Source organism: Malus sylvestris, chromosome 1 (genome assembly GCF_916048215.2).
Source record: "Malus sylvestris chromosome 1, drMalSylv7.2, whole genome shotgun sequence".
Lineage (NCBI taxonomy): Eukaryota > Viridiplantae > Streptophyta > Magnoliopsida > Rosales > Rosaceae > Malus > Malus sylvestris.
The window spans coordinates 12,797,513-12,858,460 of NC_062260.1; the positions used below are offsets into that span (position 1 = coordinate 12,797,513).

Here is a 60,948-nt window from a genome sequence, read left to right on the forward strand (position 1 = left end):
GTAAAAAATAAACACGTTAATTAACACTTAAGAATAATCCAATCATCAACAACCACGTCATATAATTTACAAAATTTAGTTTAAAAAATTGGTCTCCCTGGCATTACCATGTATTATTGTGTCCAACTTTGAAATAATTAGAGTTACGTAAGAAAGAGAAACGAGTGTGTAAAAATCACCAATGATACATAAGTTGGATCAATAAGTTAATGAGCTTAAGTTTGTCCAATCTCGTATGGGGGTGTACTGGGAGTAGGAAGGAGTTCTCGAAGCCTCTAGTTTTGGCAAAGAAATACTATTAACTAGTTGGTTAATCTAGTTTATGTATAAATTTATAAAACTCTCAATTTACGTTTAGAACACTCAAGATCATTAAGTAAAAAGATTCAAGCTAGACATGAGTAACATCATTGGCTAAATTATTTCTTGCAGTAGTTTTTTAGAGTATGTTCAAAAGACTAGCCTTATCACCTTTCATATAGCATTTTCCAAATTTTCTTTTAACAAAAGATATTATTTACACTAAGGGAGAGAGAGTTTGAGCTTAGCATCTTAATGGTGAAGACGAATACTACTGAACCGTGGTACTAAGTGGTAGCATCTCCTAAAATTTTATATTTAGGAGTTGCACTATCACGCTGTAACATCTCACATCGTCCAGGGGAGTGGATCTTCTAAGCCTTATATGTATATTCTCATCTTTACCTAGCACGAGGTTTTTTGGGAGCTCACTGGTTTCGGGTTCTATCAGAACTCTGAAGTTAAGCGAATTCGAGTGAGAGCAAGCCCATGATGGGTGACCCATTAGGAAGTTCTCGTGTGAGTTCCCAAAAACAAAATTGTGAGAGTGTAGTCGGGGCCCAAAGTGGACAATATCATGCTACGGTGGAGTCGAGCTCAGGAGGTGGTGGGGGCTCAGGCCGGGATGTGACAATTTGGTATCAGAGCCAATTCCTGGCTGGAAGTGTGCCGACGACGACGTCGGGCCCCTAAAGGGGGTGGATTGTAACATCCCACATCGCCCAGGGAGTGGATCATTTAAGCATTATATGTATATTCTCAACTCTACCTAACACGAGGCCTTTTGGGAGCTCACTGGCTCTACACGAGAGCAATCACATGATGGGTGACTCACTGGGAAGTTCTCGTGTGAGTTCCCAAAAACAAACTCGTGAGGGCGTGATAGAGGCTCAAAGCAGACAATATCGTGCTACGTTGGAGTCGAGCCCAGAAGGTGATGGGGGCCCGGACCGGGATGTGACACATGCTCTAAAAAGCTATCAAGTTCAAAATTCGCTTGATTACAATAAATGATAAAAGAAAATAATAAGTAATGGAGTATGACACTCCACTTTTTTTTAGAAAACGAACAAGTATTTATGACTCTACTAAGAAATGTGTAAATAAACTCAAAATGGTACTAGCTTTTTTAATTGATCAACAATAATTTTGCCAATCATATGGTTTAGACCGAAAACCTTTTTGTATATGACTTGAGGTTATTTGACTTGAGGAGACTTATAAACTTTTGTTGTAACTAAGGACAGGTATAGTTAAATACTTAAATATTTCTACGTTTTCAAATAAGAGGGTTGAAAAACAACAAAATGGATATTAATTTAAGATTTAAAACACCCGTAACACTGAATGCTACATAGCATTGAAGTCACACTCCTAATTTTGCGCATCAACAATCACATTGTAACTTCAACTTAACTTTAATTTGCTCACCTAGACTTGTATAAGAACTTGGAGAGTGGATCAAATGCTATGTATCATTTAACTTTATAGATGTTTTAGTTGTTAAATTTGATTCCAACAACTGTTTAAATTTTTTATTTTCAATCTCGGACATTCAATGTTATTTCTAAAACTTACGATGAATTTAGCTTTTGTTTAACAATGGGCATGCACATGCTATTGTTTGGTGACAGACAAAACCTATACATACATATCCCATTTATATCTATCGATGCATACCCAACAGAGGAACAATCGTTTCACTTTTATTTGTGTATTCCCTTTCAACATTCCAAAAGAGTGACTTTTTATAATTAATTAGTTAACTAATTAATTAATTAATTACTGTGATGTCAACCTCTGGCTATAATCCTACAAAGTCATATAATTCTCTCCTGCATTGTTATTTTTTCTCAATTAAGCTTTAATTGCAGTGTGATAAATCTTTGACCTCCCAAAACCCTAATTCCTTGATCAAAGTGTGAAAGGAAAGCAACAAGGACTGACTGCAAGGTTGATGCCGCCAACAGCAATGCAGACAATTAATGTGCATAAATTGAAGAGGTATTGCCTTTAAGTCTTCAATCATTATCAATTTAACATCACCATTGACATTTGACAACTACATAAATCCTATACAAAATTTCATGCACCCTTTGAAATATTTCTTTCCTTTTCTCACCGGAATTAGACAAATGATGCTTTGAAATATTTCTTTTCTTTCCTTTAACTTGAATTGCGGTGAATGAGAGATTTTTGGCTATAGGTGCATGTGAGTTCCGCAATCTTCATTTGTTTTAAGCTATTAATAAATGTGGAAAGCTTTTAACACAACAGTGGCTCTCGCACTAGAATTCACATAAATCAACGGTTAGAAATCAGATACGTGCCTACTTAATTAACAACCCATTAATTTTCTTTTGCCCCAAATACTGGTCCCTTCGTTACTTGTTCCACAAGCATCCATTCTAATCACTCCCTTTTTCACACCAGGCCTTTGGGAAAACCCCAATTGGAGCAGTTGAAGCTCTGATTGGATGATAGTTTGAAGATGAAGTTCTTGCTATGTTATTGACTTTAGCTGCATCACCATCTTAATGAAATGTTTAGCAGTAGCAGGGGGTCCAGGCGTGGTGTGGGGCAGGCAGATGACCCAAGTGAAAGCAGAATTATAAACTTCATGGGTGTTGTCAGACTCAGATGAGAGAGAGAGAGAGAGAGAGAGAGAGAGAGAGAGAGAGAGAGAGGTAGGTTTCTGCTGCTGCTGCTGTTGCTATCATCTGTTTGTTTCTTTTCTCAAACTTTCTCATCAATGAAATGAAATGTTCCCTCCCAATCCAATGACAATGGAATCGAATGGAATAGTTAGACGCCGGTTGTCAGTTTGCCACCTACACGAACACCCACTTGCTTCATACTTCTACATGCATGAGTCTCTTTCCCACATGACCCATCATCTCACCTTTGAGTTTCAAATATCCTTAAATACTAGACTTTCTAGAACGAACTAATTTCTATGCATCATTTTTCATCGTTTGCACATTTCTTTTTAGTCCTTGATGTTTGTAGATTTGTTCAATCTAATGACTAAAGACAAGGGTAAGTAGAAAGAAAAAAAGTATGCAGAAATCACTTCCTAACTATATACGGCATCATGTAAATGGGATTGAAGATGAGTTTACGTTGCTTGGACGGCAAGAAAAGTCACAAAAAATGAAGGGGTTATCTCATAGGTTAGAGTTGGGCTCTTGCCTTCTCCTTAATTAAAAAATACGTTTGTATTTACCTTCCATCAATCCATCTGTTGAACTAGCGTATGAAACCGAGTTCACCTAGGATTCTTTATTTTAGGGAAGGTTTGTGAATGGGATGACGAAAATTGAATTATTCAAATAGAATGGTTCCATATTTTGAAATTTGCCAACCTAACCTACCATTGTTGTTTTCCTTGTGAATAGACAACTCAAATTTTGTAATTATAGCATTGCATTTAGTAGCCTGAAACGGTTGATAGGAGGAGCATGTGGGAGGACTAAAATATTTTGAAGACGCCACATAATACTACAGTCTAGTAGTATTCATCTTCACTTGTAAGTGATAGACCTTAGGTTTAATTCTCACTAGAGATAAATTTGAACTATATTATTGCTAACTCATTATGAGGCTTCGGCCAACCCGACTTCCTTATTATATATAATATCGTTTATTAAGATGACAAATTATTCTGAAGACAAATGCAATAAAACATTTTTAAAAAAAATTAAAACAGAGAAAAAAAAATCAAATTTACTGAAGAAATAAAATACAATTACATTATCCTTGGAAACTAAACATATAGGTTGCCTTTTTTTTGTTTTTTTTCTCCTTCATTTTTTTTTTCCTGTGTAATCTAACAAAAAAGAAGTGCATGTCTTCCCATCTTTCAAGCACTCCCTATTCTCAACCTATTAACTCCTTACACAATAGGAAATGGTGGATGATAAGAAAGAAACTGCATCCTTTGATGCATGGAGATGAATTTTCACATCGGATAAAAGATTAAATGGAGAATAGGGATTTATACCAATATTTTAATGGAAAACGGCTGTCAGTTGGACACCGAAGGCAACTGCCAAAAGATTTTCGTTGCAACGAGAACTTTTTCTCGCCCGTGCGATGCTGCTTCTTTTTCATGTATGGTAGCAGTCCACCTTACGGCATGAGCTATCCGAGCTATTTTTTCAATAACTTCAGGGGAGTCTCTGACCACAACGGTTCCTTCGGGCCGCAACATTCGATCCATCTCCACCATCAAATCAACTATGTTACATCTGCAGAAAAATCAAGTCATGAGCATAAGGTTACAATGAAACACGTGCAACAGTTTAATACTTCTATAAGAATGTAGGAATCTGTTGGTTAAAAAAAAAACGGCTGAGAAATTTAGAACTCAGGTTGCCTTTTTAGGTAGAAGTACCTGTTCTTGGTTGAACCTGGATGCTTTATAAGTGATTCGATGCCCGTTACATGGATGAAATCATAAGAACGAGGGTATGTTGAGAAAGGCTCACACCTAGGGCAATCAAGCAAAAACATCAGAACATCAGTAGAAGTTCCCTCAAAAGTATAATAATTCCATAAAATTTAGCAAAGCATATCATGAGCAAAAGAGGACTAGTCAGAAAAAACCATGCATGGATAGAAGACCAGGACTACCATCAATTATAATAACAGCAAACCGAGTAAAAAATTTGGCTATCTTTTGTGCTCAAAATTATAACTGCTTGATCAACAATTTACAAATTAGGACACGGAATAGATATGGTGTGATGTCGCAGGTTTAATGTTTTCTAGCATATAAAGCAACTGAAGGAACACATACAAGAAAGACTTGTTGATGCGATAGTATGATACTAAATCAGGGATAAAAACAGGATGACGTCAAAGGTGCACTCTTCAAAGGACCAACTCGAAGTGGAACAATGCATTGGTCGGTTCCATAACAAGACTTGTGCTTGGAGAACTTGGGGTGAAAATACAACACTCACCAGTCATGGTAGACTCCAATAAGACCTCTGTCAAAGATTACAGAAAGAGTTGAGGACTTGCGAGCTGGAACAACATTCATCACCCACACAGCGTCAGATTTCAGTGCAGCAGCAAAGCCTCCAAAAAATGCATTCATGTCCATGACATTGCGTACAGCTGGAGTTCCAAGCTTCAGGTTTAGGGTGTTCTTATAGTAAGCAACTCTTCTTGCCCATCGTCGTGTGTCAGCCTCAAACACGTCGATGCCATTTCTCATGAGTGTGGCTCTTGCAGGAGCTTTTGTCAGCCTCTCTGGCCACTTTGGAATCATCCCAACAGCAAATTCTCCCTTGACAGAAGACGTCCTACTCACACATTTCTTTAACGTGTAGTACCTGCATAATGATGGAGTTTATTGGTACTGATCTCAGAAATTCTTTGAATATGAGGTTTGTTGATACTAAGGTTGTTTATCCAAGGTGCTATAATGGTTACACTAAAAGAGCTAATTTTTGGCCTGATACATACAAGAGTTTGAAATACGATGACACAATAAGATTTATAAAAAGATTTGGAAAACAATCACTTCATACCAATATAAAGGTTCCATTTTGGGGAAGGGGTAAGAAACACTAAGAAACCATGAACAGATTCTGAGACAATTACCATGCATCACTTGCGTCATCTGATTCATCACACAATTCAAGACCAAATTCATTTTGGTTAGGAAGGCATGGATCACCAGCAGGCTTTTTCCAGACAGCTGTGTTTCCATCCACAGCAATCAGCTCATAACACAATGCTCTTGCGACAGCTTGGAGATCTGCCCATTCCTTGTCTTGATTAGCCCATTGCACAGGAGGGCCAGAGATTACTAGGTATCCTCCTGGGCGGAGTAACCGATCCACTTCAAGGAAATATGTGGCATCTGCATAGTTCAGATTCCTTTATGATTAGAGCAAGTTTCAGGGGTGGAAAAATTATAGCAGTGTCAGATGCTACAGTGACAAGAACTCACTATAGGCAGTAAAAGGGATCAAACATCGAGAGCAATGCATCAAATCAAATGAGAAAGCAGGAAATGGAAGTCTGCGAGTGCCAAGCATGGCAACAAATGCTGGAATTCCTCTTTCAAGTGCAAATTGTATCTGTGACTTGTGTGAATCTCTTGGGGCAAAAGACATTGCCAAAATGTCTTTGGATAGAAGATAACCCCCAAAACTGGCAACCTGTAAAGAATCAAAATTTGTGAGATTTGAAAGAAAAATTTAATGTTGTCTCAATGAAAGGAGGAACATTGCTCTTACCCCACAACCCATATCGAGAGCAGTTCTCAGAACACCATCACTTATAGGGATGTACTGTCCAAGTTTATCGATATATTGTATAGCTCCATCGGGAAACATAGTGCCACCACCAGGGAAAATGAAGTGTGGGCCTTCCAGTTTCATCCATCCCTGATGACCTTTCCTGTCTGCTATTTTGTTGTGTGGCATGTTGTCATGCCATATCTGTACACAGTTACAGTATTTTAAGATATGTTGATACAGAACTAATGGTGATGCTTTGATATATCATATAATGAAAGTCATTCTATCTCCTTAAGACGACATCACAAAGGGAGTTACCTCTTCATTCTGAATTTTTCATAAAGGACTAAAAACACAATCACATTTGAAAGTAATCGGCAATTACATTGGGCAAAAGAAAAGAAAAGCCTCACGTAAGGGTCCAAGTTTCACTTATTTGGTTAGCTATTACCAGTTATTTCTGAGCTAGATGGATCTTAAAATCAAAATTCAGGAACATAATACCAAGAATGAATAATACAAGGCTTAAGCAGCTGTCGTAATCAGGGATAGAATGAAGAGTGTGTATGCCGCGAGTAAAGTGCAGTGCTAAATCTCATCAACAATGAGCAAGTGATATTTGCATTCTTCTAGCATATAAAAATGTTCTTTAACTACCATGCACATATCCTAGTTACGAATCTACGTATTACACAAGTAACACAACTTTTAACTCAAGTTGTTTGCATTGCTATTCTCAGTTCAAGAGCATGCATTGAAACAATTAACAAATCTCTCAGACCACGCTTATCGACAAGCTCGGTTGCAGACTCAACAGATCAAACTTGCTGCACCACCTCTCATCAACAGATCCTCAAACCAACCATCCATTGAAATATTCAAATCATATAACAGCTGCAAATCCCAATCCAAAGTTCCAAACTTTCGATCACTCAAGACACAAGTTTCAATCTTTCGAATACTAAATCATGGATTAACCCAAGAACTAAATTGATGAATTGAACGAACCCAAAATCACACCAACCTTGGTCAAGCTGTCGGGCCACCGGACCGGAATCTTGTAGCCATTGGGAGGTGGGATCAAGCAGAGCGGGGTCTCCTCAGGCAGAGGGCAATGCCTCTCTCTGTAAAAGTTCATTTCCCGACTCAACTGGCTGTTGCGCCGGGGGTCCTCACAGGGCATGTGGTCGACGGCATTGGCTGGGCAGGCTTCAATGGGCTGGTGGTGCTGTCCGAGCTCCACCAACGCCACTAGACGGTGCCGTTGCTTCGGATCGGCGTTGGTCGATAAGAGAAGAGCCTGGCGACCTGAGGCGGCGAGCGAGTCGCCCAAGGGAGTGAAGACTAAGAGGAAGAAGACAATCACTATGCCGAAGAAGACCGCCGAGATAAGGTCCAGGAGGCGCCACTGCCGCGGGCTCCGCTTCGATGCGGGCAGGTTCAGGTGACCCATTAGGGTTCGGATCAAGGGGGTTCGGATCCGATCAAATTGGCATCCGGGTCGGAAAGTTGGACGGATTTGGCTTCTGGGTTTTGAAAAAGAAGGGATTTTGAATAGGGATGGGCAGAATTACGTCGGTGGATTGTTAGGGTTTATGTGTTGGTGGTGAGAGAGTGGCGATGGGAGGAGAAAGAGAGCGGGACTGTAGATGATGAAGATGGAGCGTGACCAACTCCTCTGTGTTGCTTACCGGTGGCTCTCCATTTCAATTTTAATTTAATTAAACCAATTAAATCTAGCAGCACCAATAAATTAATGAATATGGGAAATTATTCCCCGAAAGATTTTTCTTTTTCCCTTCTTTTTTATGATTTGATAGATTTATTCAGGAGAAGGACATGAAACTTCGTAACAACTATACACTCTAAATTTTATGCTCAGGGCTGTGAGGCTTGAAACTTGAACTTGAAGCAAGTAGCATGTGATGGACAGCTGATGTGGAGCTGAGGAAAATGAATCAACTTGCCTTTTCAATATTTGTAGAGTTCCTCCTCAGTTCACTTCGTAATTAATTTATAAAATTTAGAACATATGATCGAAATCGTTAATATTACAAATCATTTTATAAAGATTAATCTCTGCAAGTAATTATTAAAATATGAGATCATTTAGTTATGAGACTATAAAAACAACAAATGGACGAATATGGTAAAAAAATTATGAACCGTCTATCTTTTTGCTACTATTGATTATCTAAACAACTTTAATTTTAATTAATTTTTTATAAAAATATTATGTACAAAGTAAATTATAATATAAATGATTTCAATAATAGACATGAAGTTTAGTAAATCGAACATAAAGTAAGTTGAGGAAAATCTCTTCCTTGATCTTAAGAAGTCAAGCTCATCTCGGTATAAAAAAAACTCGTGGAACTCACAAAAATATAATTCAAAAAAAAAAAACTCACGAAAAATATAATAATATTGGAGTTGTCTGCTTTCCAAAGGAATATTAAGGAGGTTTTTAGAGAATCATTTAATAATTAACAAGTGCGTATAATTTAAGAGAAAAAAAGATTAGCATTAAATTTTTCAAGCCCCAAAAAGAAAAGAAAATGATAGATACAAATTTCACCCACGCGCGTTTATGGAGGTAGACTGGTACTCAACTAGTAGTGGGACTATGTTTTATTTTTTTAATTTTTTTTTAAAGAAAAACAACTAGTGTCAAGTTACGGTTATCCACCATTTTCTAGAGCCGAAAAACTCATAGAGACATTTCAACATCCCTCTTTGCCACAAGTCTGGTGTCAAGCTACGGTTATCCACTCATTCTGGAGATCGGGAAGACTCATAGAGGCATTTTAACATTCTCCTGGCACCAAGTTTGGCTTCTACATAGCAACAAATTTTGAACCCAAAATCTTCAGTTTTTTTAATTTGAAGAAAGTCTCACAATCTGTCTTTTGTCACTGGGCCACTAGTTTGTACTTGTAGTGGGACTACGTTGAACATTGTATTCTTATGTCACAAGAAAATAATTGATTATTATTGGCATCTAATCTGATGCAGGATTTACTTTTGTGCGTATATTATGTAATGAATACAGGTCATTGTACCAATATCTTACAACTTAAATTAAAATATCAAGTTTTATCACCTAAGTTCTTATTTTAAGGACCTGTAATGATTTATTTCATATAAATTGATAGATTAATATAGGGATGTGATATCTATACACCCCTTTTTACTTCTCTCACATCTTTTCAATTTTTGGTCGTCGGATCAGATGAATTAAAGAAGATCAAATGACATAAATTAACAAAGGATGTGGGAGAAGTAAAAATGGGTGTGTGGATAGCACACCCCTTAATATAAGGGTAAATAAATTTATGAGTTTAATCACACCCCTTAATATAAGGGTAAATAAATTTATGAGTTAAAAATATCTCCATTATATCTAAACAAAATATAGCCTGTGAACTGATTAAAGAATAACACTATGTTTGGATGGAGAATTTCTAAATTATCACAGAATTTTAAGTGACGGGAATTACAATTGACAGTAATTCAATTCCCGTTAAATGAATTTCATCGTTTGGATGTTGGATACATAGAAATTACAAAATGACGGGAATTCCAAATTTCATTGTTTGGATATTCTCCAGAATTTGTATTAAATAGAGGAATACAAATTTGAATCAAAAGTTAAAATGGTTATAAATCTATCACTCCCTCATACGAAATACACCAATCACCGTATCAGATTATTCGATTGCAGAAAAAAATTAGCAAAGGATACATATCTGTGGAGATGGCCATTTAAAACATAATATGTTGCGAGCATTATGAAAAGGAAACAGAACTACAGACGCAAAGGGAAAAGTAAAATAAGGTATAAAGGCAAGCTAGGTCTAGTCTGTGAGTGCTTGCTTACACTTATCCATTCGTCGTTTGGATTGATATCAAAAGCTTTCATATGACTGCCAAGAGGAAAGCCAAAGGAGATGGGTAAAAGGAAAATAAGGCAACTGTTATACGTAACTGGGAAATAAGTTTGTCACAGTGCTTCTATTGAAAACACAAAGTTTAATTGGTGGCAGGAGCTGCCATATTAATGCTTGAATGTTCGGTTCTTTCAAGAATTGCTCAAACTAGTTGCTGCATGAAAAATGATTCTGCAGTAACCATTGATGCCAGAAACAAACTAAATTTCGTCTTCGACAGTTATTCCACAGAGTGCATATAGTTACACTCTAATTTTAGTTAAGAAAATATGACACCCATATCTTTTGCAGGCAACCCCTCAAACAACTCCTGAGCTGATTCCATATATCCCTAACCTTGGTATAAGCAACTATCAAAAGGGAAAGGAAACAGGTTACTGCTATGTTCAATATTACTTGTACTATTACTTTCACCAACCTAATAAACAACACCAAGGTTGATAATGCAGCACAAATGTCATTAAGCATCTCACTTCCAAATTCTTTTTAATCCTATACCTAACACAAAGACCACCAAATTTTCTTCCACATCTTTTAAACCAGAAAGCAGAAAGTAGATGACTACAAATCAGAAAGCATATGTCAAAACCAACAACCAGAAAGCAGAGTTGACCAACAACCAGAGTATTAGCATTCACATCACAATCTAATGAACAAAGAATTCTCACTAGTGAACATAGCTGGAAATGATATAGTGCAGGGAAACAAGAAACTCATACTTGGTAATTTTCCCTTAGCTTTTGAGCTTAACAGATCTATTGGAGTAACTGGTTATGTGCTAAATCTAATTTGTTATCAAGTACTAAAGTTTGTTTTCATCTTTTTTTCAACGTTCCTATGGTAGTTGATGAGGTTTAATATGCTTCAACTTTTGAGAAATCTACGATCTCACTCCCAAGGAAAGGAGATGACAGATGCTGATATTTTAAAGTGGGCTAACAACAAAGTCAGAAGCACAGGCAGAACTTCTCAAATGGAGAGTTTTAAGGTTCAAACGGAATAAATCTGTTTTCGTTTTAAATGTAGGTTCGGTCATAATTCAACTAATTAACAAGACGATTATAATTTGATTCTTGACTTGAGTTGTTTCCTAGATAAGGTTAGACCCAATACACAATTCAATTGGAAAAAAAAATTAATAAACACCTAAGCATATGAGTATCACCAAAATTCACAACTGTGAAGCCAGTCCCTGCATCCATGACAATAGCCCACATATTCGCAGACGAAGCAACGCAACTAATATGTATACCCAATTAATAAACACCCAAGCATATGAGTATCACCAGAACTCATTAAACATAATACACTTGATGATTTGAACCTACACGCAGAGATAGACTATACTATAATAATTTGAACCGTAATAATTCAAGAAAGAAGAGAGAAGAGAGAAGAGGCTGACCTAGAATGAAGGAAGAAGATGAAGCACGAGCGTCCCTTCTAAGATTGGTGAGTTATAACAGAGTGAAGCCCTTTTTATTGTAAACTTTGGCGCCAATCATCCCAGTTTGGCGCCCTAATCATGAAATTCGCTGCCTGCAAGATTTCCATTCGATGGATTTGGGATTCTCTCCGTTGTTGGAATTGTGAAATTCCACCTATTTTGATGGAAATTAAACTCAGGATTGTTCATCCTCGATTTCCCCTTTTTTCCCCGTGGAATTTGACTTTTCTCTCGCAGCAGGGTTGCCAAACGTGGGAAAACTGCTTTCCCATCCTAATTCCCTAGTTTAAGTGAAATTCTGTTTTATTTTATTGTATCCAAACAGAGTGTAACGGATTCTTGCTTGCTTGATCCCCATGATTTCTTATATCTCTGTTGTCCCCAAATCTTAGGTGTACGGATCAATTTATATTTTGTTTCCAATGCGGTCTACTAGATTGTTGGCTTGTAACTAGATTCATATCTACTGTATTGAGTACTCATATTAGATTTTGTTTGTACCATACTTGATCAATCTCGAAACTACGAAGTACCGGTCAAGTTCATACCTTTAAAGATTCACTAAAGGGTTCATGTTGAGGCACCCTTGCCGAAGCACACGAGTTTCCCTCCACCTAGGAGGTCAATCACAATACAGCACGTGTCAACATCAGAATAAAGCTCCTAGAGTCCCACATCGACGGTGGATGAAAGCCGAAGACTCTCATTCACTATAAAAGAAGACAATTATTCTACAATTAGGGGGAATGTCATTATCGTACTTAAACTAGTCATTAGAATCTATTAATGATGATTATGCTTGAACCTATGTATTTGTGTAAACTATTTACTATTAATGAGAACTCATCTATTTTGTGGACGTAGCTAAACTTAGGGTGAACCACATACATCTTTTGTTTGCTTCCCTATCTCGATCTCTTTACATTCTTCACTAGGTGACTAGAGCAACCAAGTGAAGGTCACAAACTTGACACTTTATGTTGTTCCAAAGTCTCACTAATTTTATGCATCAACATTTGGCACTGTCTGTTGGAACGACATTTATTCCTACTCTCGCCAGCTTTGTCAAGCTGGTTTCCATTGTTCATACACTCTATTTTGGTCAGGCATCCCTTTCCAACATGGAGAGCAAAGGAAGCCACAACAAGCACAACAACACCCATTTCGTGCTTAATGTGAGGCAGCGAAGGAAAGAAAGAAATAAGTTTCCTCTTCAAGCTAAGGTTGAAGAGCTTGAAGCTCAAAACAACAAAATAACGATCAGAACAAGATCCTCCAAAAACAGTATAAGAAGCTCTTCGATTTGCTCTATGAGGCTAGACAGACTCAATTTCATGTGCCATTCACCCTTGTGACTATAGATCATCACATGGCCACCCTCCAATGAGAAGGTTCACATGTCTTTAACATGGGCACTCTTAATGAGGAATAACCTTCTCACCAAGATATTGATCAACATAAAACTTCTCTCAACCCATCTGTTTCAAATCGAAGCAAAAGAAGCGGATAAAAACATTTCTTTGCAAAAGGAATGGAATGGTCAAAAGCTGTTTACCGTGACTGTCAAGACTTCTTGAGGCAGTGTCGACAAAAACATATCCACATAGGCTCAAGAATCAATGACCCAAGGATCATCGAATGGCTTGTTCCCTTACCGTAACCCAGGCCAGCCCCCAGTCCAGGAAATGAACAGATAAGCCTTAGGGCAATAAAAAGGCAAAGACTCAAGGGACTTTCAACAGGCACATTCTGACAACTAGTATGTTGAGTCTAAGAAAAGACCATATGTCCGTGACCGATCTTCCTTACTTTCAAGAAATGATGGAAATTTACAAAAGAAAGCTTCAATTGTGCCTGACTTCACTTATAATCCCCTTATCTTGCAATTTCTTATGGAAGTGAACAAGGTGAAGGCCAAGCGTCAGGCCAGGAGACCTGACTGGAATTAGCTAAGGTCAGGCCATTTGACAAGGAGGATCATCTGCACCCATCTACAAAGAGAAACGAAATAGAAGCTTGGCTTGCATTTGTATACTGGGAAGGAAGATCCAATTGAACATATCCACCTGTTTGGATCCACCATGACATACTGGAGACATAGTGATGAAGAACGCTGTCTCATTTTTCCCTCCACTCTTTCTAGTGGAGCTCTTAATTGGTACCGTCGTCTTCAACTTGATACAATAAATTCCTTCACTGAGCTAATGAGACTCTTTATGGCTCAACACATCTTCTAAGCTGATCCCTTACATTCTACTGATGAGTTATACACCATTTATCAGAAACCAGATGAGTCATTGCATGAATATGCCTATCGATTCAACCACGAATACTCTCATTACAGTGAGGCAGATGACAAAACAGTACTCATGGCCTTCACGATAGGCATGCGTGACTGCTTCTTCAAGTAAATGATCAATGTTAACACTTAGAAGACTTACTCTGATGTGATGACGCAAGCTTACAATCATGTCTTTGTTGAGGCAATGACATACCAAGGGAATCCTTATATGGTAAACCTCTATCAACAAGCGGGGAGCGAATATCAAGTTCTACCAAGTAAGAAGAAGGTTTTGGCCATCCAAACACTCTTTGCATCCCCTTCTGTCCCACTTAGCAACATGTCAAGTGACTAAGCTTATTCGCCTTTTGGCAAAAGGAATAAATGTTCGTATCAAGACAATCAGGGGTGAACATACCTTCAACTGTTATGAGGATGGGGTCAAGCATCATTTTTTCGAAGTGAATGATTGGGTACTGAAGAAAAGGCTATCATGGAAAGGCATACGCATTACAAATGTTTCGACCTTTAATTGTTTGGCATGCTTTGTAACATAAGCCATTTAGCAAATATTTAATGAAAAGGCAATTCAGACAACTTCGTCTAAGTCTTTTGCATTCTTAACACTCAAACAGTTAGTCTAATTCTGACCTACCTCTATACTCTAACTTAGAGCTTCAGCATACGTACTTCAACACCAAGTAAGTGAAACTAAGTGGTATAACCAACATGGTTCACATATCCAAACAATGGATTCCTTCATGCATAGCAAAACATTCATAAACAACATGCATGTCATGAACATCCCTCATGTCATAAGCATCACTCATGTCAATCAATATAAACTTCATACATTTCAAAACATTCATACATAAGCCAACTAAGTTACAAAAGGGTGTCAACATACCTTTTTTCTTTTTGACACGTGTTACAATGTGCCTCGGCAACTTGCCGTTCTTTCCACCAACCAGGTGATGAAAAGTACAACTAGTACTCTAAGAAACAATTTTGAGTTTTGACAACTTGCCACTCTTCTTACCAACCGAGTGATGAAAGAACTCACCTTCATATCACCAACCAGGTGGTAAAGAGTACAACCAATACTTTAATAAACAATTTTGTGTTTCGGCAACTTGCCACTTTTCTTATCAACCAGGTTATGAAGGAACTCACATTTGTATCACTAACTAGATGATGAAGAGCACACCCAGTACTCTAATAAACAATGTTGAGATTCAGCAACTTGCCATTCTTCTTACCAACTAGGTGATGAAGGAACTCACTTTCATATCACCAACCGGGTGGTGGAAGATACAACTAGTACTTTAATAAATATTTTTGCCTCGGCAACTCACTACTCTTCTTACCAACTGGGTGATGAAAGAACTTATCTTCTTTCACCAGCTAGGGAAGAACAGTACAACTTACACCTGTGGATTCTTAGCATTTATAAGCAGTCGAAAATTTTCAAGTCAAAATTTTCAAGCCTTACAACTCAAAAAAGGCATATACAAACTCAACAAAACCTTCCACACTCTTGCTCAAGAGTGTGGAAGCAAAATTGTATTATATGGTTCTTCCGAACTTTCAACTACTACAATATGTAGATTGCCTTCCACACTCTTGCTCAAGAGTGTGGAAGCAAAATCATATCATATGGTTCAATAAACCTTCAACAACTACAACATGTAGATTGCCTTCCACACTTTTTCTTAAGAGTGCGTGTAACGCCCCGCCCCGCCAATTTTTTTTTTGGAAATACATTTAATGGTAGGCCAAAAAATGTCATTGTTACCCTTTAGGTTAACAACCATTCTAACATTTTTTTCTTTGATGATTTTCCACTAAAATTTAATCTCGTTTATTTTATAGTTGCATCTAACTTCTCGTTAGACTGCCTTCATACCCTTTGGAGCGATCAAGCCAATCGTAGTTCACAATTCACAACCGTAGATCAATGACAATAAAATAAAATAACAATTCAATCTAAATCATCTATATTATTTTCACTCGTACGTAAATTAAGACCTGTTGTCGCAATGAGCCCACTAAGCTTCAAGAAATGTCAACAACACTCTAAGATAGATGGCATGCTAGAAACTCTGTTTAGTTGACTATAAAAAGTCAACCATCGATCAAGATTGAGAGGATAAGGTTCACAACCCTAGAAATCTAAATCGGAAGATCCACCTATCAAATTTCTGATCCGTAACTTCTTAATGTCCACATTACGCTTCTAAAATAACATACTAAAATCTCACCACGATTCGACTATCAGATCTCCGCCAATCACGAATTCAAGTGGTGGTCGACGTTTTATTTTACAAACTTACAAATCCAATCTGGGAAGATACGTATGTTGGATTTCCGATCCATAAGTTCCTAATGTCCTCAAATATTCCATACTATAACGTATTAAAGTTTAGTGACGATCCAACGGTCGTATCATTAATTGTTATAATATTCAAGTGTCGGACCTTAACGAAATTATACCCAAATGAAGGAATTATGTCAATCAGATGTCACATATGGAATTGGGGCATCCAATTTATCCTATCAATTTCAATTGGGGGTCCCGGCCCATGCGCCCCTGCACGCGGCAGTCTGCAGCCCCGACTCCCCAGAAAATTCAACTATTTCAAAAAATTACCAAATTTTACAGAAATGTAGAACAAGTCAAGGGGAGCAACTTTGATACCTGGGCTGAAAACCAATTTGACCGGGAAACACCTGAAAACAGCTTCAATCCGCCGGAAACCCTTGAAATGGGTGTGCTCGATTCGACCTCAAAACGAACTCTGATGCCCCCAAACTTGTTTGGGCTTTGTTCTTGAGCTCAAAAGAAGTTAAACCATGATGGTGGTCGACGATGAGGCTTTGGAATCGGCTGATCATCGCTGTGCACCCACGAAACCCTTCGGTGCCGTTTACCCAAACTCGAGGCCTATTTCCATCGATTTTTGGGTGAAAATGGAAGAGGGAAGGTCGTAGATTTGATTCCAAGTGATAATTCGGTGCAATTCGCACCAATTTGGCCTGAAAGTGCATCGAAAACCCTTGTTTCCGTCAGGTCGGGTCACAAAAACAGAACGGGTCGAAGGAGGTCTGGTTCCCCATTTTCCCCCTTCTTTCCTTTCCTCTCCCTTCCTCCTCTCCTGATTGGTCCCTTCCCCCTTATTCTCTCCAGCAACTCTCATTTCCTCCACTTTCACGCTGCCAATGTGGCAGCTTCCAGACTCTTCTTTTTTTATTTTTTATTTTTTTTATTTTTTTTAATTTTTAACCTTTAATTTATTTGTTTCAACTCTGATTCACAAACGGTTTTCGCCTATGTTTTCATAGGGTCGATGTCACAGCCCGTCCTAAACATATAATTTGTGATGAAGTAAAATGACAGTTTTATTGTAGTGTGTATGTGTGACATATTGAGATTTTGAGTTTATTATGTGGTTTTGAGGATTGTGACCACGTGGACCACACACATACCACACTCACTCCCTCTCTTTTCCTTCCCGTGCCCTCATCTCTCTCGGACTCACTATCTCTCTCTTTTCTTCCTCGTACGGACCAAGCTCGAAGTGAGCTTTCCAGTCGCAGATCGAAGATTCTAAAGGCACCATTACATTCCTCATGCTATTTCGAGTTGGTTGGTACCCATTTCAGGTAAGGATTCATTAGAAATCTCGAGAACCTAAAACTCATTTTTCATGCACTATTCATGTGGACGTAAAACCTTGGGTTTCAGAAGATTTCAAGCTCACAGGGAGCTTTAGGAGGTCATACGGAAGCTCGGGGTAGTTCGTTGGAAGAGTTTGGACGTCGGAGGGTCGAGATCGAAGGTTTTCAAAGTTGGCCGAATTATCGAGCTTCCTCAAGTAAAATCTAGGAGATTTCAAGGCTTAAAAATGGTATAACGTGATTCTACATGTTATTAACTTCATTTTGGTACCAATTTCATGAAAAATGGTTGAGAAACGAGTGAGAATAGTGGGTTTGAAGTTTTACCCAGTTTCCCGGCGACCGGCGACTTGCCGGAGAAGATGACGGCATATTCCGTCAATTTGGATGGAATATGCTGACGCCGTTAATCAGTTTTAATGGAATCTGTTAGGTTTTAACGAAATATTCCCTAACGGTGGTTAGGGAATCCGTCAGGTTTGGCCGCGCATGGGGGCGCATTTTGCTGTGCCCTTGCCTGCGCGTGAGAGCTCGAAAAAAAATTTCTAAAAATATCACGATGTTCATGAGGTTGTGTAGGTTACTCTGGTATATTCATATACCCATTTTGAGCAATGTATGAGAAGTTATTAGCTAGTTTTGTCTATGTGCCTTAAAATAACGTTTTTATAGTTAATTCGCATATAGGTGAGACTTATCCCGAGGACGAGCGTATCCACGGGCGACTCAGGGGCTACGACCATTCGACATACTAGTGGGTGGCTTTTTGTTTTCAATATATATCTATTTACTTGATATATTCCCCAAAAATGCATTTTTAGTAAAGTATGCTTTGAAATAATATGCCAATTGCTTTTATATTCTGAATATGCATTTCATGGTTGCATATATAAATGTGGTGTTGTGGAGGCATAGGTAAGTTCAGGTAAGTTATATTTGTTTATGTGAATCATCGATGATGTGATATGTGATTGAATGATGTTGAGCTCATAAAACTGCACCTAGGGTGATTGTGATTTAGTCAGAGATATAAAGTACAAGCCTGTTTATTTACGTCACCTCCCGCACTATATGCTCATATTGGATCCAACTTAAGTGCACAACCTTGTCGTATAGACCTTATTTATGGTTCCGACTCGTAGGTGACTAGCGATTCATCGCCGGGCTATTATGAGAGAATAAAATTAAGCATAATTATATTTCACCCAATCTTGTCGTACAGACCTTATTTATGGTTCCAACTCGTAGGTGAATAGCGATTCATTGTCCGGCTATTATGAGAGAATAGAATTGAGCATAATTATATTTCACCCAATCTTGTCGTACAGATCCTCTTTAGTGGTTCTGACTTATGTGCAGTATATTGTCGTATAGGTCATTGTAGTGACTCCGGCCAGATTAACTTTTGAGCTATGAATTCAGCCGTACAGACTACCTCAGAGGTTCCGGCTAACATATCATATTTCTATGAAATCATTCTTACCTGGATTGTTTACTTTGTTATATTTTGGCATGGCATACATATGAATATGATTATATGAAGTATGAGTTGAGTTGATATATTTCATATCTAATTATATATATGCTTATATTCTGATTCTGGGAAAAATTATACATGTTTTACAGCGAGGGGTTAGATATGTTGATAAATGAAATGGTTTTGTAAAACATTTGTTTTTGCCCACTCATGTTTTCTGTTTTGCGCCCCTCCATGTTCTAAGTAAGCTTACTGTTGGTGGCTCGGGATTGTCGGCTGTTCCAACCTATTTGATTAATAGTAGGACATTCCTGGTGTTGTGTAACTAGTACTTGTCTTACTGGATTGTACCTAGACTTATTATGCTCTAATTAGGAGTGTTTACGGTTGTAACTAACTCCTATCACTTCCTGTTAGTAGTGTACTCTAGAAATGTGGTTTTTAATTATTCGTATGTTTGCTATCTTTATCGCTTCTGCACTGTGCACAGGGCTACGTCACTCTCACATGACGGCCAGCATGCCTTGACCTCGGTCAGGGTGTGTCAGTCGAGCTCTATCCAAATATATCAAGAAATACAATAAAATATATACGAGGATAAAATACGTCCTCGTATAATTACGTTAAACCAACTAGGGAATTTTCATCTTTTTCTCTTAACAATAAATTTTACAACGTAAATTATAATAATTTCTGGTAACAAAATTTTAAAATCCCCTAATTAAATTTTCATACCCATAAATAGATTTATTTTCGATTTTCCCCACATATTCATAATTATGAATATCAAATTCATATACTTAAAATTTTCAGGATATTATAGTGTGGAAGCAAAATCTATTTATATAGTTCCTCCAAACTTTCAACTACTACAACATATAGATTGCTTTCCACACTCTTGCTCAAGAGTGTGGAAGCAAAATCTATTTGTGGTCTCTTCCACATTTTTTACTCCACATTTTTTACTTGACACACCTCAACCCGGAATGTCCACCAGGACCTTGAATCGAGCCATGCTGATCGACACTTGGAAGGTGACGAAGCTATAAGTGTGATAATGTATAAAATGTGAATAAATTAAAATATAAAAGTGGTTAAGTACACGAGTGCGCGGTGTACTGGTCTGGACCCATTTCACGCGTGATACAAAGCATAAGTATAGTACAGTAAGGTAAGATAATTATTATACCATTATAATAAGACATCTGTACTGAAAAGTGCCATGAATCCTCGTCGAGGGGTACAAAAATAGAAAAATGTGAGTGAGTGAAACAAAACTTTTCAAACCAATTTCAATTACCAAAGGCAGTAGCCCCTCGCCGTAACACCTGTATAATTTCCCAGAAAATAGAATACATATCTATCTCAATTCCATACACAGCATAACAAAGTCCACATGAATATCATGCCATAGATCTCAATAAACATATAAATCTCATCAACATGTTAGCCGGAGTCACCTCACGTGACTTGTACGGCTGAATCAATATCTCATCAACATGTCTCATCAATCATTGCTAGCATATAAATCGGAGTCACCTGTAGTGACCTGTACGACATATCCATATCTCATCAATCAATGCTAGCTCATAAGTCGGAATCACCTGTAGTGATCTGTACGACATATTCATATCTCATCAATTAATGCTAGCTCATAAGTCGAAATCACCTCTAGTGATCTGTACGACATATTCATATCTCATCAACCAATGCTAGCTCATAGGTCAGAATCACCTCTAGTGATCTATACGACATATTCATATCTCATCGCATATGCAAATAATATGTCAGTCGAATCCATCTCTTGTGGCCTGTATGGCTAAGTCTATAGCTCATATCTCAATCTAGCTAGAGTCACCTCTAGTGACCTATATGACATTACGCATGCACACGAGTCGGAATCACTGTAGTGGTCTGTACGACAGGACTGGGTGTAAATGAATACGCTCAAGTGCTACGATCACATGAAGAGTCACTTACGAGTCGGAACCACCTATAATGGTCTGTACGACAAGCCTATGCACCTACCTTGAATTTAAGGTGAGCGTATGGTGCGGGATGTGAACATTACGTGAAGGACTGTGCCCTTGCCATGGACGGGAGCACTAACACTGAGGTGTAGGTTTATGAGCTTTAAATGCATCTAATACCACATGTACGACTCATAAGCAACATGTACGACAATGCCGGAGTTGCCTATTATTGCAACATGTACAACCGTGTCGGAGTACTTAAAACATAAATGTAGTCATATCATAACCCCATCAGTTCAACTAATACCATATACTTACCTGAACTTACCTAAACTTACCTGTGTGTCCTGCGTTCATTCTTGCACTCCAGAGCGTTCATAATAATTATGTGCAAGGAATATACATATGGATATACCAGGATGTAAATATGAATTTCAACCATATCATAATATTTCTAGATATATAAACATATAAACAAATGGCCTAAAATGCAATAATTGTAACGTCCCACTCTCGAACCATTTACTTTTGGGAATAATTATCAGTGACAAGCCCAGCAAAACACTAGTTTAAATTAATTATCACTACTTACGATTATTTACTTCAATCACTAAATTTCTTACATATCGATTTATGATCAACATTTAACCATCAAATTCATAAGGTTAAACCTCACTTTTTCCACCAACCTTCTTTACATTGTTCAATTCCCCAAACAAGGTTGTTGTCTCAATTATTTAGTCTCATTTATTGTATGGCTGTATCTAACGTCTCGTTAGACTGCCTACGTACCCTAAACAGGGATCAAGCCATTCGTAGTTCATTATAATTATTTGTAGGTACATACATAAATCACTTTAGAAATGTTTGTGGAACTATCAATTATACACTTATGATAAGGGGAAAAGATCTACTCACTTGCTCACTTGGAGCCCACGCTATGATTCACTATCACGTACATCGAGGCGTCCCGAACAATTGGCGCTTATAACAATTATCGAATTACATCTCAGAACTCTTATCAATATAATACGTAATTCACACAAAGCACATCCTCAAGGACATTCTAAATTGATTTGAGATCCATTGACTAAAGGTCAACCGTCAATCAAAGATCGACGGTGGGGTCCACAACCCTACATAACTCAATCCAGGAGATCCACAATTTAGATTTCCGATTCGTAACTTCCAAAGATACATATTGTGCTTCTAAAATAACATACTAAAATTTCATTACGATCCAACGGTCGGATCTCCGCCAATTGCCCAAAACCAAATGGCGGTTAACATTTATTTTATAAATTTATAAATCCAATTCGGGAAGATCCGTACGTCGGATTCCCGATCCGTAAGTTTCTATGATCCTCAAATATTACTTACTATAATGTATTAAAGTTTGGTGACGATCCAATGATCGGATTATCGATTACTATTCTTATCAAGTGGTGGACCTTAATGGAACTTCGCCAGACTCTGTAGATTTTGCAGATTTCCTGAGCAATCTTTGGAACTCCATATTTCACTTGTTTCTCAAGCAAATTCAACCCATAATATACCAAATCGAAGCTAGAGAAATATATAACAAAATAATACCATCTTGGAGTCCAAATGGTGGGTGAAGGTTGCCGGAAAATGGTCCGAAAGACGGCTATCCGCGGGAAAACTGGTAACTCGCTGGAATTTCTGGGCAACATTTCAACGTCCATAGCTTTGTCAATACTCAACGAAAACAAGTGATTCAAAAACTAAAATCATATTTCTCGATGAGACAAAGAGATTGGTACCTTACACAATGGCTCTCTCGTCGTGATTTGGCCGGAAAATGCCTCAAAAGTAGCGGAGGTCGTCGAAAACTGGGCAAACTCTAAATCGTTATAACTTTCTCATTTCTCCACTAAATCACACGATCCAAACATGAAAATTCATCTACACAACAGGAGGAATCGATTTATACTAGTGGCCAAGTCCAATCTAGCCAGGAAAGGCTCCAATTTCACTCAAACTCGCTGAAACCCTAAAATGGGTGAACTTCGATTCTTCTTCCTCAATGCTCCAACGTCTCTACTACTGGTTGGATCTTGTTCCTAGGTCCAAGGGAAGTTGATTAAGGGTAGTTTTAGGTGGTGGAACTCACCAGAATGGAGGAATTTCCGTTGAAAATTCCCCACCACGCCATGCGTCGTTCTCACGTTTTAGGAGCCAAGATGCTCGGTTTTGGAAGGGAAAAGAGTTACATAAAGGTTGGATATTGATATCAAATGAAGGCTAAGCAAAAATCGCCTGAAAAAATGGTGGACATGACCGGAATTGGAACTGGGTTGGGAGTGATGTGCGTGTCGGGCCAACGGGAAAGGGAAGGCAGGTCCTTCCTCTTCTTTTTCTGATTGGTCCACTTAATTTTGCCTAAAATCTAATTGGTTACAATTCCCACATGGTGGGAGTTTATTTTCCTTTTAATCTATAATTTAGTGAAACAACTTCAAATGTTCGTAACTATACCGTTATAATCCGGACTCGCGAATGGTTTTGGCCTATGCGTTCGTACTAACGAGTATTACACAATTATGCCAAAAGAATAAGTCATACATTCCTCTAGACGATGGTCAACAGAAGTCAACACCTTTGCCTCTAAGGGCATTTTCGTAAAATCACGCTTTTAAAATTTATAAAATTGTAAAATTAGGTACGGGTTGTCACATTACTTGTTAAAAAAATCTGTCAAAAAATAAAAAATAAAAAAATGCCAAAAAATAATAATAATAAGGGACACTTTGGATACAATCCCTAACTATCAATATTCTTTGACTGAAATCTTGTTGGTTTTCAATTTTTGATTGAAGTCCCTAAAATTAATGTGATAATGTATTTCTATGTAGGTTACTATATTTTTTAAATTAAAAATTAAAATTTATAGTTGTTTGTATTAATGAGATTTTAAATAAAAAAACCCATAATTTGTGGATTAAAATTATTGAAATATAAATTATATTCTCCAATATATTGTGTGTGTGTGTGTGTGTAAACATGGGTACATTCATTAAAATTAACAAAAAAATTATTGTACCAAAATATGGGTACATTCTTCAAAACCACACAAAAATAATAGATATTAGGCTTAATAATATTAGTAAATTTCTTTGATTAAATTTGACATGGATACATTCTCAAATCAAGAAAAAGAATGTACCCATATAAGTATAAAAATGAATTAGAAAAAAATTGAATAGATTTTGTATAAAAAAAGGGTACATTTTACTACAACAAATTGATATATTTAAGAATGGGTATATTTTAAGATTAAAATTTTAAAAATTACATTAATGGGTACATATAAGATTAAAAAAATTGGAAACCTTTTTATAAAAAAATTAAGGGGTACAAACTTATTCTAATTTTTTTTTATTTTGGAAATGTTTTGAATTGAAAATTATTTAGGAGTTTAATAAAGGTGTGAGTATTAAAATCCTAAATCAATTATTAATTTTTATTTTAAAAATTATGTAATTGACATGTAAATTTATTATTTGATTAATACTAGGGACCTTGATCAAAATCTAAAAACTAATAAGGTTTCAATCAAAGAACATTAGTAACTAAGGACAGGATACTAATTTTTTCTAATAATAATCTGAAATTAATTAATTAATAATTATTTTGATAATTAATAATTATTTCATTAATTGTTAATTATTAATCAAGCAATTAATTAATTATTAATTCTGACATGTGGAGAAGGCCAACAAAGCTTCAACACATAGGAGATAACTACAACATGTAGATTGTCTTCCACACTCTTGCTCAAGAGTGTGGAAGCAAAATCAATTTATGGAGTCCTAAAAAATGTTTCCCACACTTTGAAAGTAGAGCTTCCCACACCCTTGAAGGGAGGGAGCTTCCCACACTTTGAGGGAAGGAAGCTTCCCACACTTTGAAGGGAGAAAGCTTCCTACACTTTGAAGGGTTGAGCTTCCCACACGTTGAAGGGTATAGCTTCCCACACCTTGAAAGAGGAAGCTTCACACTTTGCCTAACTAGAAAAAAAAAATGGAAGCCTTGCACACTCTTGCTCAAGAGTGTGGAAGCAAGGTCTATTTATGTGGTTCAAAAAAGCTTCACCTACAAAACTTTCCCAAAAAGCTTCACCTACAAATTTACAACCACTCAAGCTATATGCCCAAAGGAAAAAGCTTCAACCACATTTTCTTTTCTCACAAAAAAGAAAGAAGGAATTGGGCTTAAGAAAAAATATTTATACTTGGGCTACATCCAAAAAAAAAAAAAAAAAAAAACAGAAAAGGAGGAGAGAATTTTAAAGTCTTGGGCTTAAGAAAAAATATTTATACTTGGGCTACATCCAAAAAAAAAAAAAAAAAAAAAAACAGAAAAGGAGGAGAGAATTTTAAAGTCTTTTTTCTTCAATGACTCAAGAAGAATATCAAGCCACCTTCTTCAGATATGCTCTTCGCTTGGAAACTTGGGGGACTCCCACTATATGTTACTACACTTTGGCACTCAGAAGTTTCGTGATTACTCAGTGAGATTTTTCAAGTCCCCAACCAAGAAACTTTCATCACTCGGGAACTTAGAGTGTTTGTACCATACTTGACCAATCCCAAAACTACTAAGCACTGGTTAACTTCATATCTTCAAGGACCCACTAAAGGGTTTATGCTGAGGCACCCCTGCTGAAGCATAAGAGTTTCCCTGTAATGACTTGTCCCCAAAATTATGATTTTTATGATTTTAATATGTGAAATTACGAAAATGCACTTCGAGGCAAATACGTTGACTTATGTTGACCACCTTGTTGAGTCACATAAGGTTCGTTTTCTTGGCGTATCCTCGTAGTACTCGTCGCTATGAACGCATGAGCGCAAACGAAACGTAATTTAGAGTTATAATGAAGGAGTTATTAACTAATGAAGTCAAGGGAAAATTTGTAAATTTATTATTTTCTGGAATGCTCTAGATTTTTGGAGCAAAATTTGGAAAGCCACGTGTGTGGCCTAGATTAAAGGGAAGAAAAGATGGGCGGTGGAGATGAAAGATAAAGGAGGGGCGGGATGCCCAATCAGAAAGAAGAGAAAGAGAGTGACCAATAGGGAGAGCAGGAAAGAAGGGGAAATGAAGAAAAGGTGAAGCACGGGATCACCAACCCGTTTTCCTTTTCCCCACCCGACCCAGTACCACAATCTCTTGGTAGGTTTCCATCGGTTTTTCCATCAAATCGCAGCCATCCACTACCTAGAAAACCTTCCATGACCTCTTATCTTCCATTTCCAATCCAATTTCACTAGTTTTAGCTTTGAATTCGTGAAGAACGGAACCCATGGGTTCCGAGGGTGCCACGACCGAAATTCAACGATTGTGAAGCTAACTCAACCAATTACCACCACCAATAGGCTACCCTCTACCTCGAGAACAAAACCCATGCATTGGTTGAGGCATCAAAGCGAGAATGGAGGACGAATCAAAGCACACCCAAATCTAGGGTTCCAACGGATTTTAGTGAAATTTGGGCTTTTCCTGGCCAAATTGGCCGTGGCCATAGGCATGGAAGTTGTTCCTCTCATTGAGATCTTCATTCTTGTAAAATTTGGGAATTTTTGGAGTTGTTGGATTTTCCGATGAGTTAGGGTGGCCGACCACCACACACGGTGGCACATGAAGGAAAAGCCCCGATGTTCCTCGACGTGCCGAATCCGAATCCGCCTTCCGTTTTTCAAAATTATAACGTTTTAGTAGAGTTTTGTTAAAAGATCCCTAATTGTGTTTAGGCGCATTGGCAGGAAGCGATGTTATTCTTGATAGTTCGAGTGGCTTTCGGGCAATGGAAAACTAGTGAGTTGACCCCCTTCTAAACTTATATGTTTTTATAAAATATTAACCTAGCATGCATTTCATCTTCATGCATTTCATTTCGGATTTCTATGATTATGGGTTACATAAAAGTCATGGTTTAATTAAATTGCTTTACTAAATATTATGATTTATTGAAATTACGTTTTTACGAGTGGATATGAATTATTGGGTTTGCATGGTTTTCGAATATAATTTATATTACGGATTTATGAAATATGGTGGATTTACGGATATGGATTTATTATGGTGATGATGATGGTTTGAACTAGAAAGTTATATGATTTTATGAGATGATGCTTTGAGCATTTGAACTCCGAGATTTAATATGTGTTTTTGAGACATGTTTTTAGTGCTTATCTAGTGGGTTATCATACGGCACATCTGCACACCACGGGTATTATGTCTATGGCCATAGGACACAGATGATGGAGGAGTGAGAAATGATATATTATATACCCCCAGCTTCATTGCTGAAAACGGTGTCGGACAACTTCACTAGCCAAAGCTAGTGTCGGTGTGGATGTTATGCTATTTGATTCAACTTCACTTGCGGGAGATGGATAGGTTATTAGCTTCACCTTCGGGTGATGGACAGGTTATACAGCTTCACCTTCGGATGATGGACATGTATTGCCTTCGGGCGACTATGATACCCCTAGTTGAGTACATCATGGATATGATTTACGATGTTTCACACATGTTTTTCATGGCATGCTAAGATTTTTATAAAACCTATTATGTAGTATTATATATGTTTTCAAAAACAGGGGTTTAATATTTTCACAAAGAAAATGGTTTTCCTATTACTAGTATTATTATTATAAACTTTGGTCCGCTCACCTTTTTTGGTTTTACGCCCCCTCAGGAGTTAGGATCGAGGCACATGATCCCGGTGTCAACACTCTACAACATAGATATTCTCGATTTTTCTCAGTATAAGTATCATTTCTTTGTTCATACCTTTTCATAATAATTCCTTCCATATTATTCTTAGTAGTTGTATGCTCTGAACATGATTCTGCATCGATATATATCTTTCTAATTAAATATTTTATTGGTATATATGTTTTTAATGGCTTCGTCACCCTCGGGTGTCGGCCAGCATGTGTCTACCCTGGTATTTGGGAATATCAAGGTTGGGGTGTCATTCCCTCCACCCAGGAGGTCAATCACAATACGTCACGTGTCAACGTCAGAATAAAGCTCCTAGAGTCCCACATCAACAACGGATGAAAGCCGAAAACTCTCATCCACTATAAACGAAGACCATTCTCCTACAATTAGGGGGAATGTCATTATTGTACTTAAACTAGTCATTAGAATCCACTAATGATGATTATGCTTGAACCTATGTATTTGTGTAAACCCTTTACTATTAATGAGAACTCCTCTACTCCGTGGACGTAGCCAAACTTAGGGTGAACCACGTACATCTTGTGTTTGCTTCCCTATTTCTATCTCTTTACATATTATCCTCACTAGGTGACCGGAGCAACTGAACAAAGGTCATAAACTTGACATTTTACGTTGTTCCAATGTCTCGCTGATTTTGTGCATCAACAGATTTAGTGGCAACCCATCACGTATTCCTTCACTCCAAACAAATAAACTGAGGAATCAATTTGGTTCATCTGTTTTCGACGACGCGTCGAGAAGATACATGCTGCGTTACACAACCCAATAGGATTTTGTCATAATTTTGTTTTTTTTGACCTTGCCTTCAAATTTGGCAGCAAAGTGGAAAATGCAATCCATGCAAGGCTTTGACATCTCCTTAGGACCTAGAAAACCACCTTCTTTTGTCAAGACAATCCATGTAAAATTTTTGACATCTCCTTTAGAGATACTCTTACGTGAGGTCATATATAGTAAAACGCTGGATGAGTATAGTGCGTATAGAGAGGGGCCGGGCAAATGATAATGAGGCTGGCCCTTCGGTTGTACATAAGGTACTTGATAGTTTTCTTAATACAAGTGTTTGTTTTATTCCAGTAAACTCTAATAGTCATAGTCTTATTGGGTAAGCAAAATCTGAATCTCTCTAGCATGCGAAAGATAACTCACATAAAGGATTTGTATTTACATATAAAAATAGATTGATCTTACAACGCTCAACTAAGCAAACATTTGTTGTTACATCTTCATGCCTCTCAAAAATACATATCTCTATGAAGCTAGTCATTAATGTGTTTTGTTAAGATGAATGGTCCACTCGTATTCGGAGTGTATGTGATATACCTTTAGGCCTCGTTTGGCAGCTCGGACTGTACTGACTATTTCAATCGGATAGGATAAATAATCAACTGACTAATTAGTCGGGCGTTTGGTGCTTTCCCGGATAAATCTGTACATCGGATAATATATCGGATTACAATAAATTTCCAAAAAAAAATTCACCAAATAACTGATGTTAAAATGGAAAAAAGGAAGAAAACCAAAGAAAAAAAAAGAATTAATACTCATTGCACCGACAAAATTAAAAAACAAAACATAAAAAAGGAAGGAAAGAAACTCAGGTTTCTCTCACAGTTGTGTTATCCTTTCTTCATCATCATCCCCGCGCATCAAATCTCACTCTCTCTCCCGAACCCATTTCCTTATTTCTTAATCTCCCAAAACCCATATGGATTCTTCGCACCGAAATAAATTTGTAAGAAATAGACAAATCAACCAATTTCATAAGAAAGGGAATAGAGAGCAAACAGAGAAAGGGAGCGGAAAAAAGGACGAAAAAGAATGAAGGATTGCAGATGAATTCAAGAGGAGGAAGAAGAACAAAGAACGGCATATGGAGTTCGTTCTGGATAGAGGTGAGAACGGAGAAGGCACATATTTATTTGAGAGTGAAGAGACAACGCGATTAAATTTTCCTGGGCTTTTGAGTTTTGAACCTGCTAAATTATCCTTAGCTTTTGGAGTGTATTATTTAGCAGGTGTGAGCCGAACTAAAAAGTGGGCCCGGGATGTATAATTGGTCGGCTAATTAATTCAAAACTGCACCAAACACCTGTCTCTCACTATTAATCCTATCCAGAATCTAATACGGTGTACCAAACGAGGCCTTAGAAACAAAGACTCCAAAAAGGAATGTTTTGTGAAAAAGGACAAGACTAGACTCATGTCTTCAAAGGTTTTATTTTTGAAGTTCAAAAATTGTATCGACTCGCGTCGGCTTGATAACAAGCTAGTTAATCCAAGTTTATTGTAATCAGGGAGAGGCGTCAATCAGGGAAAGCATCTAAGAGTATGCTATATTGGCCATATGAGAAACGTTTTTTTTTTTTTTCCTTTAGACAATCCATTCATTTCATGAGTTATTATTGGAGAAGTTCTAATGAGACTGTACATCAAAGACTTGTGGCCATACAAAGGGGATTGTTGTAACCATGGATGACCAACTCTAATGATATTGATTCATCCATGTGAAAACACCAAAGCATGAATAGTGTAAACATAAAAGCATGAGTCGTAAAAGTGCTAACAAAGTGGTGGATAATTCACAAACCACTAGTAAAGTCATTTTGTTTGTACTTCACACCATTTCCTATAAATAAGTATGGCGAGCTCATTTGTAAACACACCAATTCTCATCATCTCCTTGAGAAAGCCATAAGTTATGCCAAGGCTAGAGAGAAGAGAGAAAAATCATGAGAGTTATCTTTGTACTCATATTATTTCAAATAATGAAAAAAGCCACTATTGCTGCCCACAAGATGTAAGGACACTTGCTGAACCTTGTAAATATTGTGCTTTGTTTACTTTATACACCACTACACATGTCATCTTTTTCACAACATTTATGAAGTTAAAGCCTCCAAATTTAAACGTGTACGAGTAAAAGAGTGAAACATTTCACGACACTTGCTTGTGTGAGTGAAATCAAGAAACTGAAGAATAGCAAAAGCAACAGACGACACAATAATCAGAATCAAAATAAAACTCTGGATATACAAGACAGTGACCATTTCATAGCGTAATTTTCGCATATATTTGCACCCTGGTTTTCTACATGTGTCCAATCCTCCACCATGCTACTTGACCAAGCTGATGAACGTCAAAAATAAAAAGTACAGGCGCAAACCTTGGCCAGACTGCCAGATTTACACATTGTCCAAAAATAAATTCAGTGCTTCCTCGTTGCCCTGAGATTGTACTCGTGCTTTATGAGATTTACCCTAAGCAGCATCGACTTAACATCCTGATCAAACTCATTCCCTGTCTGTAGCACCCATTGAAAAGTTGCATTCCTTTGATCCGCATGCCGTGCATAGAGGATTTTGTTGTGCGAGTCAATTCTAGCCTGCAGTGTTGTCATGAATTGGGTCAATAAAGAAAAAAAAAATACTAAACGTGAAAAACAACAGACCCTCAAGTTTCACTTCAAACACACCACCCCAAACCCTACCACAAAAATTGATTCTGATTCATTATGCATCATACCAAAATTAACCGATTGAGTTCCAAACTCCATGCCCAAAATACTACACATGAAAAACAAACTCTGAAGTTTCACTTCACTTCAACCCGACCCTCCAAATCCTACCACAAATACTGATTCATTGTGCATAATACCTCAATTACCTATTGGGTTCCACACTTAAGTGAACCAATATATATGAGGTCCATTTGACAATTGGGTATGGAGTGAGTTACCAAGATTTTGTAATGTTACAAGCTAGGTAAATATCCCATATAAGTAGATACAATAGATATCATTGAAAAGCACACCTGGACTTGGTTGTCAGTGATCAAAGCTTCAAGTTCTTTCTCCAGCCCTGCAACATCAGTTTTGAACGCATTGGCCATCATGTTTAAATCTACCGACACAAAGGGGTGCGTATACTGGATGAGGGCCTTGTGGCGGATCTGGCCATAGAGTGTCTCAAGGTGATCATGTAAATGGATGTCAAGCAGCAGATTTGCTTTGAGATTCCCAAGGTAATCCAGGCATGAAGCATAATGGCTATAAAAGATGAGAAGATCAATGTTACTAAAACTGAATCTCTGAGCATCATCAGATAACAAGTATTCTACACTGCCAATTGCCAACCGATAACAGCAATTGCACAAGCACCTTCAACTTTTCATATTCAATCCAAACAAGGAATTGGAAAACATTAACTCATTGCAACTGAAACTACGAGTATGCAATGTTTAATGCCATTGCAAAGTAATGTTTAATGTCACTTGATAAGATTGTTTAAAAAGAACAACTAATATTAAGAACCTCACATGATTGAAAGCTATAAATCTTTTAGACTATTTCTTAGTATAACTTGAACTTCCCCCACCATATCCATTGTGCATGTTGAAGCACCATTGCCAAAATTAACACACTGATAAAGCTAGTCAACAACTAAAAAGATCACATTACAATAGATTACCTTGTGTAAAAATCATTGATAAGCTCCCTGACTTCAGGTACTAACTCTAAAAAATTCCTGAAATTCAGGTTGTCTATAACTTTGTTCTGTAATATAAAATCATTTACTGAGAAAAAGTGTTGTACTTCTAAACAAAAAAAAACCCAAAAGATCAAAGGGAGAGATAGTTGAAAGGAAAGAAAGAATATATGCCTTCAGTTCCATGTGGTCAAAAGTTGCAAGTGCATAAAGCCCACCATATGTTGCTACATCTTGAGGAGCAATCACTTCATTGTAGTGATTTCCCAATTCAGGCCCGGTTTCCAAGAACTGTAATGTCACAATGAATGAGAATGATAAAAACATTAGATGTCTCACAAGAGCAGCAGATAAAGAAGAGGCATAGACTACTACATTGACAAAACACTGCAGTTGATTGATTTTACAAGGTAATGGGGGTAATAACACTCTTCAAGTTGGATAGACACAAAATTTAGGGAACCAGGGACAATCTTAAAACTTAGAGACCAAGAAAAACTAAATTAGCAATAATTAAAGACCAACTGTTTCCTTTGATTTTAAAGGCATAAGTTCAATATTATCCGAGTATCTGTCATATATTCTGCCCAACAAGAGCATATAGATTACAACTGAAATAAGATTACAAAATGACAACATAGTACAATTAAAGCGAGTTGTAAACAAATAATTACACTATGAAGGTTCTCATAAGGCATATTCAAAATGATCCAGAAAATCAGATAAAAAACGAAAGATGTCATTATATACTGAGCATGTACATGAAAAAGTTCATTGTGTGAAGTGTGAACACCAAATGCTGAGCATCCAAACACTCCCTCACGGTCTGCACTTATATCTTTAAAGATACACACATAAACACAGACATATCATCAAGTCATCATTAACTCATTCATATCCTCTTAGTTTGCAGTCGAAACAAATTTAGTGCATGAAATCATTGACTGTTAAATTGTTAATTGACCTTCTGAACATCTGTAAATCATATTAGCATACCAAGCATAACATGCCTAACCAAATAAAGGAAAAACACAGAGATCATAAACTCACAAGTACTTTATGTTAAAGCACAAAGCTACAAGATTTTATATCCATTTCAAAAATATAAAATGACAATACGATAAAAAATAAAAAATAAAACAATAAGAAACATCCACCAACCTTACAAGCAGCAAGTTTGTACTTTTTAGATTCCAATTGAGCCAAGCCAGCAGCACAACGAAGTTTAGCAACAGTGACTGGGTCAAGGGCATCTGGTATTTATTATGCTTTGGTAATATAGCTTGTGACATGAGTAAATTGACCCATCTCAATGCTGACCAAAGTTGAACTCATGCACATGTGAACAATATGCTTTGACGTAGTGCAATAATCACGAGTCCGAACGTAATTTTTAAAAGCATCCCCAAGTTGACCATGAGCATAATAAAAATCTCCAAAATCATTGTAACCCATTCTTATGCTTTCTTTGATCAGATTTGTCTGCACAAAAGCATTTGAAGGAAGAATGAGAGATCATGGTACGAGATAATGGGAGCCAAAGAAGATTCAATCACATATATTGCACTTATTTCACCATTTATGAACAGAGCAAGGAAATATGCATAACAACCCTCAGAGAGAGAAATCCCATATGTAGGTTTTTTCCCACCATTAGAGATAGCAGAACCCTAATCATTGCATATGAAAACTGATTAGAGCCCAATAAGAAGTTACAAAAAAGAAGTTCTAAGAGGATAAACAGTTGAAAAACATGCAACACGTATAAGTTAAATGTGTCTGAAAAAATCTGTGATGCATTAACCAATGACAATGTTGCACTTGGAAACCTCCATTTTGAGCCCAAAGTTGATTATTACCCGATAGATTCACTAGGTTGACGAGAATAATGACCACTGTCCATTTCAATTAACTAATCATCAAAACCCCGTATTCATTTACTTGTACAAAACTGTAGTCCACCATCTCCTTTACTTCTCCTATACCCAAAAAAAAAAAAAAGAAATCTATCCTGTCCCTTTAACACCTTTTCACTCATCGACCAAAGCATCTGAAATCAAGTTCACTCATCCACCAAAGCATCTGAAAGCAAGTTAAAGTTGAGGGGTGAACAAATTGTTTGCTTACTATCCAACACTGCCTAAAATACAAACCAAAGGACCATCACTACCCTGTATCCTGAATACAACATCTCATCCATAACCACATTCCTTCGTCAGGTGTCAAATGCGATGCTGTACCTGATCGTTTAAATCTGATCTCTATTTTGGTACAGCGAGAGAGAGTTTTCTATGGTCAGTGTATACATATCATACTCCGAAAACGATATACTATGACAAACCATACAATAAAACAGTCTTATTACAATAAACCCAGCAAACAGACTATAGGCACACCATATCAGTTATAACAACATGAACAAATGGAATTAGCTAGTTTTTCTATTTGGTGGATTTCTTTTCCGCTTGTTATGATTCGTTCTATTGTTTTTATAAAATTCTATTGGTTTCTTCTCAAAACAAAAATATCAAATATATAACAACATGAACAATTAAACACAAATTACAAGAAACCCAGAAGAAATCACCACAAAAACCTATATACTATTTAATCACATAAATCCTAGAAATTCCAGAGTCATAAAACTACATACCCTATAGGCGTTGAGCTCGCTTTTGAGCTTCTCCTTCTTCTGCTCAGCCTTCCTATCCACCGCGTCGCACCAAGCCACGTCCATCCCATACTCGGGCCCTAATCGACCACCGATTTTCTGCACGACTTCTTTGTGCAACTGGGTGTTCTCCCCCTTCTTGATTTCATCGTAAGCCATGCGGAGAGCCTCCAACTTCATGGCCTGGTTGCTCTGGCTCCTCTCGGCGATGAAAAGGAGGCGCATGATCTTGGTACGGCCGCTGTACAGGCTCGCGTAGGCCTTGATATCGAGTTGCTCGCTGCTAATGATCGGTCGGCTGCGCTTCTCGTCATCGCCGTAGACGCCATTGGCGTAGATCTCGTCGTCGATCATTGGTCCCGATGTCTCGTCATCGCTTTCCATTTAGGGAAACTCTGAAACCCTGGGGCAGAAATTTGGGAGGAATTTTTGGGTACGTTGTACGGGTAGTCCTACAGTGCTGCTCTGCTCTCTCGCTTCCTCTCTTCACTCTTCCTCTTTTTTCTTCTTAGGAGAATGAAACGAATCGTGGGCCGACCGGACTGTTCCTTTTCCTGGGCTTTCGGATTGGGTGGTTTTTTGTTTAAGGCTTTTGAGCCTTTGAACCCAGTTTGAATTAAGATGCATACATGCAAGGGAATCATAATGCACCCTAAAAAGTGTATACTACTGTACTTATCACATATTTGTACCATTATTTGTATTATCATTTTAATACAGGTAGGGTCTACCAACACATGTGCGTCTTATATCTATTAGAGAGATGATACAAATATGTGGAAGAGTAGCATTTTTGCCTTAAAAATCTAATTAATACCTGCATCTTAATTTTCAAAAATGCTATTCTTATCATATTTGTATCACTTCTAATAGAGATGGAACCCATATGTGTTGGTGTTGTGACGACCCGTCCCTAATTTTATGTTTTTACAAATTTTAAAAACGTTGTTTTATGAAAATGCCCTAGAGATGAGGGTATTGACTTTCGTTGACCAACGTTTAGTGAGACATACGACTTATACTTTTAGCGTATTTGCATAGTATTTGGTGATACGAACGCATAGACGCAAGAGAAAGTGAATTTGGAGCTACGGTCGAAGTTTTACAGAGCTACAAATCTGAAAATTACGTTTCTAAGGATTTCCATTTATTATATATATTCTCATAAGTATTATTATATGGGTTGGAGGTTATTTTGTAAAAGAGAAAAAGTGGTAGGAAGAAAAGAGGAAAAAAGAAGGGTCTGCTGCCCAATCGGGAAAAAGGATAAAAAAGGAAGGAAGAAAGAAGAAGGAGGAGGAAGGCTTAGCGAATGGGGAAGAGAGAGAGGAAAGACAAGAACCAATCAGGAAGAAGAAGGAGAAGATCAAGAAGGGAAGGAGTGAACAGGGGATTAGAAACCCCTTTCTTTATGACCCGTTTCTCTTACGTGACCCGACTCGGACTCCATGCTAGTTCCTACGGAATTTCGTCCATCTCACCGGTGTTTTACGAACGCCCACCACTTCCAAACAATTTCCCAACCTTCCTTCTTCAAATTTCCACTTTAGTTTGACGGGATTTAATCCCCATTTTGTGAAGAACACACTCACGGGTCCGTACACCCTTTGCCGACAATCCACTCATTATGAAACACTTACCTTCAATTACCACCACCAAAGCACTCCTTAAGAGGTCAGGAACAAAGCCCAATTAGTGGTTGGAGCGTCGGAGTCAATTTGAGGATGAATCACAAACACCCAAATTCTAGGGTTCCGTACGGTTTTAGCAAAATTGGAGCATTTTCAGGTCAAATTGGACTTGGCCACAGGTATAAAGTTTACTCTTCTCGTTGAGACCTACAATTCTATAAAATTTGGTAATTTTTAGAAATAATTGGATTTTCCGGTGAGTCAAGCCGGTCGACCACCACCCACGGCGGCGCGTGGCCAGGGGACCGTCAATGTCATTTTTAGGCTACCGTCGATGCAGATCTTCCGAATTGAATTTCGTAGGGTTGTGGACCCTACCGTTGATCGTTGACTGACGATCGACTTTTGGTCAATGGGGCTTAAATCACTTTAAAACGTTTTTAGGGATGTGTTTTACGTAAATTACATGATCTATTGATAAGAATTCTGAGATGTGGTTTGATAATTGTCCTAGGTGCCGATCGTTTGGGACGCCTTGATGGTTATGCTAGGAAATTGTAGCACAAACTCCGGGTGAGTTGATATTTTCCTTCTTATCATATCATATATATATATATATATATATATATGATTGACAATTCCACAAACGTTTATAAATTGATTATTGCATATAACTACTGTGAATACTTTGAAGTACTTATGCGAACTACAAATGGCCTTGATCCTTGTTTAGGGTACGTAGGCAATCTAACGAGACGTTAGATGCAGCCATACAATAATTGAGATTAAACAATTGAGACAAAGCCTTGTTTGGGGAACTGGGCAAGGTGAAGGAATTTGGTAAAAATGTGAGATTTAACCTTATGAATTGGTGTTAAATATTGGTCATAAATCAATGTGTAAAGAATCAAGAATCTGAAGTAAGGAAACGTAAGTAATGATAATTAATTAAACTAATGTTTAGTTGGGTTGTCACCTATAATTATTTTCGAAAATGAATAATTCGGGAGTAGGGCGTTATAGCTTATGCATTTTTATGCCACATTACACACACACACACACACACACATATATATATATAATTGGAAATGCTATAAAGTGGTTGAGTATCAGATTTCATCACGGTTTATCTATATGTATATTACCTGCACACAATTATAATGAACGCTTTGAAGTGCAAAGGTGAAAGCATGACACCCAGGTAAGTTCAGATGAGTTTATGGTATTAGTTGAAATGACGGGGTTATGTATGACTACATGTATGTTTAGGCAACTCCGACCTTGTCATATAGGTTGCAATGATAGGCAACTCCGACACTGTCGTACCAGTTGCCCACGAATTGTATATGTTACAATAGATACAGTTAGAGCTTATAAACCTGCACCCCGGTGTTAGTGCTCTCGCCCATGACCAGGGCACAGTCCTTCACGTGATGTTCACCTCCTGCACCTTACGCTTACCTTGGATCCAAGGTAGGTGCACAGTCCTGTCATACAGACCACTATAGGTGTTCCGACTCATAGGTGACCCGCGATTATTCGCACAGTCTTCACGTGATCGTAGCACTTGAGTGTATTTATTTACACCCAGTCCTGTCGTACATACCACTTTAGGTGGTTCCGACTCGTGTGCATGTATACTTATTGAGCTATGGATAAGTCGTACAAGTCACTAAAGGTGACTCCGACTTATGTGATGAGATATGTGATGAGCTAGCATATGTGATGAAATATGTGATGAGCTAGCATATGTGATGGAATATGTGATGAGCTAGCATATGTGATGAGATATGTGATGAACTGGCATATTAGATGAGATATAAGATGAGCTAGCATATGTGATGAAATATGTGATGAGCTAGCATATGTGATGAGCTAGCATATATGATGAAATATGTGATGAGATATGTGATGAGCTAGTATATGTGATGAGATATGTGATGAACTAGCATATGTGATGAAATATGTGATGAGCTAGCATATGTGATGAAATATGTGATAAGCTAGCATATGTGATGGGATATGGGTAAGTCGTACAGGTCACCATAGGTGACTTCAACTTGCGTGCTAGTACGGGTTATTAATCACATGATTAATGATATTGTTGATGAAATGTTGTGTTGTGGTAGATTTATGATTTTTTCTGAAAACTATACAGATGTTGCGAGGGGTTATAATGTTTTATAGGGTTTCTATTAAAATTTTATTTCCAGTGCCACTCACCTTTGTTTTGTCTTCACCCTCTAGGCTTTTTTAGCTGAGCTTTCTTATCGTCGAAGATTCGTGGCGATTCTTAGTATTGGAGATTATTTCGAGAGTACGATTCTTAATTCACTCTACTGTACTTGCTTATGATCTAACGTCACGTGTGAAGTGAGTTCATTCCCGCTCACCAGCACATTCTGGTATTTAGGCACTCTTAGGTTTAAATTTATTCACATTTTCCCACATTATCATACTTTATGACTTCGTCACCCTCCAGGTGTCGGCCACCACAGTTCGATTCGAAGTCTTAATGGACATCCCGGGTCAGGGTGTGACAGGTGTACTATACTTTTATTAGAAAGATAATACAAATATGATGAAAAATGTGGTAAGTGTATTATTACTCATTAATTTTAGAGTAGCCCTCAAGTATCGTGAAATTCCAACTTTCATCCATAAAACTTTTTCGTCTTACTTTTAATAAAACTTTTATTCTTTCATTTTTTTTGTTTTTTACAAGAGAGATTTTTTTTTTTAAATTTTTTTAGTAAAACTTTTATTATTTCAGTTTTCATTTTTTATTGTGTCCATCTCCTACTCCTCTATCTTTCCCACCTCTTACCCCAGTGTCATCGCTTCACCACTAGCCACCTCCTTTGTCACCACCAGCCACCTCCCATGTCACCACCAACCACCTCCCATGTCACCACCAGCGCGTCCCATATCACTGCCAGCGCGTCCCATGTCACCAAGATGCGCTCAACCCTTTTACTGCACGCAATGCTGAGATCTATCGTGACATTATCTTGCAATTCCCACTTTTGTAAGGCTATTACACTCTTTGTTTAACAAACAAAAAAGGAGAGTTTTGTGACCAATAAGTTAGATGGGCTTCCTTCTATCATTTTGATAATAAAAAAATAAAAAAATTACACTTGGTACTACAGCCTGATATTCTCTTTTATTTGTAAGTTAGAAGGGTTAGGATCAATTCTTGTAAAAAACGAATTTAAATTACATTATTACTAACCTATTATAAATCTTAACTTACTCTCTTATATTTTTAATATAAATAATATCGTTTGGTTCAAAAAAGAAAAAAATTAAATCTACTAAAATTAAATTATTCAAGAAGAACAAGTGAGTCTGGTTCTGCATAATTTGGACGCATGTCACGTGACCGGACAATCATTGCATTTTGCTTTAAGACGCGTGTCCCTGGTGAAAAAGGCGCGCAAAAGCCGTTGGTCTGTTCCTTTGGCCCTTCTCCTCATTTCTTTACACACACACATTCTGCACTACTCCCAATAACATCCAACATTGGATTCCAGAAATCTCTATCTCTCTCTCTCTCTGCAACTTCTCTCTGAAATCGAACGGCAATGGCGAGTCCAACTCAGGACATGATCGACACGTACATGAGCATCACCGGCGCGTCTCACTCACTCGCGATTCGGAAGCTGGAGGTTCGATTCTCTCTCTCTCTCTCTCTCTCTCTATTAATTTTCAGTGACTTGTCATATTGTAGAGTCGCTGTGCAAGCTTTCATTGCGTTCTTTGAGTCTTTGTTTTGTAAGATTATTATTAGTTTTTGTTTTTAATTTTTTCAAAATTAGTAAAAACGGTGCCGCTTTTCTGCCTAGGGTTTCTTGATCCATTCTCCTTAGTGCAAGATTGTGCAATTTCTTGACTTGTTGATGAAATGTAGGTAGTCATGCTTAAGTTGTTGAATTCGAAGTTTATATGCTATTGATTTCCCCTTTTTTCTTGGTAGAAAGCTTGTGCGGTTTCTTGAATTCTTGGTAAAATGTTGTGTCATGCATAAGTTCTTGAATTCGGGATCGTACATTATTTCCGGTTAGACGTCTAAGATTTGGTACTTCTTTCTGCAAATTAAAAAGGTTTAGTGTGCAATGTTAAGGGAGATGCACAAGTATTCGTCGATTACGAAGAATAGAGCCTTGGTGCTACCACTAAGGCTTTGGTGGCCTTGGTTGTGAGGTTGGAAGCTGAGCCGAGGTGGGATTAGTTCATTAGGATTGATTGAATGTGGATTATCTATTGTCACCGTGCTATCCTGCTCAAAAGTGGTATTTAAATTTTTTGCACCCTGTAATGTGAATTGTATTTTCTTTATGTTGGACTTGTATGTTTTCTGAGTTGTCTGGTGCGTCTTGGCTGGTAAACAGGAATACGGAGGAAATCTCAGTGAAGCCGTGAATGCACATTTTGGGGGAGGATATAGAGACTTGTATTGCATCTTGAGTTCATCTTACTCCTCGTTATCTTCGTGCTCAACTTAGTAGTAAATTTTAACATTCTACACTGGTTTTTCTTCACTATTTGATAATTGTTTTACTTCTGTTCTTCCGGCTGCAGTACAAATCCGGGGTCGGCTGCTAACCCCCAGTACAATTTCTCTCATATGGACGGTCAGAATCAAGTTGCACCACATGCTTACCCGCAATACAATAATATGAGTGCTCAGAATCAAGTTGCTCCGCAAGGACTTGGACCACTTCTCTCTGCTGCTAGGAGTTTCAGGCCCTCGTTACTATTTGATCCTAATTACAGTAGAGATCTCTTTAATCGAATTACCGGTCGTGCACCATTAATTTCACAGCCAGGAGCGGTACCTGGGGTTCCTGTGGAGTTTAACAGAGGGAATGATCAGCCTCATCTCTCAGGACAGAGGCCTCCCATTCAGGACATGACAGGAAATCTACATGGAAGTGATGTGGAGGAGGAAATGATTCGAGCTGCTATTGAGGCTTCAAAACAAGACGCTCAAAAGGCTTATCTTCTGAATATGCAAAGCAGGGCTCAAAATGTATGCTACTACCAATTTAACTCAAGTTTTGTCATTCTTAAGTTATGACTCTTGTCAGATTTTTTCATGCAGGTGTCTCCTGTGAATGGGCTTCCAGATAATCAAATTCACCTAGATAACAGTGATTTTAATCGTGCAGTTTCACTGTCCCTGAAGGTTCCTAATCTTGAATGCTTTGCCTTGTTTTGGGGGGTTGCTTCCATATCTTAGAGGGTATTGATCTATTTAAAATTGAATTGAGTTCAGACAGCAGAACGAGAGAAAGCGATGCGTGAGCAACAAATGAAAGATAAGAATCAAGTACCAGGAACTTATAGTACATCAAAGGTATGGCCTCTACTTATGGTGTATATATATTAGTGTGCACATACAGTGAGAAATTTAAGGAATTTAAGGAAGAAAAAGACTTTTGAATAAGAATTGTATAGGAATTTTCATTCAGACATTTTCACTACAGGTTATATGCTCTGGGAATGGAAATTGTAGGCTTTTGCGCCATACCCGTTAGAACCTTTAACAGAAATTGTTTCAGATAAATTTTAGGCAGTTTTTCTGGCAAAAAATGTGATTAGTATTCCTGCCGAACTTCTGAGTATTATAAATTCTATATCGTAAATAGAAATATCAGTTTCTTCCCATTCTGAAGGAAAAGGTTTTGTTTCTTCTAAAATGGTTGTTCCTAATTTATAGTGGGAAACCTCAATGCACCAAGATGGAGATGGAACTGTAGAAAGAAAACAAGCGAGTCAAGAGTTGAAGCATGATTCTGGTAACAATCTTCAGCAGGGTAACCTTGCCATTAATTCTGAAGAGGTATCATTTTCTTGTTCTAAATGTTTTTTTATTTAGCCCATTTAAAGAACATGGACTGCTATACTAATGCAATTGTTTACATATCCTTGTAGTTAGGCGGCATTTCTTCCAAAGAGCTTGACGAAGCTATACTGCTTGAGAATGCACTTTTTGGTGAATCCTCATATGCACCTAATTTTCCAAGTGGTCCAAGTAGAAATTTGGATCCTAATTTGCAGCCTGTTCATGGCCCTTCATCATCCGCTCTAACAAGACAATTGCTTAGAGAACAACAGGTTTTAAAATCCTTCTCGAAATCACTATCGTGAGTGTTGGTATTCCAGTTGTCCAACTCTTGACTGCTAGAAATATTGCTTGCAGGATTGTGAGTATCTCGCATCCCTCTTGGCTGATAAAGAAAAGGAAATGAATGGTGTTAATGAAGTTGGAACTTGTGACATAAAGGATGTCGGCTCTGACAACAAAAAGATTGATTCATTGGTATCTGTCAATATTGTTGAATTGTTTTATGCTATTGTTTACAATTGATTTTTGGATTCCACTTCTCTGCATAAAACTTGATATTGTGATGTTTTCCTCAACTTTTAAGTGTTGCAAGAGATACTATTCTTGATTGTCTAATTTGTTCCCGATGTCCTACATGTTGAAGTTTATTAGTGTACCTCTATAAGAATGGTTCTTTGATATTCATCTGTTTTTAGTGCTTAAGTTCATGTAGTTCAGAACTCATGGTGGAGTTATTGATCTGAAGAACCTGAGAGTTCGAATAAAGACAAATGTATAGTCAAAGACGCAGGCCGCTGACTTCACGACTGCATATGATAACTAAAATGTGTAGTGCTGTCTGCATCTGCCGATACGAAGCTGTAAATTTTGTTGCACAGGCTTTGGTCTCCTTGAATATGAGTATTCCTTTTTGTTGTTTGGTAGTTTTCAATGTGTTCCATGACTGTATCAAGGAAATAGAATTAGATTCCAGTGACTTATATGACTGTCTTTGCACCCTCAATTTACACAGCTTTCCTCTTTCCCAATATTTTTCAATGGCATAATGTTATAATTCTTTTCCCTACAGTCTAACTGTCTCACTGATGGCAGGAACTTGAGAGTAGGCTTGCTGCGAAAGGGGCTTCGCTTCCATGTGAACCAGCAATAGATGATCAGAATGCTGTGACTCTTCTTGTTAGGATGCCAAATGGAACTCGCCTTAGTCGCCGCTTTAACAAGTCCGACAAGCTTCAGGTACAATTTTAAAATCTTTATAAGTTTAAAAGAACCTCTCTTTGTCTCAACTGACCAAAAATCTTGTTCCAATTTAGGTTCTGTTCGACTTCATAGATGTTGGTCGAGAGGTGAAGCCTGGAACTTACAGAGTGGTAAACACTCCTCTTTTCTTTGGCTTTTTGGTTTTTTTGTTTGTTATTTTATTTTATGTTTTTTAACGAAATTGGATGAAATTCATAAAATAAAAAAGTAGAAAATAGTAGAACACTTTTAATTGGTTTTCAGATTGGGGCATTAGCGAACTGTTAAGGCATGGGCTGTTATATCCAGTTGCAGGATTCAATAACAGAATCATGGGCTGTTAAAATGGAATATTTGACCCCGAATGTGGTAAGTTAAGACGGGGACGATGCCATAGGCTCTAAATCGCATGCGATGACATGGTTGGCATACTGTCCAGCAAAAGTTTGGTTGTTTTTCGTCATCTAAAAAGGACGATGCTGCACATCTACTTGCAGACATGACATGGTTGGCATTCTGGTTGAGGTTTTTTATTTCTGTGAACAGGTGAGGTCATATCCTCGGCGTGCTTTTACTGTTGGTGACAGCATACTATCATTGAGTGAACTTGGCTTGACAAATAAACAAGAAGCTCTGTTTCTGGAATTGATTTAGAGTACAGCTCTTCCTTCGAAGTTTCGTCTCTGATCATACAACTTGACACAAGATGAAAGGTATAGTCTCTGTCTACGGTTGATTCATTCTACTAGGGAGCTAAAGGGACATGACCCGGGCCAGGTTTGGAACCTAGATCATGTCCTCGGAAGGTAGTGGACGTTTGAACTGGTTGATTGCTTCATTTTAAATATCGATGTGGCTCCGTTAATGCTGTTAGTAATCCTTCTTTTGGGAGGTAATGTCTCAAACAACCTGCCGTACCTCAATCCTTGTAAACCAAAGAAAAGTGACATGCATTCATCAGGATAATGCCGGTGTGTATAATTTACCTTCTCCATGTTGCACGCCTTGTGAGTTTATACGACATGTTCGATCTTGTAGCATGCTCTGTTGGTGGATCTTCGATCACCGACACAAAAGGATGTTTTTGTTGTAGAAAAATTGCATTTAAAATGCTTCTTTTCATTGGTATAGAATTCTCAATCCAAGTTTCACTCCACAAATCTTGAGCGCATGAAAAAAAAAATCATTAAATTTCAAAATTATCGACATAAAAATTGGAATATTTTGAAGTAAAATAAAAAAGGGGGAAGCCCTTAAGGTAGAGGCCTATGAATTCGATTTGCTTTGTTCTTGAGTTTCTCCGGCAGGAGCTGGGGCGGTCCAGTACTGCTTGACCGCCAACAAAATCTTCTCTCTCACCTTTGGTCCGTTTTCATGGTCGACGATTCTGGCATCGTATTGCATTGCATCCAAGATGCTCTTGACTTTCACCAACACGTCCACGTCATCACGGAAGATTATACTCCCCTCTGGCCTTAAAATCCTATCCATTTCTAAAAGAATATCTTCCGATTCACATCTGCAACACAAATGAATCATGTTCGAGTTAGTAAATTTAAATGCTTTTGATAATTTTTTAGGGATGGTTTGTTCGTGCGACTGATCCAAGTATTGTTAGTACAATGTTAGCATCAATAGTTCGTGCATATTTGACGTATTGTGGGATTAAAAGCATCGATGAGACACAATCACTTCACGTATCAAGAGAGTTTGTGCGCATGAATGATTGATGCTGAAATAATAGTTGAAATCATATTAAAGTAAACTAACTCAATGTTCAAGAGTGCAAGGCTGAGGAAGTCACCTGTCCTTGTAGAGGGTAAAAACTGAATCAGAGTGAATCAAGTCATAGGTTCTTGGGTAAGTAGACATAGCTTCACACCTGCCAAGTAACAAGTCATTAGCACTAACAAAGCAATGCATAAGATTGCATACGACAAACGGTATTCCGCACCATATCTCTAATTGATGCGGAACCCACTTGTATACATAGGTCCCACCTCGATTGGAGACGTGGTTCATAGCATGATTCGTAAATGCGGTTCAAAGTTTTATCGTTATTGCATGGGCAAAGAGCATACCAATTCTGATAAGTTCCAATCAATCCTCGTTCATAAATGGCTCCAAGGGCGTTAACCTCAGCCTCAACAGGGACAATGTTCATAACCCACACAGGGTCATGAACAAGTACAGCTGCAAAGCCGCCCAAGTAAGCGTTCATATCGAGCAGATTCCGGTACCTCCCGGCCTCTGCCAACTGATAATCCACGGTCTTGTAATATTCTACTCTTTTCTTCCATAGCTCTGTGTTTTCTCTGAAGGTCTCAGCTGTGATTCCTGTCAAACTCCCACTGCTGATTCTTGGAGGGACTGTGTTTAGCCTCTCGGGCCATTTAGCCAATTGCCCTCCTGCAATTTCCTTTATGTTGTTCACTCCAGGAAGTGGGGTCAAACAATCCTCCATTTTCGTATACCTACCAAAAAAAAAAGATGCAAGGATGTTGAGTAAAACTTAAACAAAAAAAGATTAAAAAAACATTCGAGTAAAGAACAAAAAAGCAGCAACAAAACACGAGTGTATGGATGGTTCGACTTGGACAGTTTAACTACTCTACCTGCCTTTGCTATCAGGTTGGTTTTGGATCACTGCCAAAGTGTACATTCTTTAACAGCTGGAAAACTTGTCTTAACTATACCGGGAACTCTATTGTGATGGTATCTCAAACTAATAACGTATTACTACGTGAAAAAGTTAAATTGTGTTCTAGGTATGGAATATCACCAGAGACATGTTCGGTGTAGCTAAGTTCTAGTACTATAGACACCAAATTTTAAGATATCAACTAATGTGTCACTATTTCATGCTAGGCCCATCCTCGACCTTATTTGTTCAAAGGAAATAAGAAATAGTCACATTTATTGGTAACCAAATTTTAGTATAGTAAGTTCATGTCTAGTATTATTGTTAGAAAGCACAAAAAGATAAAACAAAATTCTAATCCACTCAATAACCAAAAATCTACGAAAATCTAAAAGAAAAATTATTTCAGAAATTGCATAGACATGATAATTTAAGAAGGAAAAGCACATTACCATGCAGTGTCAGGATCTTGAGCTTGGCAGAAGGATGGTTTCTTGAAGAGCTTTCTGTTGACCTTACAGTGAACATGGTTAGTGGGTTTTTGCCAAATTGCAAGGTCACCCTTCTGCTTCAGTTTCTTCCAACACAATCTTTTTGCTACATTCTCAATCGTTGTCTGCTCAGCTTTAAGATCTTCAGCTGTTCTTTCCCATCCTTTCCAGTTATTCTCCCAGTTTATTGGTGGCCCGGAAAGAATCCAGTACCCACCGGGGCGTAAAACTCGATCAACTTCAATCAAGTAAAGCCCATCTGCATGATCAAAATCCTAAGTTAAACATCTTCATCTTCAAGCATCATATATAATAGAGCAAAGAAAATGTTTTAACCTAAAGTTGATCAGGGTTTACAGTGAATTTACCATATTGGCCCCAGGGGATGAGGCATCGAGAGCAGTGAGCCATGTCAAAAGCTCTTGAGGGGTAAGGAAGTCTTTTGGAAGCAAGAATGCCAATCAATGCAGGAACTCCTCTTTCAAGAGCAAATTGAACTTGTGCTTCATGTGTGTCTCTTGGTGCAAATGACACTGTTAGAATGTCCCTGGACAAAAGGTAAGCTCCCCAACTTGCAACCTAAAAGGAAAATTATAAGAATAATCGTCACTCTAATTACACATGACAAATATCAGCATGAGAAAATCTTCATTTCAAGCGGTTACATTTTCCATGGTTTTTGTCACTATTACGTGACTGCACCACGAATATTGAATGTTAAAGAAATATGAACAGGTAACAGAACGAGCAATTGAATAGTCTAACTTATTTTTTCATAAGGGGAAGTGATTTTCACACACTTTTTTTGGTCTCCTATACACCTTTTACCCTTGTTTAGTTATAGCAACTGTATCAATGTAAAGAGTAGTGTATGAGAAGCTAAATTAGGCATGTCAAAAGCACTTCCCTTTGTAAATAAACTTTCAATTCAATAAAAGTTATTGACAAAGAATTCTGTTGAACTGTTAGAGAGTGACTTGTACAAATTAATTAAGGAGATAGTTGGTATAACTGAGGAAGGTTGGAAAGTCTATGAACAAATATTATGTAAACATATCTACATTTAATTTAGCATTAAAAGCAGATTAAGTAACTAACATTATAAATAAGTACATTGCAAGATATATAGAATCGCTTTTTCCACAAGTCAATGCTAATTAATAGTAAAATAAACGTATCATGTTCATCAATATCTTTTATGCACTTTGCTTCAGTGCCAGGGTACATAAATAAAAAAGATTTTCAAATTATTTTCATTTGTTAGTCTAATTTCTACTAGACAATTGTTTTCCAGAAATTTTAGCATTTGCTGAAATAGATTTTTTTATTTTTTTGAACAAACAATATTACATGATAAGAAAATAATGGGCTGAAATTGATATTTAACTGTATAACTTTTCACTACTTAATTAAGACAACATGGTTTTCAAAAACCATTTTCCAATTTGGTTTTTCCCAAAATAATGTAGAATAATCCTACCCACCACCCTGCCAACCCACATTTTTGCTAATTTATTTCCATAATATCATGCTAAACAGGAAATATATTTTTTGTTTAATTTCTAATTTTGATTTCTACAACTTACCTTTCTCGGTCCATAAAGACAACTCAACCTTATATGAACAAAAAAAAAACAAAAAAAAAAAAAACAGAGCTGCAACTTCCTTTTTTCTTTTTTTTTTTTATTTTTTATTTTTGAGTATGAAGTTTCTGCCCATAAAAGGTGGAAATATTTCTGTAGTTTTCCTTAGGATTTCTCTTTCCTTGAATTACTCAAGTAATCAAAAACAAAAGGAAACAAATAAAAAGAAAATTCCCTCGTACCCTATCACCCTTAACACGCTTACTTTCTACTCAAACAATCCTCAATTAAAAAGAAAAAAATAAAAAAAAAGACCAAAGTGTCACATATTGGCCGATTCGGCCATTCCGGCTGGCAGATCACAGTTCCGACAAATTATGCAGCATAAACACACCGATAATTCAAGCACCAATGGACTTATTCATGCTCAACGTTTTCTTGTCAGATAATCAAAGCACATATCCAAAGAAAGAATGTCAAATACTCAACCCTAAATACAACTCATTATCGTTTCAGTTGACAGTCTAACACCCATCATAACATTAAAAATGTCGTACTCCTTGACAAAGAACCAACCTACCTACTCCTAACGAACATATGCATTTACAAATGAACATTGAGGCCATAGCCAAACTACCATTCACCCAACTCGTAACCGTAACCATGATAGCTTTTCAAACCGAAATAATAAATAAAAAAAAGTAAATAAAACTTGCTTACCCCGCAACCGGTATCGATGGCGGTCCGTATAGACCCATCTCTGAGATTAATCAACTTTCCGATATCATCAATATACGCATCTGCACCGCGAGGAAACATGGTCCCGCCACCAGGGAATCTAAACCGATCCCCTTCGTAATGAACCCAATTCTGCATCTTCTTCTCCACGGTCAACTCCTTGTGCGGCACATTTGCATACCAAACCGATTCTCGGCTCTCCGGCCACCGAAACGGTACCGTGTAGCCGTGAGGCGCTGGAATCCGACACTTCAGAAGCTCCTCCTTGTCCGGGCAATGCCTCTCCCTGTACACCAACCTATCCCTGTCGAACTTGAGCGATCTCGTGACGTCCTCGCACGGGGTGTACTCGCTGTGCTTGGCGTCGCAGGCCGGCAGGTGAGCCACACGCGCAGCCACGGGAGGTAGGGGGAGGTCCTCGGCGCGGTGGTGGGCGTTGAAGTCGAGAGTGATTGTTGTGTTTGTGGTGATTGGAGGACATGAGGTGACGGCGGAGACAGGTGTGTAAATTGCGGCGCGGCTGGTTGAGTGCTGCCAAATTCCGACAAGGTAGCAGATCGTGCAGAGGACTGCGGCTACCGTCATGTAATAAAGGTTGGCTCTTTTGGGTTTCAGTGAAAAGTACTGTAGTGGAGTTTGGAAAGCCATCGTTTTAGAGAGAGAGAGAGAGAGAGAGAGAGGGTGTATATATATAGGGAAAGAGGTCGATGATTTGACTGAGAGGTTTTCAAGGCTGATATTATAAAAAATTTCTATAGCCTTGTTAATGGTCGGCTGAAACTTAAACTGGATCGGGTGTATATACCTGTTTGAATTTGAAACTGTTGACGCAAGAGCTTGCGGGAATCTAAATTACCAACAAAAACGTATATCTCAGGGGTGGGTTCGGTATGGTTACCGTACCAAAATCCTTGTACCAATTACCGTACCAAATTTTCAATTTGGTAAAATCTATTACCATTACCGTACCAAATTTTCGGTATACCGAAATTCGGTATTGCCAAAAGTTTGGTTGGCATGGTATGGCAATGGTAATTGCCATTTTGTTTTAGGACAAAATATGTTTTTGTTTTTTTAACCCAATTCAAGGGCAAAACTTTTTTTTTGTACCTTTATTTCATACATTATAGATTAAATTCATCTATTATTCATCATTCACAATTCACACACATAATAATTCAAATGAAGCATCAAGATTCATCATGAAAATTAAGTTTACAATCCAAATAGAAGTTACGAACCAAAACAAATAGAAGTTAACAATCCAAATAGAAATTAAAGTTTCAAACCAAATGAAAATTGGAAGTAAACTTCAAGAAGGAGAATTCATTGATCAGTTATTCAAGCTTGAGATGTCGAAGCTTTTGGAGGAGGCATTGAACTTGTAGAAGATTGAGTTTGTATCAAGCTTACATTACAAACAAAGAAAACATATTAATTAGTAGCAAGAAGAATTAAAGTTGAAAACCATTTAATAACAAATTTACTAAAAAAATTAAAGCATATCTTTCTTGTTTTCTCTTCTTCTATTTCCTTGTAAAATTGAAGCATATCTTCCGTTGGTCCTTGTAGAAGTTTACTTCACCTGCCCTCAGCCAACCACTAGTACACACTAGTGCCTCAATTATTTTAGGAGTCAAGAATACCCTAAAAGGGTTCACAACCCTCCTCCCTAGACTAAATGCATTTTCACTAGCAACAGTAGAAGTGGGGGTTATAAAGATATTTTGGCTATTTGTGAAAGAATTAGGAACTCTTTTGTGTTTGATTTCCACAATTTTAAGAGATCAAAGTCACCAACAACAATGCTAATATAAGTAGGGTTTTATTTTCAAATTATTGGAATATTATAAATATGTGTTATATAATTATGTATTATATAAATTATATTGTATTTTCGGTATGGTACGGTACGGTAATACCGTGGTAATGGTATCCATTACCAATACCGTACCATGAAATTTCGGTACGGTACAATACCGTACCATTACCGATTGGTACAAAAAATTTGGCACAAAATCGGTATGGCACGGTTGGCAATTCGGTTGGCATGGCAATTTGGCAAAAAAATCCACCCCTAGTATATCTGCTTGTGTCTGTCTCTCTCGATCCCGACGCTACTACGACAACTTGGAATTGATTTGAAGAACGTAGTTGCCTCTTGCACACGAGACGAGAGTGTAGGAATTTATTCAAACAATGTGTGCAATGTGTGTGTGAATGCATGGTCAATATGGATTTCAAGGTAACAATGCATTTACCATAACTCCATATTGACTTCGGATTCTGTGCACCTTTTATTACACCCATTTGTTTTCGGAATTTGCCTTTCTTGGAATGTCCATGGAAATTTCTTTCTGTTTTTTTTCACTATAATTAATTCCTTATTAATCATTAAGATTTCCCATCAAAATACGAGGAATTTTGATAAACGCACTAACGATTATTTCTGAAAAAAATGATAAAAATTGGAAAACCAATTGGCTATTGAATTTGTATCATCACATTTTTTTAGTGTTATTGTATTTATTGTGTTTGTCTATTTATTTGATCATAGTTAAATGAATTTATTTATATTTGAACGCTCTTTCATATATGTAATTAATTATAGCCATTAAAAAACTACTATTGTGAGGTGAGTCAAACACTGTAATTCATGCATATCAAGTTAAAATAAGTGGTGGATGATCTTAGTGGTTAGCGTTTTCTTTTTCAACTCACTACGTACTGAATTTAAACCCTTCATCTCTTTCAGTGTAAATTAGTATAAAATATCTTTTATGCTCAAAACAATTCCCATCAAATCATACAAAAATATAATTTCAAATTGAAATGACATGAATTTAGATATAAATGCAATAATATATATATATATATATATATATATATATATATATAATGGGGGCACCCTCTTAACCGTTGGATTTGACTTTAATGAAATTGTGTGGCCTGTGATATAATCGCAATCATACAATTTCATTAAAGTCAATCCAACGATCAAGAAGGTGTCCCCATTTTTTTAGAAAAATGGGGATCCCTCTTATTAAAGGGCATGTATATATATATATATATATATATATATATATATATATATAACTATAGCTTTAGTGGGTTAATTAATTAATTGTTAGGGGAGAGGAGAATCGGTGGAGATCGAACCCACACTAGAATGCATAAACATGATTGATTTTCTCCATTGAGGTAAAGCGTCATTTGCGATTTTATGTAATTCTTAAGATCATCAAATTATTCATTCATAGTAAATGTTATTCAATTCCTTTTACTATAGTTACTATTGTGCATTATAAATGTTATTCAGTTCCGTAACGAAACCAAACCGAACAAATCTCGAATCAACAATACTGAAAAATTTCCTTAATCTCAACCGTTCAATCAAAGTTAACATTTCTTTCTTTCTTTCTCTCTGTCTATTTGTCTCTCTGTCTCTCTCTCTCTCCCTCACCTCACTCAGATCACTCTCTCTAGTCTTCTGCCTAACCTTGAACCTCGAATCCCCGATCTTTCTCTTCTCTCTCTCCTCCACACACAGTGGGTTCTTTCTTTTCGTTGCAAAAAATGCTCGATCATCATCTCACTTCTCTCTCTAGAAACCAAGGAAAACTGACACACCTCGATCCTAAAATCAGGGCGTGCTGGCCGTCACGTGGGTGTGACGTAACCAAAAGTGCGATGCGGAAGCAAAAAGGTAAAAGAAATACGAAGGAATAAAAACCAACTACTAGCAAAATATCCAACTAACATGCTAGAGTGGGTTTAAGTGTGAAACACACATAATCAGAACATAAGTACTAGGTGCAGTCAAGTAGGACCATTACTAAATTACAACACCCGAAGGTGAGTCATACATTTAAGTAGTCTGTCAGAACGTCGTGGGAATCCTCATGAGTCACCAACACTGCTAACTAGTACCTGGAGGGGCGCAAAACAAGATTGAGTGGGTCAGTAAAACAAAGCTTTTCGAAAATATTTCGTTTAATAATACATCTAACCCCTCGCTGTAAAACCTATATACTTTCGCATACAAAATAGTATATATATAACCATATATAACAGCAAAATAATTCAAATCACAAGTCTTTAACACTTTTCAGAAAAATATGCCATGCTATGCTTCAAAACATAATAAGGATGCATCAATATAACAGGTGAAATAAGGAATCAACCGGAGACTCTGCAGTTGTCCTGTACAGCTAATTCTATCGCTCAATATCCAATCCAACCGAAGTCATTAACTATGACCTGTACGGCACTACTCTGCACATAAGTCGGAACTATCTGAAGTAGTCTGTACGACAAGAATGGTGTAAGAATACGCTCTAGTGCTTCTCTTATCAACAGCTGTATAATAATCTAAAGTCACCTACAAGTCGGAACCACCTCTAATGGTATGTACGACATGTCAGAACCACCTCTAATGGTCTGTACGACATGCACCTACTTGGATCCAAGGTGAGCGTGTGGTGCGGGGTGAATAATATAAGCACTAACACCAGGGGTGCAGGTTATGAGCTCTCAACACAATTCACATCATCAATAAATCACATGAACAACATAAAACTCACCTGATACTCACCTGTGGGTCCACAACACCATTTAACATATATGCATCAAATACTAGTTCATATATTTCATATAATATGTATGCATGACATTTTAAAACATACTATCATTTAAATTCAATTTCTGGGAAAAATCAGTAGTATATAGGTATATACAGAAAATAACTACCCACTCACTGGTATGTCGAAGGGTCGTAACCCCCGTGACACCCTTGAATGCTCTCGTCCTCGAGATAGGTCTCACCTATATGTGAAACAACTGTAAAAACGTTATTTAAAAGCACATAACCAACAATACGTAATAACTTCTCATACGATACTCAATTTGGGTATATGAATATACCACAGTGACCTACTCGACGTCACAGACGTCGAGATATTTTTAGAATAATTTTTCAACGCCGCACGCGCCCCCATGCGCCGGGAGAGGCACGGTGCTAAGCGCCCCCACGTGCGTCATCCCCTACCTCCAGACGCCGGAAAATCTCGCCGGCACCGGAAAACTGGGCAGACCTGTAAATGTCCTTTTCTTGCTCGATTTTGCACCATTTTCCATGAAATTTTCACCAAAATGTCACAAATCACGAGAGGAAAAAGGCTATACCTCTTTGGAGCCTCAAACCTTCGAAATCACGTCGGGAAATTTCTACCAAAACCGGCCACCTTCGAACCTTATGATCCTAACGTCCAAAACCTTCAAACGAACGTCCCCGAGCTTCGTGGGAACCTCCTAGAGCTCACCGTGAGCTTGGATTGTCCTAAAAACCAACCATTACAAAGTTCGTGAACAGTTATATCAAACGGGGTTACGGTTTCGACGTGATTTCGAGGGTTTCCAGTTCTAGAAGTAGTACCAATCAATTCAGGAGGTTGTAAGGATGAAGGAACTCACCTTTTTTATGTCGATCTGCGAAGTTTTGAGGGGTTTGGTTCCTTGTCTGTACAAGTTCGAAAAAGAGAGAGAGAGAGAGTGAACTGAGAGGGAGGAGAGAGAGAGAGTACAGGGTGAGTGTGTACGTGTGTCCCGTGTGTGTGTGTGGTCCAACCAATTCAAACCACAAGCCAAAAATTCTTTAAGTCCTTAGTTCACTTTAGGTCAAACTTTAACAATATTACAAAATTAATCCAACTTAAATAAGTCACATATAAGTCACCACTTGACGACCAAGGACAAATTCGTAACTTCATATCCTCGAATATGAAATTCTAGGACGGGTTGTGACAAAAACCCTTGGGGGCTAAAACCATAGAAACTAGAAGGCAAAAGCAAGGTTCCAAAAAGCGCTAGGGGTTAGTCGGGCCACGCCTAGAAGATTTTATGATTATAATTAATTTATTATGTAACATATAAATAGAATAATATATAGATTATAAAGTATTAAAACATATTGAAAGCATGGGAAACAATCATATAATAAGTATTCATCCAAGTATCAACAAGTATGTTACAAATTAATGAAAAATAAAATGCAAAATGAAAGTTATCTATTTTCTGTCTAAGTGAGAGTTGAGATTTAGACGGGTGCCTTAGTAAGTCTAGACGGGCACCTAGGTGGTTTTAGACGTTCTTCTTAATTTTCAAACGCCTAGGGATTAATCACGGCAGCCTTGGAAGGGCATAGGCGGCGCTAGGCCGGTATTTTTAGAACAGTGGACAAAAACAATTGAGGAGCAGGAATAGCTACAATGCGGCTACCAACGTCTCCCAAGCCATTATTGTAGCTCCTGATTGGAGCTCCACTCCTAACATCTACAAAGCAGTTGTTGCTTTCCTCAAATGGACTCTGTCTTCTTCCTCTCTCAAGAAAACTTTACGTTGTGTTTTATTAGAACTATTAGTTGTCCTTCTCTCTCTAGATTTAAGGATTCAAGGGTGGAATTAGGGTTTATTTTACTATATCATACATTGTCTCTTCAATGTAAGCAATTATTAGACTAATGCACTAAATTAATTTCTAATTTAGAGTGCACAATTAGATTTCTGGAGTGCCAATAACAGTTTATTTTACTATAGCATACATTGTCTCTTCATTGTAAGCAAATTTTTTTCTTCACATGGGTAATTATAACTCTTAACATTTGTTTAATTGGCAAATTCTTAACTAAGAAACATTTATCTTTGTCTCATATATAGTATATAGGAGATAAATTACGTTCCTATATGTATTCAAAAAATTTATTTCTCGGATAAGTAAAAATAGCTAATGATATTTTATAAGTTTGATCACTTCCATAAGTTGTAGTGGTTTCAGTATGTACATCCTGCTAAAACCACGTTAATTGTTGTAAGCTCATACCAGAAAAAGTAATAAGTTATAAGTAAGCGGCACAGTTACTTTCTCGTCTTGTATTTACTCAAAAATTTTGTACTGAATAATTGTGAATTTATTTCCTCTGTAATACATCCACATATATGTTTAAATTGTGATTTAATCATTTTCTCTGTTAGGAATTTAGGAGACGATCACACTGGAAATAGAAGACTGAAAGCCATTAAAATTGGCCTTGAGTCTTTTCATGTACAATTAGTTTTGAGTTAGATGCTCTATTTTAACATGATACCAAATCCAACTATCTATATGTTGAGTCTTATAGCCTCACATGCTCCCCATACTGTTTGTAATGGACTATGATAGTTTCTTTTCTTCGGCACTAGATATGTAATACTTTGATCATGATATGCTCCCCAACTAGGGCAAATACCCATTGGTTATGTGTAACCGCGGTTATCCGCCTATTTAAATTTGACGGTTACGGTTATTTTCACATTCCGACCCCGGTCCATCACATCCCGGGCCCGTTCCACCACCATAGCACGATATTGTCCGCTTTGGGCTTACCATTCCCTCACGGTTTTGTTTATGGGAACTCACGAGCAACTTCTCAGTGGGTCACCCATCATGGGAGTGCTCTGGCCTCCTTCTTGCTTAACTTCAGAGTTCCTATGAAACCCGAAGCCAATGAGCTCCCAAAATGCCTCGTGCTAGGTAGGGATGGGAATATACATTTAAGGATCACTCCCCTGGGCGATATGGGATGTTACAATCCACCCCCTTAGGGGCCCGACGTCCTCGTCGGCACATTTCCGGCCAGGGATTGGCTTTGATAACTTTTTCACATCCCGGCCCAGGTCCACCACATCTCAGGCCCGTTCCACCACCGTAGCACAATATTGTCTGCTTTGGGCTTACCATTCCCTCACAGTTTTGTTTTTGGGAACTCACGAGCAACTTCCCAGTGGGTCACCCATCCTGGAAATGCTCTGGCCTCCTTCTTGCTTAACTTCGGAGTTCCTATGGAACCCAAAGGTGATCCTTAAATGTATATTCTCATCCCTACCTAGCACGAGGTCTTTTGGGAGCTCACTGGCTTCGGGTTCCATCGGAACTCTGAAGTTAAGCGAGTAGTGCGCGAGAGCAATCTCATGATAGGTAACCCACTGGGAAGTTGCTCGTGAGTTCCTAAAAATAAAACCGTGAGGGAATGGTAAGCCCAAAGCGGATAATATTGTGCTACGGTGGTGGAATGGGCTCAAGAAATGGTCCACCTCGGGCTGGGATGTGACAAATGGTATCAGAGCTTAACCCTGGCCGTGGTGTGCCGACGAGGTCGTCGGGCCCCTAAGGGGGGTGGATTGTAAGATCCCACATCGCCCAGGGGAGTGATCCTTAAATGTATATTCTCATCCCTACCTAGCACGAGGCTTTTTGGGAGCTCACTGGCTTCGGGTTCCATCGGAACTCCGAAGTTAAGCGAGTAGCGCGAGAGTAATCTCATGATGGGTGACTCACTGGGAAGTTGCTCGTGAATTCCCAAAAACAAAACTGTGAGGGAATGGTAAGCCCAAAGCGGACAATATCGTGCTACAGTGGTGGAACAGGCTCGAGAAGTGGTCCGCCCCGGGCCGGGATGTGACAGTTATGGTAAGCATTTAGATAAATAAACGGTTATGGGTATAACCGTTTACTCGTGAAATTTAAATGGGCGATTATGGGTATTACCCGCGGTTATAAACGGGTACCCATTTAACCGTTTATTTTAATATATGTAAAACAAAAAAACAAAAAAAATAGTTTCTAACTAGGTTTAGTATCCCAAGATATATTTGGTAATAAAGGCCCATAATATATATGCCTCACTTGAGAGAAAAATATAGTTGATAGAACGGGCTAATGTTTAATATATGTGATTGAATATGCTAAAACATTAGAGTGTTTGACAGTTTTGTTTTGGAGTCTTTTGGAGTTTTGACCAATTCAAGATAATGATTAGCTTGAGCATTTAGAAACATGTTATTATCAGATGATGCGTGTATATATATATATATTTAATTGGCCTCGAGTTTTCAATAAATATTTGACCCCAAAATTAGAAATCGATTAAATGGCTTGGATCGATGAACATATGTTTCTAAATAAAAATCCAAATATTTATCAAATTAGCTTATTAGCATACTAATGCGTACTTACATATGTTTGTACCATACTTGACCAATCCCGAAACTACTGAGCACTGTTCAACGTTATACCGTCAAGAACCCATAAGAGTTTCCCTCCAACCAAGAGGCCAATCACAGCGCGACACGTGTCGACATCAAAAGCCAATCATAGCGCAACACGTGTCAACATCAGAAGCCAATCACAACACGACACGTGTCAATGTCAGAATGAAACTAGAAACTCTCTTCTATAAATAGAGATCATTCTCTCACAATATTTCCTAGTGTCATTTGTACTAAATCATTCACTTGTACTTACTAAAGGAGAGCTTGAACCTATGTACTTGTGCAAACCCTTCACAATTAATGAGAACTCCTCTACTCCGTGGACGTAGCCAATCTGGGTGAACCACGTACATCTTGTGTTTGCTTCCCTGTCTCTATCCATTTACATACTTACCCATACTAGTGACCGGAGCAATCTAGTAAAGGTCACAAGCTTAACATTTTCTGTTGTACCAAAGTCCTCACTAATTTTGTGCATCAACATTTGGCGCCGTCTGTGGAAACGACACTTATTCCCACTCTCTTCAGCTTTGTCAAGCTGGTTTCCACCATTCGTACACTCTCTTTTGACCAGGCATCCCTTTCCACCATGGGGAGCAAAGGAAGCCACAGCACACAGAATGACACCCCTCTTGTACCTAGTGCGAAGCAACGAAAGAAGGAAGGAAAGAGGGTTGCTCTTTAAGCTAAAGTCGATGAGCTAGAAACTCAGAAAAACAAGATGGCAATGAAGAATGAGGTTCTCCAGGAGCAGTATGAGAAGCTATTTGTGACGCTCCACGAAACTAGGCATACTCAAACACGCAAGCTCGTTACCCATGTGGACATCAACCATCATCTGGGTGCCCTCCAACACGAAGGGTCACCTTCATTCGACATGGGTATCCCTGATGAAGAAAGAGTTAATCATCAAAACATTGATCAACATGAGACATCTCTCAACTCAGCTGCTTCGACCCGAAGCAGGAGAAGTGGAGGAAGACACCTCCTTGCAGAAGGGTTGGAAGGATCGAAAACCGTTTATCGTGACTGCCGAGACTTCCTAAAGCAACGTCGAGAGAATCCTCTCCACATATGCTCAAAGATCAATGACCCAAGGGTTTCTGAAAGACTCGGTCCTCTCCCACGACCCAGTCCATCTGCCAATCTAGGGAAGGAACGACAGGTCCCAGAGGGATATGAAGGTACAAGGGACTCTGAGGTATTCCGACAAACTCGCCCTAGAAGTCAGTACGGCGAGTCCAAGGAAAAATCACACGTCTTTGCTCAAACTTTCCTACTTCCAAGAGGCGATGGAGACTTACGAAAGAAAATCCCAGTGGTACATGACTCCACTCAGGACCCCCTTGTTCTACAACTCTTTAAGGAAGTAAACAATTTGAAGGCCGAACGTCAGGCTGAGATACCTGATTGGAACCAACACAGGCCTAGCCCTCTCATAAGGAGGATCCTCAACACCCCCTTCAAGCAAAGACAAAACAAAAGCTTGGTTTACAACTCTATACTGGAAGGGAAGACCCAATTAAACACCTTAACCTTTTTGAGTCCACCATGGCATATCGGATGCAAACCGACGAAGAGTGATGTTTTCTCTTCCCCTCCACCCTCTCTGGCGGAGCTCTAAATTGGTATTGTCGTCTTCCACCTAAGACAGTAGACTCATTTGAGGAACTGAGGAAACTGTTTGTATCTCAACACATCTTCCAGACCGATCGCTTGCATTCTGCAGATGACTTGTACACTATTCGCCAGAAGCCGGACGAGTCATTACGAGAGTATGCCGGTCGTTTTAGCCATGAGTATTCTCGTTGCACTGAGGCAGATGACAAGACCGCCCTCAAGGCCTTCACAGCAGGCCTACGTGATTGTTTCTTCAAGTACATGATCAATGCCAACACTTGGAAGACTTACTCTAAGGTGATGGCACAGGCTTACAACCATGCCTTTGTCGAGGCAAGGACATATCAAGGGAAACCCCCCACAACCACCCCTTATCAGTAAGTAGGGAGTGGTAGCTAGATCTAACCAAATGAGAAGACATCGACCTTCCATACGGCAGCAGTGCCTCCCCCTGCCTTACTTCATACTTTGCCAAGTCAACAGACATATCAATCTCAGGGCAAAAGGAAAGATTTCCATCCTCACCAGTCTCATTTTAGTAAAAGGAGTAAGAGACACTACCGCGATAACCAAGGGTATCGCCATGATAATCCCCGACCGCAGACAGTCAACACAGTGAGTCAAGAACGCGTCAGGACAGCCCCTACCCCGAGGTATGAGGCATATACACCTTTGAACGCCACATGCGTAACCATTTACCCCAGCATAGCACACTTGATACCAAAGCCAAAATCGAGGCACCCGGATTACAAGCCCACGAAAAACACGA

General features: G+C 38.0%; 4 protein-coding genes across 8 annotated transcripts; 1 reads left to right on the plus strand and 3 right to left on the minus strand.

The window, feature by feature from the left end:
• Positions 1-4,000: 4,000 nt before the first annotated feature.
• LOC126602415 (probable pectin methyltransferase QUA3) lies at positions 4,001-8,463 on the minus strand. The gene is made up of 7 exons (XM_050269301.1): positions 7,582-8,463; positions 6,555-6,758; positions 6,266-6,476; positions 5,914-6,175; positions 5,268-5,642; positions 4,697-4,792; positions 4,001-4,550 (listed from the first exon to the last, which is right to left on the minus strand). Exons 1-7 carry the CDS (start codon positions 8,008-8,010, stop codon positions 4,328-4,330), a joined length of 1,800 nt encoding a protein of 599 aa, XP_050125258.1. The 5' UTR covers positions 8,011-8,463; the 3' UTR covers positions 4,001-4,327.
• A 24,151-nt stretch (positions 8,464-32,614) lies between these two features.
• Positions 32,615-35,773, minus strand: LOC126608123 (COP9 signalosome complex subunit 1-like). The gene is given in 3 exon segments (XM_050276258.1): positions 32,615-32,918; positions 33,789-34,109; positions 35,281-35,773. Coding segments are annotated over 3 exon segments (933 nt in total). The 5' UTR covers positions 35,683-35,773; the 3' UTR covers positions 32,615-32,708.
• A 4,598-nt stretch (positions 35,774-40,371) lies between these two features.
• Positions 40,372-45,023, plus strand: LOC126626475 (plant UBX domain-containing protein 9-like). 5 transcript variants are annotated; one of them, XM_050295818.1, is made up of 12 exons: positions 40,449-40,600; positions 41,036-41,224; positions 41,324-41,385; positions 41,514-41,964; positions 42,037-42,120; positions 42,211-42,291; positions 42,655-42,777; positions 42,870-43,052; positions 43,138-43,257; positions 43,876-44,019; positions 44,097-44,153; positions 44,569-45,023. In XM_050295818.1, the coding sequence occupies exons 4-12, from the start codon at positions 41,560-41,562 to the stop codon at positions 44,674-44,676; spliced, it is 1,305 nt and encodes a 434-aa protein (XP_050151775.1). In that variant the 5' UTR covers positions 40,449-40,600; positions 41,036-41,224; positions 41,324-41,385; positions 41,514-41,559; the 3' UTR covers positions 44,677-45,023. The 5 variants fall into 5 exon arrangements, with proteins under 5 accessions (XP_050151764.1, XP_050151757.1, XP_050151788.1 ...); XM_050295823.1 differs by having other exon boundaries at positions 40,450-40,600; positions 41,056-41,224; XM_050295807.1 differs by lacking the exons at positions 41,036-41,224; positions 44,569-45,023 and adding an exon at positions 44,332-44,558 and having other exon boundaries at positions 40,372-40,600.
• Positions 45,024-45,103: 80 nt separating this feature from the next.
• On the minus strand, positions 45,104-50,343 carry LOC126626465 (probable methyltransferase PMT15). The gene is made up of 6 exons (XM_050295789.1): positions 49,458-50,343; positions 47,523-47,733; positions 47,116-47,413; positions 46,104-46,496; positions 45,827-45,904; positions 45,104-45,541 (listed from the first exon to the last, which is right to left on the minus strand). Exons 1-6 carry the CDS (start codon positions 50,121-50,123, stop codon positions 45,289-45,291), a joined length of 1,899 nt encoding a protein of 632 aa, XP_050151746.1. The 5' UTR covers positions 50,124-50,343; the 3' UTR covers positions 45,104-45,288.
• Between the last annotated feature and the right edge of the window lie 10,605 nt (positions 50,344-60,948).

Excerpts from the sequence above, each read along its gene's own strand:
- LOC126626465 (XM_050295789.1), bottom strand. The coding sequence starts at position 50,123 with ATGGCTTTCCAAACTCCACTACAGTACTTTTCACTGAAACCCAAAAGA. Across the intron at positions 47,414-47,522 it reads CATCCCCTGGGGCCAATATG|ATGGGCTTTACTTGATTGAA; the intron begins GTAAATTCACTG and ends TTGATCATGCAG. Across the intron at positions 46,497-47,115 it reads CAAGATCCTGACACTGCATG|GTATACGAAAATGGAGGATT; the intron begins GTAATGTGCTTT and ends TTTTTTTGGTAG.
- LOC126602415 (XM_050269301.1), bottom strand. The coding sequence starts at position 8,010 with ATGGGTCACCTGAACCTGCCCGCATCGAAGCGGAGCCCGCGGCAGTGG. Across the intron at positions 6,477-6,554 it reads CTCTCGATATGGGTTGTGGG|GTTGCCAGTTTTGGGGGTTA; the intron begins GTAAGAGCAATG and ends GATTCTTTACAG. Across the intron at positions 5,643-5,913 it reads GATGACGCAAGTGATGCATG|GTACTACACGTTAAAGAAAT; the intron begins GTAATTGTCTCA and ends ATCATTATGCAG.
- LOC126626475 (XM_050295800.1), top strand. The coding sequence starts at position 40,517 with ATGGCGAGTCCAACTCAGGACATGATCGACACGTACATGAGCATCACC. Across the intron at positions 43,053-43,137 it reads AATTGCTTAGAGAACAACAG|GATTGTGAGTATCTCGCATC; the intron begins GTTTTAAAATCC and ends TATTGCTTGCAG. Across the intron at positions 43,258-43,875 it reads ACAAAAAGATTGATTCATTG|GAACTTGAGAGTAGGCTTGC; the intron begins GTATCTGTCAAT and ends CACTGATGGCAG.